Here is a 72,089-nt window from a genome sequence, read left to right on the forward strand (position 1 = left end):
TCAAAAATTCATTTTTATTCTAAAAAAAGTGTTAAATATTAAATTTTTTGTACTGGTGCATAATTAGCCTAAATGACGAAAAAATTCTAGTAAAAAACATAAATTCCTTAGTTTGGGCTGGGGGTTATAGTTCCTTCAACCCCCCTATTGATGCCCTTGCTACGGGGTGTGGCCAGAAATTATCTCTATGAAGTAAAAAAAAAAAAATCCTCCACAACAAAATTGAAAGGAGGAATGTATTTGCTCTGTTTGTTTGCTATTTTTTGAAATTTAGTCACGATGATTACGGCGAAAATGTTACAAATGGATTATGATCAAACTTGACCAAAGATTATACATGGTCACAGTAAGAGGTCATTAAATTTTGATAGGTACAAGGGTATGTAAGAAACGGCATAAAAAATGCATAATCTACCATAACTGTAGAACACATTGAGATACGTAACTCAACTTGGTTTATACACAATCAACAATAACAAATGCCATTATGTAACTATCTAGCAAGGTTATAGGCAGGAATTGCAACGATGATGAGCCTCAATTCAACTCCATGTCCAACAAGGACATTCACTGACAATTCCTCAACAAATCTTCAGTGTCACTTTTCGTATTTCACACACTTTTTATACTTAAATTTTTCTCTTCAAGAATGAAAAAATATTGATAACAGCTCTAGAAAATCCAATTCAGGTAGCAATTATTAAAAAAAAAAACCGTGATCCCTCATTGTCATATTTCTTTAACCAATGGACATGTGTAAATTTAAGTATAATGTAGTGATGCTCTTCTAAAAATTAATCTTGTGCCGAAACTAATTTTTGGATTTCTTGGTCTTGAATAGGATAGTTTTGTACAATATAGCACATCAATACATAAATCTTATAAGTAGACTTAGGATTTGTGATTGATAGTTCAATCGCTCAAGAAATTGCTCACTTTGACTTTTTGGAAAAAACTGTTCCTTTTGCCTTTTTTGTACGAAAATTCCCCATTTTACTAAACTAGTATGAAAATTTGTATTCTAGTTAGATTATACAACAGCTTTGATGATTCTTTAATGATATTTTTCGAAGGAAAATACACCTACAAAAAAACCTTCCTTCATTTGTCTCTCTTTTTAGAGGTAAGAATTTATATATGCAATAATATGAAAACTGTATTTTTTTATCATAAGATAAGATTTAGAAATGAAAATATGGTCCCCCAAATTTTAGGTTTTAAGCATTATTTAGAAGTAAATGAATCTTCACTTACCTACTAAATAAAACAACAGAATTAGATTAAACTTTAGTTATATATAAGTTTTGATAATAAGCTTCCAATCTATTTTATATTAATTATTGGTTTCCCAATATAGTATAGAGTTTTTTTTTGGTTTTTTTAAATAACAAGAGCCATATCTTAAAAACTAAATTCCCTGAAGAACATAAAGATAGTAAGCATTTTTTTAGTTTGATAAAACCTTTTAAACAAAACTCGTTTTTAGACCAGCAATCTTGTTCTTTGACCTTGATATTATACCTTCATAAACGTAATGTATAGTAGTTTTTATATCTTTTAGCTAGAAACAAAAAATATAACAAATTTGCACAGAATTTTACGCTTTTTGTTAGAGGTGGTTTTTGGTCAAGGTCAGGCCCTTTATGACAGGGAAGAGAGGCGATTCTTCTCCCAAAGGATATGATAGTCCGTAGAAATAGGGAAAATTTATAATATTTTGTTGTAAAACATCTGCTTTCAAAAATTGGGGATATTTAATAACCGGCAAACAAAAAAAAACCGAAATGTTAAGGCCATCTCATCTTTTCTAAAAAAAAAAAGGAATCTTCAAAAATATGCTAAAAAAAATATTCATTGAATTTATTTAGAATAGTTTTTAACACTAATTCTTTTGGGATAAGGCCCCGTGTCACCAAAAATCTAGAGACGACCATGGCCAAGACTCCTCTACTCGAGAGTTGAGAGCAAGACTCAAACCTAGAAGATACAAATTTTAATATAATTATCAGATGATCTTTTCCTAGCTTTCATCATTTGGGAGAAAGAGGGCTTAGTGACAAAAATTACACACACCGTTATATAATGACTTATATAAATAAGTTTAATATATATATACTAGCTGAGGGCGCCCTCGATACAGGGATGAATAGAGGGGAATAGAAACAAAGAATGAAGGTGGAAGCAAAGGGACAGAGAGAGGGATGTAGGAAGATTCAGAGGGAGAAGATAAGAGGTAGAGATAAAGAGAGGGATAAAGAAAGAAAAACAGGTAAGGAGGTTTTACTTTGGTCAAAAACAGGCTCTGATTTACCCTGGAAGCACAAAAACTATCATAGGAACATGCAGGCTTATTTTATACGTCTACTTCGTAAATTTCAAAGTGATCTGTTAAACCGATTTGATTCCAAATGTGATAACAACATAAACAGACTTTTTTTTAAGGGACTCATTGATCGTAAGATCATGTTACTAGTTTATTGAAATGCAATTATATTTTTAACATAAATTAAAAGAACAACAACAATTTTTAAGTATTTTTAACAAGTGAAGTAAGTATTTTGCAATTTATTTTTCACACTTTTGAAAAAGGTATTTAAATTATTAGGCCATTTAAATTAGAATGACTCAAGGATAATAATCTATATCAATCAAGGAAAGTGTGTCTGTCTGTTTGTTTGATTGTCTGAGGAGGAATTATTTAAACAGAAAGCTTGTTTAACTACAGGTCAAAGCCTTATATTATAAAAAAAGAAAAGGGGAGTACATGTAATAATAATGAATGTGATTATTGATAAGGTTTAGCAACGAGCGTGTATAGCTAAAGCTCAACACGTCACCTTATAAAATAAAAGGGGATTACGTATCTATTTCAATAGAGCAAAGTTTGGCTGTCTGCAGATGACTCATTCGATACCGGGTGCTTAATATCTTAAAACTGCGTTACTACTGGATGAAAGAAATAGAAAATGTAGCAACAAGAACGAGCGTAGGTAGGCAAAGCTCAGTACTTTACATTGAAAAAGAAAAAAAGATAATTAAATATTTTTTTTCCTTTACATTACAGATTGTATGTCTTTTTGTCTTTTTATCGACATGTAATAACTCCGAGCAATATAGGGAGCACCGCTAGTGATATATAAATAAGGACAATATCCTTAAAGAAAGAAGTGAAGTACATGTCATCATTAATAGTTTTTAAAAATATTATTCCAGAAAAGTGGTGTTTCCTTCAATTAGGATGCAATTTATGACGTAAGTGAAAAGTCTGTCTTAAAGTTAAAAAGACTGTGAGGCAATGGTTCAATATGTAGAATTCATGAATATAATTTTTTAATTTTTTTAATGCTCCAAAATAACCATAAGCTTCCAGAGTCAAATAAAATAAGAAAAAGGATACGGGTACATCGAATCATTTATAAAATATCGGATGGGATTTTTATTTAATAACCTCTGCTTTTTAAAGTCTTATCATACAATTTTTTGTCCTTAGTCATTTAATGTATAAATATTTGTTCAAATTTATTCAAATATATGTCTGGAGTATCAGTTGAAGTGTAAAATTATCTTATACTAAGTGGATTTGAGGGTCTTCTGATTCATTGTATCATTATTTAAATGAATTCATTTGTTAAAGCTACTTTCTGAATTATCTTTTTGCAAAGAACAAAAGTTATTTATTAGTGCAAAACTGCTAATCAAATTTACATTTATAAGGTTTTAATCATGTTAATATTAACATAATATCCTACATGGTATTTTGAATATTATTTACAGCAATAACCCGTGTAGTCTGGATTCGATCAGTCCAAGTTTTTCAAATAACAATTTTTTTCATGCTATGTCTCTTTTTAAGATAAGAAAGGGTACTAAGACAAAACGTCTAAAGACAAAACACGTAAGGGAAAAACATTAAATGGACAAAATGTCAAACAGACACAACAAACAACAGTCAATTTTTATTTGGATATTTTGAGAATTTAAATATATCATTGAACTAAAAAAATGCAGAAACATAGAGATCTGAAGACATGATGAAATTGCAACCAATTAAGGTATATTTCCTATGGCGGGAACGGTACACTAAACCCACAGTTTGGTACAAACCACAGTATTAATTTTATAATAGTAACATATTTAACATGCGATTATATCTATACGTACCGCACCGATGGTACAACGTAAATAACTGTATGAGTTTTACCGAACCAAACCGTGGTACAACCCCGTACCATAAAAGTCCTAATTCTTACTTTAAAAAAAATTCATTTATTCGCTTAAGTTTACTACAAATATTTAATTACGTAAATAATGGAATTGTTTGCATTTTTTAGGTTCCATTTTATATTTTAGTGTTCCTTAAATTGGCCGGATGGAGATGTACTGATTAAGTGAACAATATAGTATTACATTATTTACTCCATCTGAACTTGGAATCGTCTTTGAGGAAGATATACATAATGTTACTTTCATTATCTAGGAACTATCAGGGCGCAAACTTATGCACATTAAGTTCAAGAGAGTAATCATCTCACAAGTACGTTGTCCATTGCGTTTCATCGTTCTGGTAATTATTGATTGTTTAAAAAATCTTCATCAAATTGTCCGTTCTATGTTTTGTACATTTGACATTTTATCTATTCTACGTTTTCTCTGTCTATATTATGTTCAAGCACCATAAAATGACACCCATCTTTATTTGACTACATCCCACATTTGCTACAACTAACAAAAATAAAATAGTTAAGTAATGGGCCATACAACTAAAAGTTTGGATTTTTCCGCTATACCGCCAGAATCAATTATCCATTTTTTTTTTGTCAATATTTGTCTATTTTTAATTGATAGAGCAAGTAACTAAATAAAAGCTTAGGTTCTCAGCTTTCATTATACATAAAGAACGTAAATAAAAGAAGGAAGATCATCACGATGGGGGGAAAGAGCAGCTTACATTGGTGTTCTAGTCCGCACCAGGAAGGAACAAGATTTTTCTTCCATTGAGACTCGAATCCCTAACATCATCACAGAGGCCGGTTGTTTAGTCTTGGTTACCATCTTAAGGTTGTTGTTGGTGTTTCCAAAACAAACCACAAAGTCATTTTGATTGTTGGAACAGTAAATGTTATTTCATCGGAAAAATTATCCGATTTCCATTGTCTTTAAGTTACACAGAAGTTGCAGACAAGTCTCAATCCTCTTCGTTGACTTTCCACCATGACCACAGTTTATAAGGCTGTAAAAAATGACGACCTTATAAACTGTGGGCCATTTTCACTTCATAGCTTGGTTCTTGTGAAATGTCTTCCTTATCCTTCATATTTGTTAGTATACTACTGTTAGACTTTTTTAAGGTTATCCCCAAAAGCAAACCGAACTCTGAGTCGACTCAAACTGGCCTTAGCGACATTGAGGGTGTAATTTTGCTGGTGCAGACTAAAACAGCATTGACATCTCTGTTCCTTCCATTGTTACTATTTTGCTTCGCCCGTTTATATTCTGAGCAGGGAACCTAAGATTCCATATGATTACTGAAACTTTAAAATTTAACTGACTAAACTTATCAAAAAATGCGATTGAAAATAGTCTTAAAAAAATTTCCGCCCGTGTATACAAGTAAAATGTATCCAAGTACATTGCTTCTTTTAACATGATGTATATTCCCACTCTCATAAAAAAGTTTTTTTTTTTTCAAAAAGAGCTTTATTGTTAAACTTTTGAGGCATATTTTGCAAACTAATTAAATAGTTTATAAGTAGTTTATGTAAATGTATTCGAGGACGTTTGTTGCTATTTGGAATGACTATATACAATATACATCTAGCTATTTATGTATGTGTACAAATTTAAAGATGCTCAGTATCATTAAATAAAGTAGTATATTTAAATGTCAGTTAAATTATACTCAAAAGTAATTATGGAAGAATTACATTTATAGGTTAAATTAGAGACCCATTCATGGGGTACTGGTAACTCGAGTCGTACTTTATTTTCACTAACCTGGGACTTCAAAATCGGACTTGAATATTCATAATTTGAGGGTTGTGATCTCCAAACTTCCTCTTTTATTTTGAATTTTTGTTATTAAATATCATTTAAGAGTTACTACGAATGTTTAAGAATGAAACGTAATTATACAAACTCCAAATAAATTAGGATGTTTGGGAGTCTCAATCCTCAACTAATGAATATACGACAACGGAACAATTCCTGCCTACACATGGACTTGAGTTCCACTTAAAGCTTGCTAAAATACAACTCATTTAGTAGTGTTATTTAACTTAAAAACGGAGATTGACAATTGGTAGAATTTGTTAAATAGATTCCAGAATCACATTAGAAATAAAATGGAGAAGAATCAACAAATATGTACATTTTGCATTTGTGATAATACATAGAGTTGGCTAAAATATGTCATAAAACAAGTGCGGTACTTTTTGTTGTTGCGACGTGAATATAGTTTTTTTATTTGTCAAAGCTAATATCTAAGTTTCTTAATTCTTGAATAGAGAACATCTAAGCACAACGTGATCATTTGTGTGAGTTCCTATGCATGATGAAGAGTAGCTAAACTGTTCTTCTCTTAATCATTCTTCAAATTGTAAGAGTTACTATATTAATTTTCTTTTTCTTTTAAATACCGACAGGTTGTTCTCTTTTATGCAACTTTAATCATCTGCATATCTATGACAAATAGAGCGTGAGCGTGTGTGTCTCCCTGTGTCCTTTATGCAAAACCAAACCGTTGAACCTAGAAAGCTGAAATTTTCTAGGGTAGTTCTTTTGATCCTCGTAAGGATTGAAAGGTTTGAGAGGGAGGGGGGTTATGCTATACTCAAAAAACAAAAATCGTTTTTTGGAGCACAAGGAGACTAGATAGGGGTTTGAGTTATATATCAAAATGTGATTGGCATCTCAAAAAAACCACTATAAAAATAAGAAGGTTTTCTAAATTTATTCAAAATCAAAAAGAAAAAAAGAAATCGGTGAAAACTGCAGTTTCGTTTTTCAGGCGCAAAAAAATAGATTTCCAATGGAATGGAAGACTGTTTAACTAGATAAAATAATTTTTTTAGAAATTTTGAATATTTTTATTTAAACGTATTATAACTCTAATGACTATCATTTGCGCGTCAATTCTAAGCTATATCTTTAAATTTTGCATTGGACAGGTAGAAAAATGGTACTTAACGAATTGAAATAGACGATTAAAGTTATTGATGTTTTGTAATCATTGATTAATCCTACAATAAAATCGATTTGGTCATTAAGAGTACCCCCCCCCCCCACAAGTCTTACATCACTTCGAAATTTGTTTAAGGTTCAAAATAGAAAGAGGGTACATGGGATTAAGATGGCTTGTGAAGAGCCAACATCTCACTAAAAACTTTAACCTCAGTCCTTATGTCAGCTATACCTTTGCTTTTACCTCACAGTTTCTTATTCAAATTGTTGAAATGACCGACAATATCCCCCGAAAATGTCCTAGCCTCAATTTATGTCTTATTGCCGAAAAATTATTTAAGCTTCTTCTGTCGTTGGTGTAGTCTGCAATTGCCAGGAAATTTCATTAAATTCCATACGACTATTAGTATTTTTTCTTTGCTTATCAATATAATGGCATTACGCTATGGACTATAGCTGGTCTCATTGTCCATCAACCAAGTTTTTAAATACGCAATGGCGACGAACATACCTTCTTTTAGAAATAACTCAGAATATTCATAATTATTATTTTCATTGTTTCGTATTTATTTCTGATTTTACAGAATAAGACACTATTGTGAATAATACAAATAAAATATGAGAGTAAGTCAGATCAAATCGATTAATTGTCAATGAAAGTTTTTGTTGTTTCAAATATACATAACTTTCATTCCTCTCTGTTATTAACTTTTATGGAGCTCAGCATCAGCATATTATCCTTTTAATTACACCACTTTGATACAATTAATATTGTACCCTCCTGTGTTTACATATATACAGGGTGGTCCAAATAAATTGGGAAAATCTTTAAAGGCTCATAAGGTACGAACTAGATAGAGTGGAACCATATTTTTTTATTATTTGAAAGCTACGTTTAATGACATTCAATCATTTATAATAAGATCTGCCTTCCTTGATAATCTCGGCCACATGGCGCCAGAAGCTTTGGCAGCTCCTGGCGACCTCTCTTGCAGATCCAGGTTTGCCATTGTACGGGTAATGGACTTATTCAGAGCCTCCATAGACGAATCATACGTGGCACAGGCCTAATCCTCGACCCTCCCCCAAAGGTAGAAATTTCATTGGTTCAGGATGTTTGCAGGGCAAAAATCCGGGTTTCATAAGTGAGGACATTTTGTGGCCAATAGATCCTGCTCCTTTTTTGGCCTTGTGGGTGGATGCACTGTCTTTAGAGAGCTGTAATTGCTTCTTTGGCTACTTCCTCCATCCAAAGAATGTTAATTAAAAGTGTTGAACTAGAACCAGAACAATGGCAAAGCTAGATCGTCACAGCGTGACCTGGGCCTGACAAAGCTTCCGAAAGCATGTGGCTGAAGTTATCAAGAGGGCAAAATTTCAGTGATAGATATATTTTTGTCTTTGCTTGTCAAGCCCTAATTAATAAAAAGTTAAACATTAAAAAAGTAAATTATTTTGTTATTTGTTTATGGTATTCCTTTATATATAATATTAATAAGAATCACTATCGTAATCTTTATTACTATCAGAATCTGTTAAAAATTTGGTATCAGTACATTCCTACTTTTTACTTCATCTTGTACAAACAAATAAAATTATATAAAACATTTTTCTCTAAAAAAACGTTATTCGATTATAATATAAAACGTTTAGGTACATATTTTATTTTCCCTATAAAAAGTCAATATTTTCCGACCGCGAGAAAAATCCTAGGACCGGCTCTTCCCCCTAGTACAATTTTCAACCCCAGCCAATGGATTTGGGTGCGATCAATCCGTTTTGTATAAAGGCCCGCAATAACTAAGGCTCCTTAAAAATACTTTTTAATTTGCAAATAGACACAACAGAACAAATCCGGTCAAATGACCTTCATTAATAAAAATTCCTTTGTTAAATTGAGTAGCGTCATTTTACTCCGATATTCATGGATGAATCGAATGTACATACGATTAAACTCTCTTTATAACGGTCCAAGATCCTTGATCTTATATTTCATAAATATTACATTATTATTATTTTTTGCAAAACAACAACAGCATTTGCTTACTTGTATTATTCGATACAAATCCGTGTAAATTTGCGGATCTTCAAACATATCATTCATGTTAGAAAAACAATAAAAAAAACTTGGAGATATATTATAATTTATATTCTTTTAGTTTGTAAAAGTGATCCTAAGAGATAAGTTTACCAAAAAATCTACTTACATTAGCATTTAAAAATTTAAATAAGGAATTTATTACAAAAGGACTAATATAAAATATTTGCTCATCCTCAAGAAACAAATCTTATAAGCATTCAGGATAATATTTTCATTTCTCTTCTAAACTCAAGCCATTTTTCCTAATTTGCATTTTTATATTCGAAGTGTTGTTCCTTAAATTCAAATCGTAGACATATTTATAAAGTTCCAGGTAAGATGATTTTAAAGTCCATTCTAATATTTTCCATGCTATAAGTTGTGTCAAATAAATAATATATGTACTTCCTGCAAGTCGATTACCCTTTTCTATGGCATACTTTATCACTTCCTAATTGAATGTTGTTGCAGTATAAACTTTTCATTTGAAGACATGGCTTTACGATTATAAATAGGAGATAGAACAATGTGTTTTCTGTGAAGAATTAATTTATGGCCTATCAATACAAAAGCAAGCTAGAAATAATTTATCCAAATGGAGGTTAAATTACAATTACACTCTTTGGCGAATACACGTCAATTTTTACTAACAAATACTTCTCATTTACCCTTTGAATATGTCGCAAATTACGCTTAAAGTAGCCAAAATTGATCCTCATAATAAAATAAGGATATTACTTAAATCATGTAAGCACGCGGTTCTAAAAATACACATGTATTTTGACAGCATAACATCTTTCTTTTTGTAATTAGTTTTATCCTTGTGTAGTAATAGTTAAAAAATACAATTTTGCTATCAGGTTCATCCGCAGGATTATATTTTCGGGGCCTTGGTTTGTAGAATTATTTTGAAAAAAGTTACATTTTTAGTAAAATAATTTCAAAAATTAATATTTTTGAAAAAAAATGTTAAATGTAAGATTTGATATTCAATTTTTTTCCAAAAATTTACAAAATATTCTCAAAAAAATATTTTTTATGAAAAACAATTTTTAAGCTGCTCAAAAAAATTAAATTTTTTGGAAAAAAATTTCCTAAGTCCACAGTTTTTCATAAAAGAATAATTTTTTTGGAGAAAAATTACAAAAATCTACAGTTTTTCACAAAAAAAAAAATAATTTTCTAGAATTTTTTCTAACAAAATTCACAGTTTTTCTCCAAAAACTTCGGAAAAAAAATCAAATACTAAATTCGTTGTAAAAAATTTCAAAAATACATAGTTATTCACAGAGAGTTAAATTTTGTAGGAAAAAAAAAAAAAAAAAAAACCCATCCTATTCTCCGATTAATCGTCCCATCACTTGATAATACTAAAAAAGAAAAAGATATACAGTCGATATCAATGCGTACATTTATAACTGCGTAACTAAATAGCTGATCTAAGAATTAAATATTGAAGCAACTAGTGTGTGTAACTTTAGTTCATTGTACCATATTAAAAAGAAAATAAAGGGAAATTAAAATAAAAAATAATGATTGTCACTTTAGATTAGCTTAAAAAACGAGCGTGTGGAGCTAAAGCTCAGTACGACATATTGAAAAAGAATAGAAAAGGTGAGGATATATACAACATAATGCGGTGTTTGAAATTATTATGATTCCATCCCCCTCCCCCCCCAAAAAAAATAAGGATGTTTAGCTTTTTAACGGAAAATTTAATATTTAAATTAAAAAGAAACGTACATTTACGCCACGGTCATTCCTTGAGAAAGAAATATGGGTTTCATCAAAAAAATTCCTAGGTTAGATGGAGTAATTGTAATACTATAATGTTTACTTATGGTTAATCAATGTAGCTCCATCTAACTAATTAAAGGAACATTAAAAAAAATTAAAAAATTTGTTGAACAGCTGTGGATTTTTGAATTTTGGCTTTAAAAATTTAATGTTTTGAGAATAGTTATGAACTTTTGAAAAAATTTCCAAAAAAATTAAATTTCCAAATTTTTCTCGAAAATAATTTTTGAAAAAAAAAAAAAAAAACCCCACCACACAAAAAAAAATATATACATAATCCTGTGCACGCCCCTCATATAGCCTATTATTATATTACTTTAATAAATGATAAAAACTTTATATTGAGGTTAACAAGAATTTTTATATTTATTGTTGAGTTCGTTCATACTATGCCTATATATATTCATATAGTATAAGTGTATAATTCTTCATAGGGCAAGCAGGGGGAAGGAAGTGCTTTGTAAGTATTTGATGCAGCTAGACATAAAACTTTTGTCAATAATACAGGCTTGGAAATAAAAACGTCACTGAATTATGGTCTATTTATTTAGATTTTACAGTATTGAAATGACTGGATTAAAATACAGGTAAATATTATTTTTGGGTTTCTGTCTGGAAATCCTGGACAAGTCTGAGACCGTTATACTTTTTGTTGGACCGAACTAATTCGGTCCAAAGCTCGGTCTAGATCAGTCCAAAGGAAAAGTTCGGTGTAGTTCGGTACCGGAAAAGTTGGTCTAGGCCGATTTTACGGATTAATTTAATTCTGATATGTATATGTTGTTCTAGAACTTATCGTGTACTTTTGAGATTTGTTATGAAAAAGTGAATGACAGTTGATCAAAAAAAAAAAAAAAAAAGAAGGTCTCTCATAATATATGAGACCGAGAAAATCTGTCCATAAATTGATACCGACAAAAAATTGGTCCATAAAGTGAGACCTAAAAAAATCGGTCTAGAAAAAATCACTTAAGACCGAACCGAAAAAAAAAAAATCGGTGCTGAACCGAGTCTCTCAATACTAGTATATATCCGATTTAGATTAAATTATAGTCTTATCGTACAAGTGTCGTATCTGGCATACATTATTTTAAATAATTTATGATGAATAAAATGTTTTACTGTCATAAGCATACTAAAAACAAAACAAATAAAAAATAGTAAAAAGTGGGGTTTGAAAATTGATTTCTCTCATTTTAGGGCGTTTAGTACCAAAAAAAAGTCTCCATATAACGTTGATATTTTTCTATTCCCCATAAAGGAGTAAAGGAGGGACGACCCTGGTATTATATTTAGTATTGTAAATAAATGCAGTGAACTCACATTAAGATATTAATGCACATGCAAAAATGAGTCTATAGAAAATATCCAGACAACATTAATTTATTAAGATAGATTGAAATGTATACTCTGTGGAATGTAGCTTTTTTTATATTCAGGGAAAAAGGATTTAACGTATTATATTCTATATAATTCTATTATTAAAACTTATTCGACTTTAGAATGCATGAGTTTTTTAATTGTTGTTTTTCTCTAGAGGCTCTCTCAAATCATTTAACTTTTTGTGTTGCTATAGTTAGTTTGCTTATGGTTCTACATTTTATTTTCTACACATATGTATTTGCTTTTTTGTAGACAGTTTTGACCTATAAAAGGATGTTTTGCTATACATTTTTTTCCATGTTGTGTTTCCATTATTTTTGGTCACATATCATACGCTTGCTTCCTGCATAGAGTTTATTAACCTTTTTTTATTTTATTTTTTGATACCCACAAACAATTTCATTATTATTAGTCATATTTAATAACCAAAGAAAAGCAAAAAAAAAAAAAAGAAAAAAATCTTAACCATCTAGTATTTCTTTTTGTTGTTACCAAAATGAGGTCATCTGATAAATTATAAACACTAGTGTTGGATTTTGAATTGAAAATCCTAGACCGGTTTTGGACCGTTATAATCTTTAGTGGACTGAACGTATTCGGTCTTTACCATAAATTTGCTCTAGATTCGCCAAAATTGCGACGTTATAGGAAGTTAAATGGGTTGGTTAAATTGTATTTGTACAACCCAAAACGCATGGTTAGAAGAGTCCCAGTCTTAACAAAGAATTTTTTTTCTTTTGCTTTAAAATCGTCTTTTTTTAAATTATTATTTTTTTATTTGTTGTATGCAGCAGAGTCCCCAAAATACTTTTCCAGCCATTTCTTAACTTGAAACATATTTTTTCCCATTTAGAAGCAGTGTAAAATTAGAACACAAAATTGTTTTTGATCCATTGTTTTGGAAATAACAAAAGTACCGTCACACTTAGCACAATTACTCACAAACTAAAGATCAGATTGTCATGAAATTTTGATAGCTGTCTTTTAAAGGTTGTTTCTAACTGAAAATGAGGCGAGTATAATAAAAGAACCCTATTTATGTGTGAATCCCGGATTTTAGAGTTTATGCCTTACATCAGGACAAGGGATAAAATAAATAAGAGCGAAAAAAATTGGTCCACGATTTGTAAAACGATTGAACGTTGGTCTACGCTCTGAGATCGCAGTCTGAACTGGAATATCGATTTAAATTGGTCTAGAAAAAATAATTTAAGGGTGATCCGAAAAAGAAAATTCGATCTTGGACCAAGTCTAAACAGTAATAAATACTTTGTATTTTTTTATTGATACATTCATGGCGGAGTTGTTCAACTTTATTTTTTGTAAATAAGTCGTTTCCCTTTTATTATTTTTTTTTAATTTAAAAGGCTTTTGATTTTTCATCTATTTTTATTTTAATATATATACAAGGTGTGTTCAAAAAGTAAGGAAACTTTGTATTTTTTAAGAAAAAATATTGATTTATTCATTAATATTCATGTTGTCCCACTTCAAAGTAAACCCCCTCAGATGCAATACACTTGTGCCAACGCTTTTTCCAATCCTCAAAGCACTTCTCATGAGCACTTTTCGTTATAAACTTGTGCTCTTCCAACAATCCATTCTTTATCTCCTCAATCGTTGCAAATCTCCGTCTTTTCATAGGTCTCTTCAGTTTTGAGAACAAGAAAAAGTCACATGGGGCCAAATCTAGTGAATATGGAGGATGAGCCCATGATTGTCTGCTTGTTTTTGTCCAGAATAAAGTATTTTCGGCAAAAACTTACTCAACATTCTTCTCATGCCTAAAATGTTTGAAAAAATTAAAAAAAATATGGGACGAGCCAATCAATATGTAAATATTCTCAAAAACTTCTCTGATAGTGATTTGACGATTTCGGAAACAATTTTCTTCACTACTTCGACGTTTTCATCTGTTGTTAACGTGCTTGGGCGTCCAGGATGAGGCTTGACATTGGAATCTTCCCAGCCATCTTGGAAAAGTTAATATCACTTGTAAACATTTTTTTTACTTAGAACAGTTTCACTGTATGCACTGTCAACATTACAAGCGTTTTGGAACATCCTATTTTTACACAAATTTGATGGAAATTACTTTATCCATGTTTTTAATGGCAAAAAATCGCCGAACACGCAAAATACTTTTAACCATTATCCCTTTCACAAAGAAGCCAAACATAATATATACTGAAACAGTAAATATATGTTCGTGTACTAGCATAAAAAACTAAAAAAATCGTGTATACCAAATGTACCTTCCCCTCGAAATTTGAAAAGTCATCTTACTTTTTGAACACACCTCATATAGGAGTAAAATTTTTAGCCCAGTCGTTTAAAAAACAAACTGACCACCCTAAGGGCCATTATTATTTTTTTTTTTTTTTCGGGTTGTGCGCTAATTGAAAAATCTTTGACCATTTCAATAGAATGTTTCCATTTCTTATAAAAGCTGAATGTAACAAATAAAATTTTTATAAAGTGAACAATAACGTTTCTTTTTATGATGGACGAATTGGGCAAAAAAAACAAAACACTTGTAATATTAATTGAAGATGATGTGTTGTAGAGGGCATTTTAAAATTCGGGACGAGTTTTTAAGAACGAATAACAGGGACTAAACGAGACTTGAAATGACTTTTTTTAGTCTTCCACCAAGGACCACTACAACAACTAGTGATGCTGTTAAAGACCTAAAGGAAGTGGTGAATGTATTTCTTTAAAATATATTATTTATCAGTCATGATCATGTTGTCTTTAGATGTAGGTTCATGTTCTCTTTTCAGAAGGAATGAGTCAATATTCAATTTTACATAAATACTACATTTCCAGACTAACACCTCGTTAAATACGTAGTAAATTGGAGTAAGTAACAAAAGAAATTGACATGATGACTTGGCATAACAACACGGAGCTCTGTTTTGACACAATATATGATGTCATAAAATCTAATTAAAATATATGAAGATCAATAATAATTATAATCATACATTCAACTTATTAGGTCATCAAATATGTTCTACCTACCTAATAAAAATGGGCGGTTATTCCCCCCTTCCCTTATATTCAGAGTCCGTTTACATGTATCCCATAAAAACATCATCTTTTTCTTTGTCATATTACGAGTGTTGTTATTGATTATGAAACTCCAGCAATGAACAATTTAGTTTCAAGACTAATAAAGAAAATGAAAGAATCTCACTTCTCCATTCATGACGTCATTTCATTTTCCTCTTATTATTATTCAATATTATTCAAACGGGATTCCTCCCAGATCCTGACCATTAGTTTGGATTTTGTGGAGGATCTGTACAGCCCACACAAAGAAGTTAATTGATTGAGGTACAGTTAGCTGGTCCAAAAAAGTAAAAACCAAGTCGACGTATTCTTTGCAGTATGGTATGGAGTAGAGTTGTGTTGCCAAACGAATACCCTTCTTTACTCTCCAGACAAAGGACTTGTACAGGCTTCTGGAGTTTTTCAATCTCAACATTGCCTCATTCGGCATAGATTGCATCAAGGACACTCGAATATTTCCATGATTGTGGTATAAATTGATGCCTTTTTTTTAAGTGAAGTCAAACAGTTCTTGTGAAAAGTTCACTTCATTAAGACCTCATCGAGTGTCCCAGTTGTTTTGGACAAGGCATACATAAATTATTTTCAAAACGGCAACAGTTCTTCATACAAAAAATAATAGATTTAATTTGACTACAACTTATATTTCTTCATTTCTAACCAAAAGGAACATTTTTATCCAATGACCAGTTCAAAGAAGAAGAAAACAAATATAGAAACTCCTCTAATACACATGACTTATTATGGAGCTCTTGTATTGTTTGTATGACGTCACGTCATAGTCCTATATCATGTTTCACTATAACTGTATGTATCCTTTCCATCCTTTTATTGTTTGAAAACATGCAGCTCCTTCCATCTCCCTTTTCAAACATCCTTTTCCTATTTTTATGCATATTGCCTGAATGGTTTGTCAGGCAATGTTCAATAATGACAGATGTAGTAGGTAGTACTTTAAAACTGTAAGTCCCTAGGATTGTCAGTGATAAAAAAAGAAAATAAATATAGTCAAAGGATATAATCCAAGACCGAGGTTTACAATTTTTAAGGACTGACTGTACCGGAGCGACAGTGAACTGGGGGGGGGGAATTTTTTCCTCATAGGTGTTATCATAATTTTATCTTTTTCGAGAAGGGAAAATCCAAGTATGTTGTGCATGAGCTCATGGATAAAGATTGGGTTGGCCATAATATGTGTAAATACTTAACGGACTCAAAGTAGAATTAATTATCAAGATTGGGGGAATTCCTGCCTATATATGTTCAATCACAACATTATGAATGACAAACAGTACAACTAAGGAATTGTTACTTAGTTATAAGCGTAAGTCCTTATTGGACTCGGAGTAGAATTGAGGATCGAGTTTAGAGTAATTCGTGCCTATCTCATTGTTAGATACGGAATGGGATCTGTGTGTATTTCTTTTCTCTCATAGGTGCTCAAGGTTAATATCATGGTGACAACGTTGATTTTTGGTGTCTTTTATTAACATACTAGTAGGTCATATGTTTTAAAACCTTATTTTCAGATGACAGTGCTTTAAAGGTAGATTTGTTTTAAAAGAATAAAACTCTTGTTAAGCGAGCGGTAAACTATTTTCAACAACTGCTACCCCGTGATTTTCTGTCTCTTTTCATTTTGTTTTGGTGAGAAAGGTTGCGTGTTACAATAGAGGTAACTTTGTGTATTATTTAATAGTTTTACCATTTGTTTGATGTCAAACAAGCTGGCGTTTCTAAGCTACTCCCTTCCTTCACTTCTAATAAATATAATTTAGTGAGTTTTTCAATGATACTTTGGTTGATTTCACATCCATTAAACAGGTTTTCCCTGAGTAGTAACAGAGAAAGAGAGAGACAATGTGAGTATCTAAGGCCTCTCAATTCCTTACACTATGTACATATGATTTAAATTGACATTATTTTTTTCTCTTCTTTTTCCTTTTTATGTTTTTTTCCAAATAACACTTGAAAAAATGTTTTTGTATATATCTAGTTAATTCTGGTCTTATGTGTGTATTACTTACCTTTTTGGATTCTATGTAATGTTAGACTTTTGTCAATAGTAATAATCCCTCTAAACTTTTGTAAAGAGAGATAATGTAAATATTGGATCCTAGTTTTTTAATAGTGATGTTGGATTTAGGTCATTTATTTCTAAGAACTGTGTATATTGGAGTCTTTCAACCTCAACAATTCTTCTTTTTAAAGTGGTTCTATGGCTTAAAATGTTATTTGTTTGGATGATAGAAATACCTATTAAATCATATATCATCTATATTTTCGAAAGAATAGTTGTTGAAGTTTGAAGATTATAACATGGAAAGTCCTTAGAAATAAATTGTCTACATATAGGCCTGTTCCAAACTTATACACGTACATTATAATACTTTTCTTGTAACGAATAGTACTTTCCTGAAGAAGTAATAGGTAAAACAGAGTGTTGATCCAAAACTCGCAATAACATGATTAAATTACGAAAAACGTAAATGAAACGATGTAGCTCAATGGACAACGCCCTCGGGAGAAATTATTCTCTTGAACTAAATGTATGAAGGACCTCTTAGAGCTCTTCTTGTTCATACCGTGTTAATATGTCTCATAGAAGGGTTCTAATAAAGTTAGTTGAAGTAAGATAACCAACCTGTGTAGACTTCTTCATTGGTGATCCCAACATTTGAACACAATGGACTTGAAAGATAATTTATATGGCCAGATGGAGTAATTGTAATAGTATAATATTGAATTATGCTTAATCAGTGTACCTCCATCTGACCAATACATGGAACATTAATTTTTTTATTGTTCCTAAAACCGGTATTTTTATGGAATAAAGAAAAGGCAACTGAAAACCGATTTATACTATGTTTAAATACTATATTTGGTTGTATTTTTTATCCAATATGTCCTCATTCAAAGAAATAATAGGTTCGACAAGCCGAGGTAAAGATAAGCAGCTCTTAACCATGAAGGTTGTGTCAATGGCGTACCACACTGGCAGGATGGTAACTAAGAGCAAAGCCAAATTTGGATGAGAAGGGTTGGCAGACGTTCTTCTTTATTAAGAGGGTCGGAGGTCAGAGCTAGAGAAGGGCCCGCCGAGGTGCCCAGAGGTCAGACATATTGTTCCTCCATAATTTTTAGTTCTTCTTGGCTATATATTAGTTTAATGGACTCCTTGATGTTGTACACAGTCTTGACGGAGATGCTAACCATCTCTTTCCGCCGAAAAAGATTGCAGAAGCGTTGCATTTTTTTTTTGCTCCAACAATTTTTACACTTAGAGACAGTGGATTTATTTTTGTTTGGTCTGTCTTTTGGTTCCACAATGAAGCTTTGTAATTACAAATAATGGGGGTTAAATCCTTATTAAATACTACTGCAAATTTTGGCTGCTCATTCTGTACATGATATAGGCCACTATACTGTTGTGGGCTTCAGACAAATCCCTCTACAAGTCATTTATTACGAGTCCGAGAAAAGCTTAAAGGTAGGTTTACCCAAACCAAACACTATCCCCCTTTTCTTAGAAGAATAACTAAAGCATTGACATTTTAGAATATTGATTATTTTCAAGGTCATATTATATGTTTCTAGCTATATATTTAATAAATAAAAGTTGAGAACGTTCATTACTACCAATTCATAACTAGATTCAAGGAACCCTCTTGAAGCAAGCTGGAGGTATTATCTGTATTAGCAGTTGTCTGTTATTAAATGAATGTTTAAGCGATGAACAACGATACAAAATAACATTTGCTTCACTTTTTGATAGTTAATTCTGAATATATATGGATTAATACTTACTTTAATTCAAATATCCCACTTTAACAACGATTCAAAGTGTTTTATATCGACTACTGTAGTCATCAAAGAGATTCAAACTATAGCTGTATGTAAGACTGTTGTTTCATGTACATTTCAAACTAGTTCACAAATTACTAATGGGTATTAAAAAGAAACAATTCAAAAGCTGCAATATTTTTTCCGACATTTAAAAATTTGTATTGCTAGCATAAATATTTACTATTAAATTTATGTAGTTTTACATTCTACACTGTTATTTGGATTATTTCGAATATAATTTCTATATTTTCTATTTTTTTTTTTTTGTTAGAACAATATAACACAGTATGAAATTTTCCTTTAGTTGTTTATTTCGAATGCCAGTATTTACTTAGAGCAGTGTCGTAACTATTACGGGATCACTATGGGCCTGTCCATCCAAAACGATGATTTTTAGAGATAATACATTTATAACGTCTAAAAGTATTTATAATTTTTCACCACCCTCCCCCTGTCTTTTTTTTTTTTTTTTTGTTGATGTGTTAACTTTTCTCCCTGAAGTAAACATTATCGCCTATCTAAGGTATAAATTGATCAAATTAATATATATGAATTTAAATATAACTTACATAGGCTATAATGTTTACTTCATGGAAAAAGTTAAGACATCAACAAAAGAAAAGCTCTTACAAAAACTCATCGCTACTTATGAGCTATTTATTAAGTTGAAGGGGGTTCCCGTCGTTATGCTTGGATCGTAAGGGATTCGATAATATTTTTTTACTCAACTCCTAGCTAAATCTGGTCTAAAGGAGAGCTTCCTGTGGTAAAAATAATTGGAGGGAGATCCCGTGCTACCATCTCAAATCTCTTCAGAAACCTCTATCTAATTTCTATTTAAATAATGTCAATTAAAAATTTTATATACCAAGTCTACTTATGGTACACATTGAATTTGATTTATTTGTCGTTTCTCTTTCTATCCTAACATCTCGCATTACAAATCGTAAAAGTGACTAAAGGCAAATGGCTAAATAATTTATTATTAATGTCAAATATTCTACCAGTTAAATAATAAAAAAATATGATTAATTATGCATGATTAAAAAGTAGAGGGTGGCACTAAAAAAATTTACAATTGGATTGAATAGTTCTAGCATATGATTATTTTCAAATCAGTTATTCAGGGATTTCTTTATTATTTAATAAATTCAAATTGCATATCATTGGTTTAAATAATATTAATTTATTCAGTTTTAATAAATTTTGATAGATTTGGAGTTAAAGTATAATATATTTAACGCATTTTTAAAGATTCCAGCTACATCGCTTTGCAGCAAATTAATAACTGCATTATTCCGTCATCAATATTTTATTTTCAAATTCTTATCACCGATATATTTGATACTTCTGAGTCTCTTTAGTAGATAAAAGTTTTTAATTTATTGGCAAGATAAATTGTAATTAGTCAGTCAATATCCAACCAGGTTAGGTAATTTTTGTATACTTTCATTTTCAGCTAAAATTAAATAACATTCAATATTAAAAAAGTACAAAAAAAAGGGGTTGTTAACATACACGTACATTAATAGAAGTTAACGAAAAATATGTTATTTTAAAGTAAATTTTATAAAATAAGTTCTCACAGATAGTATGTCTAGGTTCTATTATAATGCTTCAACACATTTATATACATATATAATTAGAAATTACTTTGCAGTTCACTTTTGACTTGGTGGCATGCTATTTTCAGCTTGTTTCTTAAAATCGGCTCATAAATGTCATTGCTTATCTATTTAAAAGAAAACTGTTGATAGAATAAGTATCGTAAAAGAAAAATCTGGATTTTAATTTGAATTTGTAGATAATAATAGCCGTCGCTCCCATAAATCTATCAATGACCATAATATTCAGATATAGGATGGGATGAGTTAACTATGTAGTTGGTAACTTTTCAGTTACCAACTACCAACATTTAAAGTCCTTCCTAAAAATAAAGAGGGCAAATATAAGTCCCCACTTATAATATTTTATCCATACTAATAAGATATTTTAGCGGTTACTCCCCCCCCCCCTTCACTAAAGTCATAATCTAATATAAAAGTTGCAAAATTATTTTTCTCTATGCTTTTATAAGGTAATAAAATTATCTAATAAATAAATAAATATTGTGAGCAATATGCGGGGAAATGTGCGAGGAAAGGAAAATAATGTACAAATTTAACCCACCTTCTCTTCTTTTGCAATTTCATTGCAAAATGTTTTTAATGTATCAGTGCTTTATGCGTAGATACATTCAATCCCATAAAGTTGAGTAGACACTCAATTCTTGATTAATGCCAGTTATACTATTAGCAATACATACAAATTTACAGCTTTGTCGGCCCATATTTATTCAATGTAGTCCAGTCTTGGGACCGCCCCTATTGGTCCTTAACTGTAAGTCATTCGAATTTTTCATAAAAATATCGATGTTTTACTATGCTAAATAAGATATACGAAATATATAATAAGATTATTCCCATATCTTGCACAAAATATTATATTTATATAAAAAAATACGAACATATTATATTTACTTAGTTATATAATTTCTTCTGTTATGTAAGGGAGCAATAAAAAAATGGAAAAACACCTTCATTGACGTCAAGAGGGATCAATTTACCTTTTTTTAAGGAGAGATAAGTGGAAGTTGACTTGACCGTGGTTCTAAATAAGGACGAACACAATACTACGTAAAATAACTATTTTTTAAGAACACTGAATCCAAAACTACAATGAAAGGACCGACATGATTTATTATTAATGAAGGGAGAAGGCGTTTCATAAACGAACTGCACGATTAATTGGGTTATAAATAGGGATGGGAAGAACGTAGAAAAAAATAACAATTTATGAGACTATCTCTTATCTATCTTTATTTTTAGGACTAGGAACGAATGTATGTGTATGAACATAAAGCTAATTCTGTAAATACAAATTTTGCATGATGTGTAAACAGAGAAATAAAGAAAGAGAAATAGGTTACTAAGGCAAAAATTATGTATTACAAAAAAAATAATAATAATAATGAGTACGAAATCTTTTGTTTCATCAAAACTTTCCATAGCAAAATGTTACTTCTATTACTTTATACTAGTAAGCAGTGTTGGGTAATATTACATAGTTGAATAATAAGTTAATTTTTACATATAACTCTGTGGAAGAGTAATATAGCTAATAGAATAGCTCAAGGCTTTTACATGATATCATAGACATAAACTTATATCTCTTAAACATAACAGGGACAAAATGTATCCTTTTTATTGATCGTCTTCTGAGCAGATCAAGAGATCTGTTTTATATCTTAACTAATATCCGATTCAATGAAGTAATGTATTATGAGTTAGTACAACTTAATCCATTAAAATGTAATTTCATTATAGTAACTGTGGACACAAAACTTGTAATATCATATAATTACGATTCCATCACCTTTATTGTTAGTTACAAGATTTCAATACACAACAAAATAACAACTGAAAAATAAATAAACAAGTTTTGTTTTTATCCCGTATCTTTAAGTGTAAAAAAAATTATGTTGACATCTCCATCTGGACTGCTTTAAGGAATGAAGGGCTGAAAATGCAGATCATGTGTTGGGTAGAACACCTGTGGAGCATAAAATAAAGAGACAGAAGGAGTAAAATCTCCAAAGATCCATTAGAACTCCGTCTCCAGGTTGGATCGGACGACAATTTTTAATTTTAAGAAATAATAAATTAAGGACATTTGATTATAGATTGGGCGTAACAACCTCAAAAATGTCACGTCCCCTTTAAATGGGTATACAAAAAGTTTTAAATGAAAGTAATAGAACACATGTGTACTAAAAATGACAAAGAGAGTGTGGGAGACATCGAACAAAGCAGTCCATTAAGGAGCTAAGAAGAACCAAAACTTCTACAGGCACAATATGTCCGACTTCTGACCTGCCCCCATGTGGCCCTCCTCAAGGCCTACACTTGTTAGTTTGGGTATCTTAGAGATGAACGTCTGCCGCATCTCTCATCTAAATTTGAATTCACTCTGAGCTGCAATCATGAGAGAGTGGTACGCCATGGGCACGGTCTTCATCGTAAGAAACTGTCGAGGTTGTCAAGGTGGAAGTGTTACACATATATAGAGCGTTACTACCCAATACTCCTAGTAAGAGCTCCTATCAACAATTTTATAACGTTTAATGAATAACTAGAGAGACTGTTGTCCCGACAATCATACATATATTGTCTCACAGATTCAGTGAATCTATTGCAAATATCCGGAGACATATAAGCATAGCTAGTGTGAAATGAGGTCAAGGATAGTTTATAACTCCGTCTCTGATTGTTGTTATTTGCAAGAGCGTTTGCTATTTTTTTCCAAGTAGTTCTATTTAATATTTAAATTCAGTGAGTGACTGTTATTATTCTTTATATATTTTCTTGAATATTTTAAAAATGTTTACACACATTTTCCCCTTCTCCTTTATCATCATTAAACCCCCTCTCCCCCCCCCCTTAAAGTGCAAATTTATATGAAGAAATAGAATCAGTCAGTGTTTTCCGAACTTTTCGTTATAGGGGCTTTTTTTTGGGGGGGGGGAAATTAATTTCCCGAATCCAGGATTTTTAAATGACTTTTTCTACTAAAGAAACATTATTCGATGGCTTTTTATTAGAAAGACATTTTTTGATGACCTTGACGGCCTTGCTGTATTTATATACAAATAAATACATTTTTAAGGTTCCCTCTTTGTTGGTGGAAGAGGGAAATCCAGGTTAACGTTTGCAAAAAAAAAAAAAAAACCTTACAAAATTTAGAAAGAAAGAAAAAAAAACTGCGCAGTAAATATTGTAAAAAAAAAAAAAATTGCACAGATCTTTCTACGCAGAATCATGGTTCGTAACAATTTTACTTTCTCTTAGTGGCATGAGGGGGGAGAGGGAGGCATTGGATTTGTTTCCCAAGTATTTTGAGTATAATGCTCGAACAAAAAAAAAAGTTACATAAATTTCTTTGAAACCTTGTAAATTGTTTGCAATTTAATTTTTAAATTAGACACATATAAACAATAGAAAAAGCAGAGCTCCAAAATAGAGGCCACAACTCTCTGCATGTAAATTATTTTCATTATAAATACAGAAAAAGAAAGACGGAAAAAAGAGAAACTAGGGCAAAAAAAAGCAAAAATTGCCATTTTTGCAAATTCCTTTTTTTTATGGATACAAAGAAAAGGAGAGAGCCGAAAATAAAAGAGAAAGAAGATTCAGAAAGAGCCAATACCTACTCATAATAACTTTCCCCTTAGTAACCAAGAAGGCAGACTTTTTCCCCCCCCGCTATGTCTATACTTTGCAATAATAATAAGAGTTAGTGTAGTAAAAACCCCTATTTTAACTTTTATTTTTTGCAAAATAGAAGAGAAGAGACCTTCTCCAAAATATATATTTTTTCTTTTTTTTGCAAAAATTCCGCATCTCATTTATTTTTTTGCCAAGCGTCTGTAAAAGGCTTATTTATACAGACTGTAGGGATTTATGTTTTTTTTTTTTTTTTTTGCTCTAGTTTTGAAGTTTTCCTTTTTATTTGGGAAAGAGGGCCTCTTCTTATGTACTGTACAAAGTAGATTCATATATGCATTGATTCCTTCTCAACGGTGATTCCAATACTGATGAGGGATCCTTGACTTAAAATATTCTATATGTCTATAATGATTTCCGGTGCAGATTTTTGTTTAGTACAAATAGTAATGCATTAATATTAGTGTTGACCGATGTGAATTTACACGTGGTTTACGCGAGACAAAGGATTCAATTATTTTACTTCTTCGTATATCGTATTGTTCAAAAAGAATTAGCTTTTTGAATTACGACAAATTCAAATGAAATATATTCAATGTATGTTTCCCTTAAAATATATTCAAAGTTCTTAGATGTTATCCAGTTGTATATTGTCCTTACATAAGCTTTCCAAGATCTGGAAGTGGGCTGCTATCCTATTGAGACCCCCTGTTTTATACCTTACAACTTTTCTTTGAGTACTTATGTAAAGTGCTGTATCAATCTTTATTTAGGACTGAACATTACAATCCCGTCCAGTTCTATTCAGTCCCTTTCAGTTCAGTATTAATATATGTATATAAAGTTGACGTCAATCAACTTTATTTGTTCTTATTTAACGAGTTGAGGTACTGACTGTTCGAACAACCAAAAGTCTTAAGGACCAGTCCGAAAGACTGATAGGACTGATAAGCACATTTTTGGCACCCCAAAAAATGAAGTCCAATGGGTTGGTATCTGGTGAGTAGGGGGCACATTTTATTTGGGCAAAAACGCAATTTGTTCTACCACCACTTCTGGGCCTTTTTGGACGTGTGTGAAGGTACATTATCCTGCTGGAACACCATGTTCATGTACGGATACATGTTGGAGATCCCCCAACTGCATTGCAATCCTCGTTAGTTTCTTGCCAGGGTCCAAAAGTGTGTGGACTGAAATTCGTTGGTCACGTTCAAATGGCATTTTCTATGCTTCTAAGACACTTAGGAAGATTTAATTCGTGTTTTTTTTAGTATTTGACCCGCACAATTTTACTGCATTCACAAACCCCTTGGTTTATATAGCAAAAACGAAGTATAAAGATTGTTTCGCCGCACCCAGTATATATTCATTTTCTGGCTCGATAATATGTAAAATAAGCATCTTGAAAGTGGGCGTCCAACCTTTTCCCCCTAATTCACTGTTGACAAACATTTAGAATTTTTTTTAAAATACAGACTGATAAATGGCAAAACGTCTCTGACATATCTATGCCAGAAAAAGACTTACATATTGGGAGAAAAATAATAATTAAATGCGTAGGATTTGACATTATTCTTAAATTACAAGGAGGAGTATCAAGGTTAGAGAAGTGTTCTTATGTTTAAAAAAAATTGACCCAGATCTTACACCTTAAAAATATGCATATATGAACATAAATTACCTACAATTCAAGGGTAATTCGTATCAATGTGTCTAGTCACAATAAGTCACATTGTTCTCTCTTGATCAATGTCCTTGGTTAAGGTGAGTTGAGATGTTGTTGTTTTTTTCTTCTTTTTTTTGAAAGACCAACTTAACTGCTGCCAAAATTATTAGACGTGGGCATATATATCGGATCTATATCTGAAAAATGATACATCAGGCCAGATATTCCATATTTGCATCGTATTAGTATCAGAGAAAAATCTTAGAAACTTCAATATTTCATATGATAGAGACTAACTTGGTGTAGCACTATTTTTAAGGATTACCTAAGTGATAACAAATTCATTCATCTAAGTGTGAGTCTCTGGGTATTTAACATTCCGGACCTAGAAAAATTGAACGATATTTTTTTTCACTATTTTCTTATTCCCTGGGCATTACATTAGGTTAAAAAATCAAAAGATAATTCATCATGAAGACTTGTCAAGTATTTTTTTAAATGGTCATTTTGCAAACATTACTAAACGTAATCAAATGGATGAATCCGTCATTTATAACCCAAATATATAGTTTTTTAAATAAATTTGTCTCTCACGAGTCAGCCTTTTCGATCAAGTAAAGTATTGAAAAACAAGGCTTAAAACAAGATGAACAAGCAACATGATTATAATCCCCAAATGATTTATCAGATTGGAGAGCCCTATTTAAGGTCTCGTTATTGAAAATATACTAATAAATATTAGGTTTTGATTTTTTTTAAATATTGTATCCTTAGTATATGAATATTTGTCAAATAAAATTTTAAAAAATGCATTCAGGGATACGGGCACATCTAATCAATTGTAAAATATTGGATCTGAAAATATTTTAAAATCATCCCATGTCTGTTTTCTCCATCGAGCAGACTATGAAAAATAAACTCCTGGTTTTTTCTTAAATTTTTATTTATTAATCTTTAACAAAATAGTAAAAATATATATATCAAATTTCGTTTTGGTTGACAATATATCAAGTCATTACGTCTTACATTATGTATTTCTTTTTCCTTTAGGGTTGTCAATATTATATTGAACTCCTGAGTAGTAAACTTTATTTCCTATTACATTCAATTATATTTTTAAAGAAACCTGATTAAAGATTTGAGTGTACTATTAAAAGACGAAACAGAACCTTAAGAACCTGTTGCGGAGTCATAATTCTAAGTACTTGTTCTACTATGAGTATAATTGAGGATCAACATTGGAGTCATTCTTGCGGATGGTTTTGTTTATTTTCTTCACAACTGATTGTAACTTATATAATATTAGTTCATAACAGCTGTTCGCCTCCAAAACATTTTCAAATTGTGAGGGTTACCATTTTGATTTTCTTTCTTTTTTAACATACTCAAAATACACACGATTTTCGTCACTATTAATAAAGCAAAGTTTGTCTGGGGAACACACATGTTTAACAACGAGGCCGTATAGCTTTAGCCCGGCAACTTATACTAAAAAAAGAAAAGCAAAGTATATACGAGTTTTGTTGTCAACTTACACAATTGTTTTTTTTGTTTTTTTAATTTATCAAGTTCTTAATTTTTCATTCTTGAGGAGAGAACATCCAAATATTGAGTAATTAGATATGGGTGTCATAAAGATAAACTGAGAGGTACGCTCGGGATTTCTTGGAGAGTTATCCTAAGAACTCCGACCATTGCCTGGTACTATTACTAGTTCATTTACAGGGGCGTCCATAGGATTATTTTTGAGAGGGGCTTGGTTTTTGGATTTTTTTAAAATTAAAAATTAAAATTCTTTGAAAAATTTTTTCAGATATTTAGTTTTTTCAAAAAAAATTTCAAGAATTCAGTTACTCCAAAAAAATAAAATTTAAAGGGATATTTTATTTTAAAAATTTATAGCTATTAATAAAATAATTTTGGAAAAAAAGCTCAAAAATTAAATCTCAAATATTAAAATTTTTATAGAAAAATTTCAAATATCCATAACTATTACCTGAAACTTAAATTTTTGGGAATAAAAATACTTTTGTATTTTTTTGATGAACAACTAACGTAAATTTCAAAAATTAAATTTTCTAGTCAACGCTAAAATTTTTCGTACTCCCCTGATTTATACAGCTTTGTAAAATTACAACAGTTCTTGTGGGAAATTTTTTGAGATGTTGGAAGGCAGAAAGTGATAATCATACATAAGTAGGAAATCAACGTAATAAGTAGTAACACACATCGACGATTTAATGCAAAGTAGGGAGAAAATGAGAAGTTGTTGATGAATTTGATACTGTTTGTGTGAGAGAGAGAGATAATGATCCTTGCTGTTTTATGCATGAAGACCTTGAAAAATTATTCATTTTCTTATTGTTATTATTAAAAAATAACAATAAAAGATTATTATATACTAATGGAAATCGTTTTCCTTCTGGATATATATTCATATACATTTGAGTGTTTGGTAAAAATATGTTTGAATCAAATACACAGGGTGGGGATTTTGAATCCAGAAAATTTAAAGATAATGACTATTACAATATATTTTCCTTTATTAATTTAGCAATTAACAAATCTTTTCCTCTTACATATTGAAGTAAATCACTCAAACCAAAAACCTTCAGCTTCAATCACAGTCTCCAAATAGGTCCTGAACGTGCCACCACCTTGCAGAAAAACTCCTTATCTATGTTGCCCACTGCCTCGAGAATGGAAGCCCACAAGAATTCAATAATGCTATGTGCACTTTTATTGGGCTCTCTTTCTGATACTTCCCACACATAGTAGTCGAAGAGTGTCCATGATTTAGCAAGCTAGTAGGCTACGTCGTCTTAATGGTGCATTTCAATAAATGTATTATCACTAATTATCCCAAAACGATCATGAGTCTTTCTTACAAGTATTCCCGCTCATCAGACTCCTTGAAAGTCTTAGTAATATTGTAAAGAGTCGATTGACCAGCTACGTAAACTTGATAATCAGCTTGGGCATGTTCCCGGCACGGAGGGGCACAGTAAATGCTGCACGGTGTTCGTATTCGGACAACTCAAGAATGTTGTATTTTTTCTTATACAGTTTTATTAGTTGAATCTTATGAGCATACTTGCATAAGCATAGATCTCAGGGTTGCCAAGAAATCGAGGTATACACTTGTTCTGGATTTAAAATCCTAACCTTGTACATATATACCAGATCTGGAAACTCGGACTCATGGGAGCAGTTTGTAGGAGGACGGTGTGGGGAAATCGTCCTTTCAGATTCTTTGCAACCAAAGGTGACCAACTTTCTTTTATTTCTATACATTATATGAACAAAGCTAAAGTTATTGGAGGAAGAAAAATATTCAATTTAGGTACAGTTTGATGTACAAAAATTCTCACCAAACCGCTCTCTATCTCATCCAGGTCTTACAGAAAAAACTAATAGAAAGTCAAATTTCTGTCAAAACATTTCAATTATAACAGTTTCGGTCACAATGACTGCTTAAAATCCTATATAGTTTTGCTACAGATACTGGAACCGTCAGCGGACAAGTCGTACTGAACTTTAAACCCTTGGTATATTTTAACTGAGACATCTCGTTTTCAATTTCTACCCTTTTTTACAGGAAACGTGATATCTCGCCCCTGAAGTGGAAAAATTAGGTAATATAAAAGAGGCCTGTATATGTCAAGTTAACAAATTAAATTAGTACAGGACTACGAAGCGACAGAAAGTTCTTAAACTTCAAGTACTTTTTACTCGATTTGAATCTATGATCGTGATGACTTCGATAGAAATGAATGAAAGATATTCATGCATTGTTTTTAAAGGTGTAACCTTTTCAGAGGATCCATCTATTTACTTACCCAAGATCTATGATTCCTCTATCTTAGCAGATTGATGACTCCCCCTCCCCTCCCTCCTCAAAAATTCAAATATCAACAGTTGATATGCCGTCTCTCAGGAATCAGAGCTACCATATTTATTTATATTATTTCAGATGTGGTTATTTTACAAAAAAAAAATATCATTTGTTTCTCCACAAAATTTACTTGTATTTGAAAATAGATCATTATGTTAAGAGGTAAAGCAGTTCCTATATCCCAAAGAAACTTCAATCATGGCTTTAGAAAAATTATGCTTTGATCTTCCTTTCGAGAAATCTTGGGCGATAACCTCCTTTACTCAGGAGAGGGTTATGAAGACAGGTAGGTTAATGAGTCTCTCAGCACAACAATGACCCTATACATACGACCATGGCAACAAGGAAGTGCTCAAGAATAAGTTAATTAAGGTCGTGGAGTCTCCTAGTCAATATGCAGACCTCAACTCTATAGGCAATCTTTATCAGTGGACATAATTACAAAATCGACAAGGGATCAAATACTTATTGCCTCCACTGTAATTAAATAAGACATTATGCGACGTAGAAATTGGAAGTAGTAGAATCTGTTTGTACATAACGTATATATAAATAACAAAAAATTATTAAGTATCTCAACTCAGATAACTTGCCGGAAACTTATTTATATTTACGAGTCAACTGGAGCTTGAACAATGAAAAACAAATACATACATGATAAATAAATAAAAGATGCTTTCAAGTGATGTGTTTTATATCATACACCTAGGTGGATACGTAGATTATTTTTATTTTTCATTAGCGGAAATCACCTGTATTTACGTTTAGTCCATCAGAAAATTTCTCTAGTACGTACCAACATACATATACATATTGTTCTTAATTGCGTTATACACATTTGAATGAAGTTTCTCTTATATCTTACGTATGTCGTAAAAAATGACTTTAAATTCTTGATACGATTAATCAATAGTGAAATTAATACCATTGTATCAAAAGGTTCAAGATTTTCTCATTACCGGATTATTTATTTAGTTATCTACCTTCAGTACATTGAATTATCGCACACCATAACTGCGGAAATATATATGTATGTATCCGAGCTGTGCATGAGTCACTTTTTTTTTAATAAGAAGTCCAAGTAAAGTTACGATTTTTAATTTCACTTCGAACTCGAGTAGTGTCGTAGTTTAAAGTGGCTCAAATGCGTGACGTATGTACGAGTATACAACTCCATGATTAAGTCATCTTTATCTTTATCATCTTTACATTAAATGTGAATCTCATTAAGAGACCATCAAATTCTTCGTGTCTCTATCCTCTTGAGTGGAGGGTGAGCTACTGAAGACTTTTTCTTCTTCATAAACTAAAAAAAAACTTGCCTCGAGCCCAGCAGCTCACCTGCACAATCCGTGGGCTAGGGTGTACTATACAATATTATAAAGGTTCCTTGGTGTCTAGAATCGCGGCAAAAGTAGAGTTTAAACTGTATTTTGGTCCAGTACTTGACCTTAATAAACACAACTCGTGAGAAGGGTGTATTCTAGCATATTATAAGGGGTTCTTGGTGCTTACATATGCCTTTACCCCCAGTACACCACATGTACAGCCTAAGTATTTTGAGATATTGGGAGGGTTCTTTCATGCTCCGGGAAGGGGTCCTTGGAATTTTTCATCAAAATAGCGATGGCTTATTAAGACAAATAAGATATGTGAAATATATATTAAGATTATTGCGCATATCTTGCAAAGAACATTACTTTTCTTTTGCATCATAATGCGAACATATTATATTGTTACTTGGTTATTTAATTTATTCAACTATTTAAGAGAATAAGGAAAAAAGTAAGACCCCCTCATTGACGTCACAAAGGATTGATTTTACTTTCTTTTTTTTGGAACAAAAAAATGGGAATGAACTGGATAGAACCGGACTGGACTGCGGTCTTCTGTCCTAAATGAGCACGGGCACGACAATGAATACAGTATTTAGAGAGAGAGAGAAAAAAAGAGTATAAAATACAGGGCGCACTTTATAAAATGAAATGAATCTTGCAGATATTTAGTTCAACTCTTATTACAATGCAGTATCAGAGCAAAGTACTGCATATAAAATTTTAAAAAATGAATCTGACTTTAGATAAGGTTTAGCAACGAGCTTAAGTCCTCCCTGGCTCATCAAATTATAATCTTTTTATTTTTTTTAGAGGATATTATGTCTTAGTATTAATGTTGGCTCAGTACTAAGACTGATTGCCTCCCATCCCTTTCAGTCCTATCTGTTTTACCATTCAACGGCCCAAAGGACTGATCCATTGGTTTTCCAGTCCTAGCTATCTTTTTTATTATCTTTATTCATATCTAGGATTGAAGAATGTGGGATCTAAAAAAAATAATGAATCATAGCTAGAAGGTATAATATTTAATAGTACGTACAAGTCACAGATCTCCCTACATCTTGTCTCTTTGAAAGAGATTATGAATTATGATGTCCTTTCAGCGACTAAAATGACATAGTTAGAAGTAACTAAAGCCTTTAGGAACTACTTAATTTTAGCTGTTGTAGTTTCTGCAAAATACCGACATGGACGGGTACAAGGACCTACAAATCTTATTAGGACCGGACAGATAAGACTGCAGTCTTTTTATACCGATCCAACACTACTAAGCATTGAGGTGGTAGCTATGTGCATGTGTGTTGATAAAAAAAGAAATATACGCCATGGATTTGTTGGGGAGTTGTCTTCTATTTTGTTAAAGCAAAATATATATCTTTGTCAACCCCTTGATAACTCGGGACAATGCTGGGTATAACCGCTAGTATATACTAATTTGAAATTAAAGATATTTGTGTTTCTTATGCTTCGGGTCCAAGTTGAGTCACAATTTTAGTTTTTTCCTCCATTGTGCATATTATGTCAATGCCCTTCTTTTTGCAGATTTAGATGAATAAATATTTTAGCAAATAAAATAATATATTTTCTTAAAGTAAAAATTTCCTTTGTAATTAAAAATAATTACCGTTTACTACTAAATAAGCTTCCTTGTCTACGTCCCTTTTTGAAATATATGGCAGTGTTAATTTTGTTGGCCATTTTCATTACCAAATATAAACAAGGTACAGTTACTTTTTTTGTTAAACAAGTACAACTATACTTCATTTTATTATTATAACATGAATCCCATACAATGCGGATCTAAAATCACACCTAAAACATAACAAAAAAAACATAAGAAATATTATTCATTTATAACTATTTGATCAATAATTTGGACATAATTACCAGGGAATAGCGTTCGAGTGGATCTGAATTTGTATAAAATACTCTGAGATTTTGTATAATAAGATTAGTTTATTTTTAATTTGAGAAAGTATACAAATATGTTAAATCTTTATTATTTAATTAGTTATATGCTCTCATTCAAATAAAAAATGCCTTACACAGAGGAGTACTGGTGTCAAAAGGGGTCTCTCGACCCTCATAAGGCTCTTTCCACCCACTTTTTTTGATAGCTCTTTGTACAGTCTGTTGTGAAATCTTTAGATCTCTTGCATGGGATCACATGGGCTTGAGGGGATTGGCCTTGACTGTTTTCTTTCACTCCTCCGTGTAGAGTTTGGCCTTTTTGACAGAGCCCATCTTCCTCCCAACGTTTCAGACTTGCTGACGGCGTAGACAGTGCTCTTGGAGACGCCCAACTACTTGGAGTGCGCGAATGAAAATTCGTCAATCACATTCAAGTGTCATTTTTTTCGATTTGTACTTAAGCTAGAGAGCCCAGCGTTTTTTTTTTTTTTGTAACTAATTATTTACGCTCAATCACTGAACCTTTATTAAATATCTAATAAGTAACTATTTATATTTCAATGGACCAACCGGCACTGACTGACACAGCACGCTGTTCTTTTTGATTGTTCTCTAAAGACAACTTTTACTACAGGACCAAAGCTAAAACCAAGTGGTGAAACGACAACCATAAGTTCTAATTTAGTTGGCTACTTCGTTGTTAACTAGGGGCACTGAGAATGCTTAGATTTAAAAAAAAAATTGGTTAGATTGAGTTCTACTTATTAAGTATAAGTAAACACTATGGTATTACAATTACTCTATCTGACTTAGGAATTGTCTTTGAAGTGCATGTGCATTAAGTATATTTCTTTCTTTAGGAACGACCATGTGTTTAACTAAATAAATTGAGTTAAAAAACGGTAATTTCTCACACTACGTCGTTCCATTGCATGAATTTATCGTTTACTACCTAGCTACACAACTTCTAGAAATTTACCCTTTTAACAGGATTTTAAAGGTGAATTCTGCAAAGGGTTGAAAAAATTATCATAAGTCACGTGGAAAATGATCAAATGATATCCTTAGCAGTACTTCAAAATGGGCATCTTGCAATTGGAAAAAGTTTTTTTTGTTGGCTAATAAATTTACCACATTGTAGTCGTTTTGTTTAAAAAAAAAAAAAGAATGAAGTTGGAAATAATTAAAAAAATGATCACTTTAATGGATTTTTTTTTCAAAAATAATGGAATGAAGGGATTTGAGCCTACTTTCGACTCTTAATCTAAATGATTCATATCATTTTTTGGCTGCAACTTGCACATACATATATATTTAGTGGATTGAATCTAATCATTGAATAAATATCTTTATGGTCATTATAAAAAAACACCATAAAAAAATTAACATGGATATAATGTACTTAATTAATAACATTTTTAAAACAAAAACAATGACGATTTTCAGTCAGTAGTACAACGAATAAAGTAATAAAACATGAATAATTATGTATTTATTTATGTATAAACTTTTGAGTTCGTTTGTCCAATGTACCTATTACTATGTAGAGTACCTCCAAATCTCCAAAAGTTTATGATCTTCTCTAAATAATTTATTGGTAAAAATACGCATATATTACTGGGCTAATAAATATCTTGATAATTATCCACTTCCGAAATATCACTATTTGAGAATTAGTTGTTGGATATTCATAAGGTTTTTTTCTATATGAACAGGGTGGGGATTTTAAATTCGGATCATGTTTAGAGCTCAAAATCTTGGTAACCCCAAAACATATATTTATGAAACCTTGCTCATCAGATTTAGCTGACAAAGTTTTATAATAAAAATACGAAATCCTTGGGATTTATTCCGAATACGAACACCGTGTGGTCATTATTGTTTACCTCCGTGGCATACCAAAATACGTAATTGACTTCATAGATAATGAGTCTAGGGAGCTTAACAGATCTGGTGTTATGGTAGAGTTTTTAATTTGGTGTGGTTTGTCCAAAACAGTTAATCGGAAAAAGACACGTTTTTAAGACCTTTATGTTTTGGGCAAAGGAAATGTGGCCTTCTAGCCCTTTGGGTCTGAATTCTTTGGACTACTATGTATGAGAGGTATTGGAGAGAAACTCCAATAAACGTGTACACAACATTGTTGACTCCATGTAGGGTTACAATCTCAACGTAGTGGCAACAATGATACGGGGTTCTTCATCCATGCCGGTACTAGGTTGGCGGCTGTGATTGAAGCTGGAGGTGGTTGGTTTGAATGATTGACTTCACTATGGACCTTGTCATGTAAGAGCAAAAGATTATTGAATTGCTAAACTAATTTTTGTAAAATAATTATATAAATGAATAATTCAAAATTTAACCAATTTTTATTTTTTTTTTTTATCATAGCTTTTAAAGGGTGGAATCTGACACTCAAAATAGTGGGACCCAGGGCCTATAAAAACAACCCATGCAGTATTACTATGAAATAATTTAACATACTCGCACTCGCAATGCGAGTGGTTCCATCCTCGAACGAGTGAAATTATATCTGGGCTACTAGGTTTTAAGCATCACTCACCCAAATAGGCGAGTGTCCAAATTAATTAACTGGGTTCACTGTATTAGTGACTGATAATGTCCTTAAAAATTAAGAACATGAGAATTGAGAAAATAAGATTATTTAAGAACAGCTTAAGATTTATTATTTAACCCTAAAAATAGAATTTAATTATTATTCCAAATTATTGATTACTTACTGGGATCCCCTAATTTACAAATGAACAAACCTAGTACTGACAAGACGTGGGCAGATAGATTGGGTAAAATATACTATATCTGCATTGTATCAGATACATTTTTTAGAAATTTTGATATTTGCTCCAATATTGTAAATGTGGCACTGTAAAAAAAACGCTGATGTATAATTAAAATAATTAATTCTTAAAAAGAGTGCACCACAAGGATTGCATCCCTTTTTAGATAAAAAATACAATATAAGATTGATTAATTACCTAGATTTGTCCAATTTGTTTTCCATACAGATTGCTCTCGCTTTTTGAAACGGTGATCCTCATAAAATTACTTAGCTCAGATCAAATGGATGAATCCGTATTTGTTAACTCAAATATTATTTAATCAAATCAATCTCTCACAAATCAGCCTTTTCAAAAGACCGGTCGCATTTTCAACTTAATTCGAATTTGGATTACGGCTAGTTCGGAAAAGTTGTCATATGGTATGAAAATGACTTATGCAAAATAGCATTGTCCTACGTGGTACTCTTTACGTCGCACATCTCGATAAGATTATGAAAAATGGGAAAAACTATTTAGTTAGGCAATATAGATACTAAAAAAAAAATTAGTTACTTTGCTTAAATAATTTTGATAAACATTTTTTTAACCGATTAAAATATTGCAAAAAGTTATTTTCTAAAATTGTCATATGGAACAAAAAAAAAGTTGGGAAAATTTGATGTTTAGAGGGTATTTTTTTTTTACATTTTCAGAAAGGAAAGATCAAAATGTTCTTATGTTATTTTCTCGTTTTGATCAATAGAGTTGCTTTGGAAAAAACTTTTTTAATTTTTTTATAGGCTAGAGTAATCTGTATCATAATTAATCGGTGCAAAATAATGATTAATGCTTTTCCGCACTACCCGTTATCGAAATTCGAAAAAAGTTGAAAAATCAAACTGGTCTACTTTTCAATCATGTAATAGCAGTAACTAATTCAATATTATATCCTTCGGTTATGAGTCCTCACTTTATGAAGGGGCTTAACTCCCCCACTTTGTCAAATCATATATCTTCTTTTTTTATAAAACAAAGTTGTTCTGTCTGTATGTATGAATCCACGTCAGTCACTGCGTACAGTGCATATAGTGCTCCATGATGTATATCATAAAAATATTTCGATCTAAGAAATAACAGTGATGTGGTCTTAATGAATTATAGAATGCACTTATAGAATAGAACTTGTCTGCAGGATGCATACTGTGTAAAGTCCTCCATAATGTAAATCATATGTAACAAGGTTAATAGTAATACAAGGTTATATCATCATGTAATTGGGCTTGCTAAAATTTTCAATGTGATGTATTGTACCAACTGCTGGGCAAGAGAGGCATATTTTGAAGAAAAAAAAACACTTAACCACACATAGTCTATGACATAACTATTACTAAAATTTTCAATTTAATGTATAGTAACGACTTCTGGGCTAGAAAAATAGATTGTAACAAAACATGCAACCACTCATTTACTATGAGACATTTCAAAACCCCATAGTTATTCACAAAAAATTTAATTTTTAGGAAAAATATTAGAAAAATAAATTAAATTTCAATTTTAGACATTTTGAACCAATGTTAAACTTTCTAGTTAAGAGGGGAAATTCCTTAATTTAATTTACAGTTCCTCAAGCCCCCTCCCCCCCTGTGGGCGCCCCTGAGACGACACCTAATTACTCAGGGTAATACCAGGAGCTTAGCACTAGTAAATAATAAACCTATTTATTAAACCACAGGATTATCCTTACAAAAAAAATTCCCTGCATTTCCGTGTAAAAAAATTTTATTCAGAAAAAAAAATATTTGATTGGGGAGGGGGGCTACAACAGCTCCTCCAGTCAACCCCTATCGGCCGCCCCTATAATGTGTTGATAATTTTTGGGGTTAGGCCCCTCCACCTGATGAAAGCTAGTAACGCCAACCGTAACAAATGCTTTCGAAGATACGCGTGCATCCAATCATTTATAAAGACTATTGATATCATCCAATTTCTAATACCTATTGCCTAATTATTTTGCAATTTCCTCTTATTGTTGTAGGTACATTGAGTCATATTTGATGGATTTAACTAATAAATTGTATAGTGTGTTGCTATTAAATATTTACATAACTTATATCTACAAAAGTAGATTAAATGTAGAATTAATTTTCCCTTATCTCTCTTTAATGTTAGAAGGTCAAAGGAAATTGTGCAAGTTACCATGTATGTGTAAAATATGTTGCTGTTGTTGGATCTCTACTCCTCCCCATAGAAAGAATTTGCGAACAAACAACAAAGAGGAGATCATAATATGGCAAATAAAAGCTGCTATATAATATATATGATAATGATTATTGCATAAGATTCCTATGAATGAAAGTATTAATATGAACTTTTCTGCTAATGTGTGTAAAATACTCGTATTAGAGTTCATATGGAAAATAAATATATTAGTTGGATTGGTAATGAGTTGCAAATTATGTAGTTACACAACTGTGTAGATAGTTAGTCTACAATAAAACCTATTTTTGTGGTTATTGTGGATTATCGTAATTATAGACGGAAAAAGTGTGTTTCTTGCGTTAGTTTACAAACGTTGAAGATAGGAGAAAAATTTTCCTGAGATACTCACTAACCATTGTTATCTTAAAAACTATCATATCGATGACTCCCTTGTACTCTTTGTAGATATGTACTGCTCTGTCCGGTGCGTTAATATAAAAACAATATGCTACAAAAATAATAATCCCAATTATTTTTTTTATTTCATACACTTATTTAAGTCAATGATGGGCTTATTATTTAAACTTGTGGGATAAAAAAAGATACCCAAGAATTTTAGATATATTTTAAAACATTTTTTTGATTTAATAAACTTACATATATTGAGACCAAAATGACAGCTTTTAAATAAAACATATCAATTTATTTTATTGTTATTGGAGTTTTAGTTATTTAACTGTAACGATCAATTTCGCCTACTTTAAGTCAGGGTGTCTGCAAGGGGATGGAAATTGCACACCCGCATGTGAAAATCAAAAATTCACATAATCGGGTATTTTTTTCTGGAATCGGCATCTGGAAAATAATGTTTATTTTGCCGATTCCGTTCTAGTGTATTATTATTTATTATTGAGATTTAACTATTTTTAAGATATTCACAAAAAATTATTAAATATATTTTTTTTTTCGCCTACCCCCCAATTAAGGAATTTTTGGACTTAATATTTAAGATTTTTTTGAAAAAATATCAAAAATAAATTATTTGGAAAAAACAATCCAAACCCCACAGCTATCCACAAAAATTCAAAAGTTCATAGCTATTATTAAAAAATTTACTTATTTTGGGAAAAAAATTCAAGAATAAAATTTTTGAAATTGTTTGATAGAATTGGACAATACCAATCAGTGAAAGTCCACACTCAATTTTGAGAAAGAAAAATCATTATAACTTGCTTTCATGTTGACGGGCCACATACATAGATTCAAGTTCATCAATCTTATTCTGGCTACTACAGCCTCCAAAAACCAGAAGAATGCCTCAATAAGTAACATGCCTGTGTCTGTAGAGCTTTTTCCTAATGGGTCTTCAGTCTTTACCATGAGATGAATAAAATAGCGTAATGAAAAAAAAAAAAATAATAATAATAACAATAATAAAATCTACGCCATACATACAAACACATATATTATTTGGAGCAAAACTCTACTTTCATTGACCTCATTTATATTTTCTGCTTCTTATCTATTGAATTGCATATAAGTGTTATATTTTCAAAGAATAATTGAATCCTTCTATGTTATTTGAGTATGTATTACATATACAGATTCACCTTTGAAAAACTTCTGAGTAAAAATAATTCTGATTTCATATCTACGAGTATATATAGATTGATTGAGATATCTACAAACATACATACTTACACCTCTTTCTATCAATTTAAATTTGTAAGTAGATTCATTTGTACAGAGATTGGACTATTTTGTAGATTAACACATATTAGTACATATGGATCCGTTAGACTCTAATGAATTGATACTTCCGGATGTTACAATATAGATATTACTCTAATTATGTCCATGAAACATCATGAGCGTCCGCAGGGGGTGGGATGGAGGGGCTGTAGCCTCCCCCAAATTAAAGAAACATTAACTTTTTGAAATTTTTATCCAACAAATTTATTTTTATCAATAGTTTATATAAAATCAAATTTGGACCTTTTCTTTTTTTTGGTATTAACTTCTTATGAATTCCCATGAGGATTATTCCGTTTTTATAAAAACATAAGCTGACGCAGGCACTTTCTACTGTATGTTTCTTTTGAAGTTCATTTCACATTACTTTTCAATCATTACGGTTACATATCATCAGTCCTCGCAAGAACACTTTTACAGAAAGATAAGCTACAAATATGGACGATTTCTCAAAAATCAAACACTGATTGTCTCGAAATAGGAAATTTCATAATTAATTAATAGATTATTTTATATACATTGGATATAAGAAAATTCCAGATACTGTCAACTATTCATCTAAAAAGTATCAGTTTATTTTAATTGTTATCTTGCGATGCCTTTACAAGTTATATCTTATAAAAGTAAATTGCACAATTTGTAATGTATCCATTTTAAAATGCATTATTCAATTGTAACATTGATCATTCTCATTAATAACTAAGTTATTACATTCTATCACTGGGGCTGCCGGGGAGGGCTGGAGGACCTCTAGCCCCTTCCCCCCTCCAAAAAAAATTAGGAATTTTTATTCTTAATAGAAAATGTAATATTTGAAATTAAATTAAATTTTTCAATTTTTTTTTCCGAAAAAATTTAATTGTCTTTAAATAGTTATGGATTTTTTGAAATTTTTACACATAAATGATATATTTGAAATTTTTTTCTAAAAAATTTATATTTGAAATTTTTTTCTAAAAAATTTATATTTGAAACTTAATTTAAGAAATTTTTTTGCCAAAAAATCATTTTTTGTGAACAGCTCTGGGGTTTGAATTTTTTTTCTAAAAAATTTATACCTTAAATTTAATTTAAGAATTTTTATTTGTAAAAATTCATTTTTTAAGAACAACTCAGGGGTTTTGAAATTTTTTTCCAAAAAATTTAATAGTTGAAATTTTTTTTTAAATTCTGTATTTTCTGAACAGCTCTGGGTTTTGAAATTTTTTCCAAAAAAATTATTTTTTCAGAATATCTGCAGATTATTGACATTTTTTACAAAAAAATTCAAAAGCAAAGCCTCACCCCCTGATAGTAATTTGTTTAATTTAAAGTGTCAAAATTACAACATTAATGTATAGATCATCCATAGAATATTTAATTAAAGTATTATGCCCATTTCAAATATTATAAATCCTTCATTTCATTTTTTTGTTTGCATCTGGTACAATTTTCTTATACAAGTTACAACTTGCTCTAATCCGCAAATTGTACACTACATATACCTTATATATACTTTTAATCGTCTTCTATTACCAGATTTAGAAGAGTAGATCAAGTCTTAAGTCCAGCGCTGAATGAAGAATGAAAAAAAAATAGATTTAATTTTTAAAATAGAGGATGAATTAAACATTTTTTTTTCTTCACCTTTGGCTACAAGAAGTCAATCCTGCATATCTTTCCTAAAACTTATAAAGTTCGGTCCTTTATGACGTCACTCAAAATCTGTTGTAGTATAATGACAGTACAAAGGACATGTTCTAATACTGGACTGGACTGATTAAGTAAGGACTGAATCAACACTAGCCAAAAATATGATAAAATTATCTCCTTTTACCCTCCAAACCCATTTGAAAACTTTATCTACGCCCTTGAGTAGTCGAAACTAATAGAAAAAAGTGATATTGTTTTATATATTTTAGGAAAGTAAATTTGAGTTAAGTTTATTTGCTGTTTTTCATGACAATGAAGCAAAATCAATTCAGGGTCAAAGTAGATCGATCTTAAAAATCACATAACTATTATATAAAAAATTATATATAATCATTTTTTCATTTATATGTAAAAGGTGGATTTTATTGCTCAAAGGGCCTTCAAATGAAAGGGTACAATTAATAATAGCAAAACTAGGACGTAACTGTCTACACAGGTGCGTTGCTTGCTTTCATCAACATTATTCAGGGGCGTCAGCAGGAATATAAATATATACATTTTTTTTTGTCTTGGTTTTTGAAATTTTTTTAATATCAAATTTGTTGAAGAAAAATTTAAAAACGTAGAGGTATTTACATAATATTAAATTTTACCAAAAATAATTTAAAAGAAGATATTTTTAGGGAAAAAAAAATTAAAAATTAAGTTAAATTTCAAAGAATACATTTTCTAGCAAAAACCAAATTCCTTCATTAGAGGGAGGGGATCTTAAAGTCCCTCCAGCCCACCCTTGCGGATGTTTTTGTTATTATTATATTTATATTGGGGGATCACTTAGGGCCAAAAATTATCAATACACTAATACTTATATAAATCAGTTTGCTTACTCAAATATTTTATATCGTATCCGTTCATTTGAGAAACGTTAATTTCAGCGAGTGCCATATTAGCAATATTAATTTCAGCGAGTATTTTTTTGGGCGACCTTCTTTTCAGCGTTGTTAATTTCAGCGAGATTTTCATATAACAAACATTACAAGATAAATGACGTCATTATTAAATCTAATCTTGTACCAAAGGGGTGCATGTAATGTGTCAGTGATGACGTTTAATAAGGACGTCATTCATCCTTGTGTGTTTTTTTTTCAATAAATGAGATTACACATTTATTGTTATTTCGTTATGATAAAAATTGTTTTCTCAGATCCTTTTCATGAATCCTCGTTCAAATGATCCTTATCACTTTTTTCCTTATTGTTACTTGACTAAAGCAATAATTATTACGTATGTTTGTGTGAACATGTATATGGGTTTTGAGTTGTCTTTAGATGCAACTTGTCACTCTGTAAGTATTTTCTATAAACACTGCGTATCGTAGAATTGATTTTTTGTTGTAAAATTACAAATATATGATCATTAATTTTTTTAAACATATTTTTTAGTGTTGGGTTGGTTCTGGAAAATTATAGAAACTCTTAGAAATATTCTTTAAACAAAGTTTATACAATTAGAGTTTTTATTTTATTTTTTGATGATCTCCTTCTTTTTCTCAATTAAAGGATACACTAATGATTTCTTCACATTTAAAAATGATAAAACTATCCTCTAAAATAAAGCAGGATTATGTTTCTTTTAAAAGTACTTGCTCGTTAAGAGCTGCAGTTACCAATGATCTTTTAAAAACCTGATTTTCGAACCATGCGTCAGCAATCATCTTTTTTAGTTTAAAAAAGGACTTTGATGCAATCCTGTACTTTATACTTGTTTTGTTATAACCATACAACTTCTCGTTTGAGATTAAGTTCCTACTTAAAAATGTATCTAAATTCCTCATCCATCATTTCCCAGGACTTCTTCATCTACGAGCAGTCTCTCAAATTATTGACCAGAAAGATTTTAAATGTATTTAAAAAATAAGGTAAACAATAAAAGAAAAGATAAAATAGAACTATGTACATTTATTTTTCCACCAGGCTCATTCACATTAAAACTGGCCCTGGTCTAGATACTGATATCTAGTTATGTAGATCGTGTGAATTTTTTTGCTGAACCGTTTTTTTTTGGTATTGGTAATATGAATTTTCTTTTCTTAAGCAGTTGTCATCATTAGTTATTTCCTGTATAGTGAACTTCCTTGCCTAAATAGATTCAATTATATTCAAAGGATCCTGAGGATTTGTTACCGAGTTTAAGTCCTTGTTGGACTCAGAGAAGAATCAGGAATCGACATCGCAGTAAATTTTTGGAAATGTTATTGTTTATTTCCTTGCTTCTTTCGCCCCTTGTCACAGCTGATTGTAGCTGATCTCCTCCAAAACATTATTTAAATTTTCAGGGTAACCATATTGATTCATGTTTTATTTTAGCATACCCATTATACACACAATTTTCCGCCATGTAGTTTAAAAATGTTGGTAAGTGTCATTGCACATCTGAATAAACTAGCAATTACTTATTATTATATTATGTTGATAGGATTGAATATAATTCAACCTTGAATCCATCATGATGGAATTCCATTTCAGACAGAGAAAGAGGGGAGAACTGTTTGACCTTGCCCATGATAACAATGGAATATGTAGGGAATCTCTTTATGTATGTATGAGGGGTCATAAAGGTGATCACAAAAGATTAGAAGAAGATACTGAAATCTCCCCCGCAAACATATTTTTTTCTTTTTTCTTCTTTAAAAGTAAAAGTTGTAATTTTTTTTTTTTTTTTTGCTTCTTCCGCTCCTCTTCTTTAATAAAGGTCATTGAATTCTATTCAAGAAGAAAACGAAGAAAAAAATGAATAAATGTCGTTTTTTCTGTTGGTATATTATTATTGAAAAAAACAAAAAAAACATTGGATATGAAATGAAAATTTATGAGTCCAATATATTCAGAAAAAACCCGAATGAAGGTCACACAATTCATTCTCTAGTAGAGGGGTATAAATTATAATATTGTCAATTTTCATCCCTTCCATACTTTTCCTTTCAGTGATTGTATTGGTTTTCAACTTATTTACATAATATTGTGTAGTATATGCGTTAAATACGTATATCAGGGGTCTTCACTTCATGTAAGGTTGTATACTTTGTAAGGTTAAGCAGCAAAACAGCAAGCTTCCCTTTAGTCTGGGTTTCTTTATTATATGACTTTTCATTTCAAGACCCTTTAAGTAGTGAAATCATACAATTCTAGAAATATGGAATAATCAAAGATGCAGCTTAGCTCGTTTTTCTTAAACAAATGCGCTGAAAAGTCCCGTACTTAACAAAGAAAACGGCTTTTCCCCATCAAAAAGCACTACTATAAAATTAAAACATACATTTTTTTTTAATTTAGTGTTTTTTAAACAGCACAAGTAGCAGAATAACTGTTAAACTAAAAAACAGATCGTCATGAAAGTTTGACATCTGTATTTAAATGGTTGATACTAACTGAAAGATTTTAATTAAAAAAAAAAAAAATGCACCATTTATGTGTGAAGCTTTTCAGCTCATGTGTTATTTTTTCATTATTTTCAATTAATCGCACCTTTTATATATTTTCCTCATGTAGGGGAAAGCTCTGCGTGATTATTCTAGGTTTCTAGAATTCAAATAGTAAAAAAAATAAACACTTATTTTCTAACAAAGTGGATTCAAAATGTCCAGTATATTCGCTGACCCAATTAGCTGGACTTTAATTTATCTCTGTGTACCACTAATTGATTACATCCCTCGTGTAACAAATATTTTTTGCAGCGTATATTTACATTTTCTACTATTTTGCTGCAAAATGATGAGTGAGAGGCTCTCAAGTCTGTTAAATGTATTATATATCTACCAAAAATAGTAAATAATTATTTAATAACCTTCAATAGACACAGTGCAACTATTTTATCTAAGGTCCCACTTTTTTATGAAGTGAAGTTCATATAAGTGATTTTTTGATGAGAAACTGCACCGTTTCTTTTTGTAATTTCACTTTTTATAAGTGTTCATTTTTGCCTTGTTTTACCTGGACAGTTGAGAAACCTCACCAATAAATAATTGTTAATTCTTGTATGAATATATAAAGTGGAGCTTGTTTGGAAATAGGATAAAAATTCCTTTGGCAGTTTCTGAATTAGTTAAATATTCAGTTCAATGCACTCTAAATAATTTATGAATGATTTTTTTGTTGCAAAAATAAATTAAATTTTTCTAAATATAATTATGTTTTATGCATAAAATTTATTACAAGTAACTGTGCATTTTTAATCAAAATAATTTTAGCCTCCCTCCTGAACTAATTGCAATCCCCTGGACTTTGCTATATAAAAGATGGTGGAAAGGAAGACCAATGCTATCTTAAAGACCAAACAAGACCAGCTAATGGCTGCATTTTTTTTTCTTAAGCTGTTGTCATGATTTCTTAATTCCTAAGGAGTGAACTTACTTTTCTACGCCATTCAAATATATTCCAAACCTGATTGTACTTTTTTTTGTCCTCATAAAAGACGGAGAAAAACCCTGAGGATTTGTTGGAGATTTATAATTGTAAGTCCTTGTTGGACTCAAAGTAGAATAAAGGATCGACGTCGGAGTAATTCTTGCGTATGTCTTTGTTTATTTCCAACCCCCTTCGTCGAAACTGCCTGTAGTTGATCTAATACTGGCAGCTATGCTGGTCTCTATCAAAATATTCTTTAAATTGTTAGGGTCATAATACCATTTCTTTTTTTTATCATGCCAAATTTAATCAGATATGACGTTATTGTCCCATGCACACAATTTTTAAAAACAACAGACGTCATAAACAAGTAATCTTTTCAATGAGACCAATCCAGACCGAATTTTTCTATAGGAGCGAATTTTTATTTGAGACCAGTCTGAATTGAACTTTCTCAAAGGTCTGAATTTGCTCTAAGATTTTCAGACCGAAACCAACACAAATATGTACCTTATAGTAGAGTGAAAGTTTTACGGGATAAATTAATGTTTTTAATATAATCAGTCCAATAACAATAAAAAAATAAAAGAATACAAATAAATGCATAATTTGCAATGAATTGCATTTGTTGTCAGTAAAAAAAGTATTTTTAGGTAGTAAATAGCATGTAGACAATGTTCCTCATTAGATATGTCAGCGATTTTCATTACGTATATATATATCATGTTCCTTGATAGGATGAGCTTGTTGCCAAATTGTCTGACAGTTTGGCTGTCTAAAGTCATCATATCTATATCAAGTGTAAACATAGACTTACTTTGCAAATTTCATCTTAATTAAAACAACAAACTTTCAATTCTTTCCTGCTCCTCATGTCTGCAATACGACACAATTGACACAGAAAAAAGAAAACAATAGGGGATGTTCATATTTCAAAATCCCATATCTTGAAGATGTTATCCTTCATTTTAATTTAAGTCCAAATTGCGTACGGCTCATGGTCTCCTTTCATCCTCCCTCCCAAAAGAAATTTAATATGTAAGGTTGAAATTGTATCATTACTAAAGTCATTATTCCCTATAAATTTTTCTCTATTCTATTCTGTTTCCCCAAATTTTAAAGGATGTTTCAACAACTAACATTTGTTTTAGACAAACTCCTGCCTTTATTGAGTGGACACAGGGCAAAAAAGTCTAAAAAACACTTGTTATAGTAATCAAATTCTACTAATCTTATTTAGTAAAACGACAGATATATGCATTAAAAACTTCTTTTAACAAAAGAAAAAATCAATAAAATATTATGTGTTACCAAGCTCCTAGGCCTTTCTTACTCTCAGTAGGGGAGACGGGGGGTTGGCAACAAAGAAAGAGTATAAAGGGTATATAAATTAAAGAAAGGCGTATAGTAAACATATGCACAGACACGCTATTTTTTCCCATATAGATGTATCATGTATAAATGTATTTTATGCTATTCTGTATAACTCCGTTTTTCTCTTTGTTGTTAATTTCCTATTTTACATTTTGCAGATTTGGACTTTCGAAATTTGAAAAAAGGAAAAAAGCAGAGTTTTTGGGATTTTTTTTTCATCCTGAATGTTTATATGAATCCTTCTCTACATAAATTTATCTTTACAAAAAAACCACAACACCAAAAAATCCATCGGCGACTACAAGAACTCTTCCGGAAGATTCAAAAGCATAGCTCAAGGATTGAAGTATATCAAGACCCTCATGATTTGATTTTTTTTTTGCTAGCTAAATATAAGAAACATGCTGACCTTTCCCTATTTTTACGTTACTATATATATATTGCTAATTCAGATTCTGGGTTACTGAGTGAGAGAGAGAGGGGAAAAAGTCAATGCTCTGGTCCCTCCGAATAGACCGATGACTTTTTTTTTTTTTTTTTTTTGTGTAGTGAGTATAAATAAGGTCATTGCCCTTACGGCTAAAGAACCGGCTTTTCTCCTTTCTACTATATGTATACATACTACTATTTAACATGTTTTTTTCAGCTGGAGTCTCTCTCAGTCTTTCTTACTTTATGTCTTTGTTCCACAAAATTTATACATGTATTAAGGAGAAAGACTTTCCTTTTATAAGTCAGTACACTTCAATTTTTTGCCATCTTTTTTAGTGAAAGCATTACGCAAGTATTTTTAATATACAATTTGCTTTGCAAAAAGTTAATATATAACTATATACAATACATATATGTATGTATGTTCGTTTGGTGTAGAGAAAACTGTTCAGACAGAGAAGGGGAGAGAGAGAAAGACGGAATGAAGTGAAAGTGAAATTCCCTGAGTCTCTTCGTGTTTCTTCCCCCTCCCCCCTTTTCGTTCGTTCGTTCTCCTTTTTATACAACATAAAATGAAACTAAATTCTTCTTCTCTCTCTATATAAATATATATAGAGTAAAATCTCTATGTAGTAACAAGGTCAATATACCTTACTCCTCTATGCTTTTGAATTGTCAGAGACATCTTTGCTTTTTTTCCGTTTTTGATGAGTTGTAGCCTGAGCTAACATATACATTACACCCTACCACGCTACATAAGGAAATCTATTCATCCACCCATTATTATAATCATTCTTTCTGCACAAGGAGGGTAAGTATCTGATGAACAAACATAATAATACGATATAGGTATGAGAAGCAACTTAAATCTTAATCCATACAATTATTATTACAAAGGAATTCATCATTTAAGGAGGTGATCATATCCATATCAACAACTCTCGCCATCAACTCCTTATCTAAACTCTCCAGTTGTTGTGGATTCATATTATCATATTCCATACAGTAAGTAAAGTAGAGTACTATATTCTATTGATATATAACACAAATCATTTTCCCATCATTTTATTATGTTTATAAGTACACATATGAAATGATAAAATGAGGGTTCAATGACACGCGTCAAGGACACCATCAAATCATAATGATTAAAACATCAAATACATAACTATCTGTATACAATAAATATATTGCACAGTGCTGCTTATAGGCTATCTATGTATGTATATGACTAATAGTAGTCTGTATTACTTGATCAAATTTGCAATAAAAGAGGCCAATAGGAGTGCGAACTCTACACATTATAATAATAGTAGTACTTCTTCTCCTCGTTTTTCTCTTGACGCGCTTATATGAAATGGAGAGTTTATGAGAAGATGTACGTATAGCGTCATATCTGTTATTATTATGTATCAGCTGTCGTCTGTGTTCCGCAACTCCTTCATCTGACATATTCTCTTCCTTAGTTGTTGGTTCTTCGAGCTGATGCTGTCAGACTCTACTCTCATTACATTCATCTTTTGCTTATGATTATAATTATTATTGCCATTGATGTACATACTACGTACGAACAACCGACTATCATGGTGTAGAAGAATCACTCTGTCAGTCACCTACTTCAAACATACAATTGATATTAATATTTTTAGTTATTACTCCTGGTACTGTAGTTACTAGTAGTTACACAGTTGGGGCGAACGTCGTGGAGCGCTCGGAGAGTTCATTGGCCTGTACACTGTTGTTGTCGTTGTCGTCGGTCTGCCTACTTCTCGTCTTTTTTCTCCCTCTTCAGCTTTAAATAGATTCCTCATTGACAGTTTCCTATTCTTCTCCAGCCTTCTATTCATATAAGGGTGTTATTTATGATATAATTTTTATAAAACTCTTAGATACACAAATTATTAATTGAAATTTCAATATCATCCCCCCTTTCAACAGCGATAATATGAATAATAACTTCCCTTTCTATTCCTTCTCGTTTTTCCCTTCCTTCCTTCTTCCCCCTCCACTACTCTCTTCCTTTCTTTTCCCTTTTTCCTTCCTTCATTCTTCTCCTCTTTCTCTTTCTATTAAACAGACGCAGTAGTATTGTCTATACGTACATTATAAATATATGTTTCTGTAAAATAAACTTTTATTTCTCAGCAGCACCAGTAAATTCCCTCCCTTCCTTTTGCCAATTCTTGTAGTAGGAGGGGGGGAGATGATCAGTTGCAAATAAAATTAAAGTACAAATTCTGAAACCTCCTTTCTCAAAACGCTTATTTTTGCTCTTTCAAGGCCTTTTCAGAGCTAGAGAGGCTCTTTCCTTCGCCTCTATTACTATGTGTATATCTAGAGTGAAGCAGATACTGGTTTTTTCTTCTCTAGTATTGTGTGTTACTAACTGAGTTCAATGTTCTTCTTCATAGTTCTCAGATACACAACTGAAAAGGGACAATCCCCTACCAAACGCGACGAATAATTAACCAAAGTTTAACAATAGTAATCCCTCCTAATCAATCATCGCCACCCATAATACATATGGACGTGAATAATAAGTACATTTACTCAGCAGAAAATGAATAGAAAGAGAAAAAGTATTTCATGACCATTATTTCCAAGGTCAAATTACCTACATAACAAATTATATTATTTACAACACCTTCTAAAAATACAAATTCATTCTGTATATATTGTTGGTTTATAAATCTATTTATAAACATCCATAATATGTAATTTGCCTAAGGGGGGCCTCACTTTCATGTTACGTAAGTCTCCCCCGTCTTCTTTTTCTTCTCCGGTGCCATCTAGGGCCCCTCTAAAAAAGAAAGAAAAAGGTCAAGTCTACTATAATTGCGATACCATCTTTTTCCTTGTAAATATTATATAAAAAGTAAATTTGTCAAAAAGTATTTTTTGACTAACAACAGAAGGGAGGAGAAAAATATGTAAAAATCCTTTTTTTCAAATAAAAATTTGTTAAATATGTGAACGTAGTTGTTAATAAGTTAACTATTACTACTATTTCAATGCGGTGTGGAACGAAACATTTTACATTACTACTATTTCATATTATTACTTAGAGCGCGCTGCTGATTTAGCAAGCCCGCTGTTGTTATTATGAAGGAGGACTGGCGCAAAATGGGAGCATTGCCCTCAAAGTCATCTCGTTTGTTGCGCCCGTTTCATGGAGGGGTCGATGTCTTACATTAATAAAAAAAGAAGAAGGGAAAAAGAAGAAGAAGAAGAAAAAAAAAGATTTGAGTGAAAAAATGTTGTTGTTTTCCATTCAGTTGAACATTACGTTTTGAACCGTCCGTGTCTATACAGTTTCTCTGTTCAAAAGAGTATAATTTGCCTGATAACTACAATTATTACATAAAAATAAATATTGACTGTTATTATATATATTATTAAAGGGTCCATGTCCCGCAATTGTTTGCTCGTGGTCCAGTATGATGAAAGTGTATTTTAAATCCTCGTCGACTCCTCCAGTTTCTTCATTGATATTTTCTTCAAGAAAAATAACAGCAACTGCTACTCGATATCTTCTCGTGCATAAAATATAAATCAAAATCGCATAAAACTTGTTATTTATATATAAAAGAAAGACTCTTTTTATTAGACGGAAGAGTCATACGATAAGAGTCAAAAAACTCTTCTTTTGTCTATAATATTATAAATATAACTACAATTTCTCCACGATCACCATGATTCAAAGGGTAAGGATTGTCACTTGAGAGTGAGAAAGTGTTACCATGTATAATAGAGTATTTTTGGAAAATGTGTCTTGTTTCGTGTTGTAATCGTTGTGTGTTGATGAAAAGGGAAGGTGAATGAACTTTGTTTCTTTTTACTTTATAATATTATTATTCTGTTCTCCTTTCACGCAAAAGTCCTCAGCTTTCACTTATATATACTTATAAAAAGCGCGTACATATTTTTAAAAAGCCTATTTTGAACATCACATAAGTGTTAAAGCACAAACAGACAGCTTTTCCTTCAAAGTACAAATCTTAATCTGGCTTGCAATTTAAACGTTTAAAGATCCTTTAATTAATAGAATTTTCTTATTTCTAGATGGATGAAGGACTTAGGAATGAGGAGCTCTCTGAAAGGATTCTCCCAACCCTTGCTGTCTATAACGTGCTGGACTCTCCTTGTCCCCAACATGTTCCGCACCGGGTCACAGCCAGCCTTCCTAAAAATCTCACATTCAAGGCTTCCACGACCACATCCTCAGATGTAGGTGTGCTTGGGGTATGGGCCACGGAGTTTATTCCACGAGGAACCCGCTTTGGTCCCATGGTGGGGGATCTCTACACACCTGATAATGTTCCTTCGCATGTAGAGGATCGTAAATACTTTTGGAGAGTCTACAACGGGGAAGAACTCGCCTTCTTCATTGATGGAAAGGATGTGCAGAAGGCGAATTGGATGAGGAATGTACAGCCTGCATTCCAACAGTCCTCTCAGAATCTGGTGGCCTACCAAGAGGGACAAAATATATATTTCCTCACGATTCATCCCGTGCATGCCAATACAGAGCTCACTGTTTGGTACTGCAAAGAATTTGCTCAAAGGCTAAATTATCCCTTCTCTGGAGAACTTATGATGAAGACCATTGATGTACTAAGAATCAAGGATCAAGAGCTTGAAGAGCAAAAGCAAGCCGCGATTCAATACGTCCAAAATCTCTATCAGCAACAAAAACAATTGCAACAAAAACAACAAGAGCTTTTGGGACGTGTTCCCACCGTTGAGCCCATTCCAAACCGGGATGTTCCACTTGAATATCGCCAGACTGAAGAATCATCTTTCTATCCTAATTCATACGCTCTCAAAGCTTGCCCGGAAGTTGACTCAGGTTATAATGGGTCACCGGGTCGTAGCCAAGAAGGATCACGCTCAGAATCACCCGGAGCCCATATTCCCTCTACACCTCCACAAGGTTTAGATTTGACTCAAGGTCAAAAGAGATCCTTTGTAGAAGAGGCTCCCTCTCTAGAGGAGGAGGCCTCTAATGCTTATCGACGCCATAAAATGAAGATGTACAAATCTACTTCCTTTTCCTCAGGAGGGAGTTGCTCCTCTGGAGGAAGCTCTCCAGATCCAAGGAGCCCATCTCCATCATCAGTGTACACTAATGTGATGCATCAGGATAATAACAACAGGCCTTGCTCTCTTGTTGTTGAGGACAAGAAAAGACGGGAGGCCCATTCTCCAAATGAACAATTGATATCAAAAAATCCTGAGAATCCTTTAATCTATCCTGTTGACATGAAGATTGAGCCTCTTACTCCAGTTTCTCCAGCATCCTCCTCTTTGGACTGTCGTGTATTTGCTAAAAAGACTTCTCCCACAAGCTCCTATGCTGTGCCAGCAACACCACCACCAGCAAATACATCATCCAACAGCAATAACAGTATATCTATTCCAACTGTACAAAATGATCAACAACCTCTTCACACCTCATCCCTACAACATACACTCTCACAACCACATCCTCCTACATCCTCCTCCCAGTTCCCTCCTCCCCCTCCTCAATGTGTAAAATCAGAGTCATTGGATGTTAAAAGTCGCTCGATCAAAACAGAGCTTGACATTAAAAAATCCATGGATGACTCTCGAGGCTATAAGGCTCTTCCATTCCCTTTACATAAAAAAGATGGGAAGATCGAGTATCGTTGCGATCATTGTGAAAAAGTGTTTGGACAATTATCAAACCTAAAGGTTCACTTGAGAACTCATAGCGGAGAAAGGCCCTTTCAATGCTCCATTTGCCCAAAGACCTTCACACAATTGGCTCATTTGCAAAAGCATCATCTTGTTCACACAGGTAAGAAAAATGAGATCATCCTTTCCTTCCTCATGCAGGCTAGAGCTCAAACTTTTTTTAAATTTATATTTCTAGGTGAAAAACCTCATGTGTGTGTTGAATGCCGCAAGAGATTCTCCAGCACTTCTAACCTTAAAACGCATATGCGTCTTCATTCTGGTCAGCGCCCATATATTTGTGACATTTGTCAAAGTAAATTCACACAATTTGTGCATCTCAAACTCCATAAAAGGCTGCATAACAATGAGCGACCTTTTATTTGCAATACTTGTAATAAGGCTTATATCAGTGCTTCGGGTCTTCGTACCCACTGGAAAACAACTACCTGCAAACCCACTAATGAAGAGAAATCAGTTCCCGATTCCCTTCTTGAGCAGCAGCCGGCAGCACGTCCCAAGTTAAGCAATGATGAATTTGATTCAGGTACGTCTAAAAAACACTTATTTATTATAGTTACATAATATATATTTACTTACTCCTTCATAATTGTGTTTTACAGATAAGCTTGACTGTCCCTCTAATGAGACTGAGCAGCAACAGCTGAATCACCACCATCATCATCACCATCACCACCATCATGGCGGCGGCAACAACTATGATAACTTCTATCCTGATCATAGACAAATGACTGTTACGCCTGTTTTGGATCATGTTGGATTGGCCAACACTGTACTCAGAAACTCTGATGCAAAAATTAATTGTAATTTGCCCAACACTCCAACCTCTATTAATCATCAGCCCCCATCTTCAATTGTTTCTACATCCATTACTTGCAATTAATTAATTTTTGAAGAAAAAAATTAATTTCTTTCAAAGAGACAGAAATATTATTTATTTTTATTAATATTATCATTTTATTTGTACCTGATATAAAATTTCAATAAGACTTACTTTTTTTATAACATTGATACTTTTGGGATTCTTATATTATTTTTTTTTTATTCCTCATCTCTTTAGCAAATAATATTAATTTTGAAAATGAATAAAAAAGCAACAAAACCCTTTTTAAAGCATTTTTACATAAACGAACTTGAGACGACAGAAAATCAATCCATTTTTGCACTTTTTTTTGTAAATAAGAGTTTTTTTTTCCTCTACCTCAAAAGTTATTAATTTTTTTCTCTCTCCTCATTGTATTTTTTTACATCATTCTTATCTCCATGAATGATTTTTTTTTCTTGTCCAAATGTTTTAATATTCGCACCACAGATGAAGTGAAAATAATAATTGGCCTTTAAATCATTTTTTAATATCATTGTGATAGAAATTTCTTGATGAAAAAAAAAAAAAATGCAAAGTAAGATTTAAAAAATCCTTGGGCATAAACAACGATGTAGTTATCAGTCATTATTCCTCCATTTTTAATTACAAAAGTAAAACTAAATCCAACCCTACCCTCCCCTTTTATCCCTACCCCCTTTCAAATATATTTTCTTACATGTTTCTTGTATTTATTAGTTGGAAAATACTATAATCAACCAACCCCGACACAAAAAAAAACAGAATGGGCCTCCCAAAAAGAGATCTCACCGAGAGCATTATTATTATTATGTCTTAATGAATATTACAGACTTATTCAAGCATTATATTTACATTTTGATTACAATAATTTAGTAACTTATTTTATTTTCTAAATTTATCCAATTAAAGTAAAAGAAAAGTAAAAAAAAAAAAATGTAATGAAATGATAGAACTGAAGGCACGCGTAAAAAACTTTATTTTTTTTTACATATTAAAGTTTTTTCAGCAATCACATACTTATTATTATTTATTGAAGAAAAATCAGAAACTTTATATACATTATTATACTTATTATATTACAATTATATATCAATATTTTATTATGTGTTTCTAAAGTCAGTTGTGTATTAAATATATATTGTTAATGAAAATTTGAAAGATTTAAAAAAAAAAAAAAAAACAAAAAAAGAAAAGAAAACAACCACGTTAATAAAAACTCAAAATTATGAATAAAAGAATGTGATTCTTTGTTATTTGAGGTCTTTCTTTCATTCGTAGTCGATGTAGTAGGGTGGAGAGAGAGGATTGACCTCTTACGTAATACATATTACTACCTATTATTACCAAGTGTGCTCATTATATTTTTGCAAATTAACAACGAGGAAGATGAATGTTTATAATATTAAGGGATATCTATATATATATATTTTTTTTTAGGGGGGTGGGCTTGGTTTTGTAATTTATTTGAAAAAATTCAAAAATTATAATTTTTTCGAAATAAATTTCACAAAAAAATAATTTTTGGAAAAAAACTTCTAAGCTACAAAAATATTCACAAACAATATTCATATTATATTTTTGCAAATTAACAACGAGGAAGATGAATGTTTATAATATTAAGGGATATCTATATATATATATTTTTTTTTTTTTTTGGGGGGGGCTTAGTTTTGTAATTTATTTGAAAAAATTCAAAAATTATAATTTTTTCGAAATAAATTTCAGAAATCCGTAGCTAACTACAAAAAATTAATTTTTTTTATAAATTAACAGCTGTTCACAAAAAAATAATTTTTGGAAAAAAACTTCTAAGTTACAAAAATGTTCTCAAACAAAAAAAATTTCAAAAATCCATAGCTATTCACCATGGAAAAAAAAAATTTTTGCTAAAAGAATTTGAAAAATTAAATTTCAAGGATCACAGCTGTTCACAAAAAAAAATTTCAAGGGTTAAATTTTTGGAGAAAAATTCAAAAGTCCATAGCTATTCTCAGAAAATTATTTTTTTTTGGAAAAAAATAACAAGTTAGATTACATTCAAATATTAAACTTTCTGATAAGAAGCAAAAATTCGTTAATTTGGGGGGAGGACATCTGCTCCAGTCTATAGCCTGCAGATGCCCCTGAATTTGTCAATACAAAAAAAAGCTAAAATATTTTTTTACAAAATGGAGTGTGGATTACATTTGTATCCCTACACAAATTATTGTCCATTTCTAATAATAAATATTTCTTTTTAATCCTCTAGGAGCGTCGCAAATTGCCCTTAAAGTAGCCAAAAAAAGATAAATTTTATTTGGAAGGACCATTTATTGGTGTCAATATAAGCAGGAATCGATAAATTTAATGGCCCATGGCTTGTAACAAAAAACCTGGTAGGGCTAATGCAGGGTAGTTTTTATCTATCTCGTTTAGCAACGTAATGGCGTACCCTAAATACTGCATATACACAGACACTTTTGTGTTCAAGCCATAAGTACATAACCATGTGGCAACGTCTCATACGTCGAATCCTCCATTGAAAATAAATATTATGGGTGATTTTGAAGCACAATATATTTTTTAAAGAAAAATTTCGCAATTTTTCATTTTCTGTGTAGTTTGGCTATGTTTAAAAAACAATAACAAAAAAAAATGAATATATAAAAATAGAAACTGACATTTCGGAACGTTGAACAACACTAGTTCAGTTAAAAAAAACCCCCAATATATTTAACATATTCCGTAAAGTGCTTTGTTCCCTTATTTCTGATGAAACAAAACTGTATTGCATTGGGGTTCTCTTCGAATCTAGGCTAATCAAATATCTCCGTATCTCTTGGTATCTATTTACCAAGTACATAAATAGTTTACATTTTGTGGTATTTCGGGTAGTAAATTTTTCACTGGGCTAATAAAAAAATAGACTAGCCCTGTTGGCTAGTGGTTAATTTTAACGCTATTATTCAATCTTTTCTTGATTCTTATAGTCTTCAATCCTTGCTATTAGTGAAGAAAATAAAAAGATAGCTAGGACCGATGTACCAGTGCGTAGGACCCTTTAATGGTAACAAAGAAAGGACTGATAAAAAAAAATGACTGAAAGGGGTGGAAAAAAAGAGTGATACGATGATTAGTCCTAAGACTAATCCAACACTAATTAGGAGTCTTCTGAATGCCTTTTAACTAACTTCTGACTACCCTAGAGGTCGGACTTCATCCCGCTGGAATATAGCATCTGGTTGCAAGTTGAGTCCAAAGCCTGCTAATTCCGCTAGAGCAAAGTTGCCTACCTCAAATCCTCTACGATTAAGGATTGGAAGAAGATGAGCTGTTATTACATTTTTTATGTCTATGTAGTATTTCGGTCCAGTTTGGAGGCTGTCATTGCCGCTAATGATGGTGAAGTTCATAAATACTGATTCTCTAAATATACATTAGATAAATATCTCTTTGATTTCTAATAAGTTTGAGTTAATTTGACTTAATTCCGTCTCAGACTTCAGTTAAAAATGAAGAAAGTATATCGGTCATACCCACCAGAGATTCCCACATTGAACATGTTCTAAAAAGGATTAACCTTTGGTTCTAATGCTTATAACAAACTCAATCTTGGACATAAACCTATAATCTAGCATACTATATATTATTTTAGTTTTGATTTCAATCGAAGGGATTTATCCTTAAATGTATTAAGGAATGGATTAAATTTTATTAAGAAATATGTTCAGACACGTATGCTTAATGGATAAAATGCACGTGTTTATTCATAATATGGCATGATCAATAGTCATACATATTTGCAAGTCATAATAACATTTATCCTAGGGAAATACAGTGGTGTTTAATATGATTCACAGTTTTTATGTCTCAGCCTTTCTCTTTTTTACGTTGGTTAGTTGAGTCATAGATAGACTATGGTTTTTCTAGTAATATATTGTTTAACATGGAAATTTAGATCGTGTAGTTTATGGATTAGCATCATCCTTAATTGTAGAACTCTATTTAATATGACAGGAGCGTTGTTTACTTGATAATAATGTTGGATTGGTCCTAGAGCTGATTTACTAATCAGTCTTCTATTTTTTTAGCGGTCCAATCTTTTTTACCATTCAACCTTCAGTCTTACCGATATTTTTATTTTCTTACTCCTATGTAGTTGGAATATAAAAACTAAGAAAATAATAAATGATAGCTAAAATTGATAATACTTGAGTATTATACATAAGTTCTAGCCACACATCTTAAATGACGTAGTTAGTAAGCGCATTCATTCATCTACTACAGTTACCATAAAAGACCAATACGCACTGACAACTTAAATTAGATCTACAATTTTTTTTAAAACAATCCAACACTACTTGATAGTGATGTTTTAATTACAACTAAAGATCTCTGCGCCATCTTGAATTTAAGTTGTACCAAATTTCAAAAACAAATATTAATAATGAATTCATAAATAGGAAATAATTACAGTTAAAAACAGTCCTAACAAAAAATCAAAACATTTTTGACCGAACCCTGCGATTGACTGCTCGAAAGTTGCTGCTGGATCAAAATTAAATAGCTTTGAATCTATAAATTTTGAATCAATGACGTCTTAAAAAATTTAAGACAATTTTTGATTTATATATACTTATATATACTCGTGACGTGGCTGGGTTAGACCCATAGACGCGGGAGAGTATATTTGCCTGAATATTTGGATAGTACTTTTTTACAAAACATTTTTCTGAATAATTTAAGTCTTTAGATTCTTGATTTAGACAAATGCAAAGACGTTATAAGATTTTTTGTTTGTATGATTACATAAATACTAATTTGTTGTCTAGCTTTGGTCTTATCTCAGTTCCGAGTTAGTTGATCTTGAATTCAACCCTACTAGATACTCGTAAAACATGTCATTTATGACTCAAACTATAAATTGAGGCTTATTTTACATACGATTGAATAATTTCATTTTCATTAAAGAATATATATATATTTTTCTAACAGACTGAAATGAACTTTTGCCTTCTCATGGATTTTTTCCCTCACTGACTTTTTAAAGAAAGTTTGTAACTCACAAGGAATTTCTCTGTAAATATATATATATAGAATAAATGACTAGCAAGGAGTCCTTAGTAACAATATGCAGAGTCCTTGATCGATGCTTTCCCCCTTCACAAAATAGAAAAATACCCTTCTAATAATGATAAAACAATCATTGGATCCTAAAACTTCTAACAATATCCATTAAATAATAAAGTAATACACATTTTTGTACATGTAAAGAATGGATATATCATCATTTATCCTCAACAATAATATTATTCATAGGATTCCAGGTTCTCAATCAGTCGTGGTCCTTTATATTTTATAAGGTCCATTCATCCAAGTGAATTATGCTATCTCTTCCTTTAAGGAGTCTGTTATTCATGATAAGACAACACGTATTGAATAATTTATAAGTTTTTTTTTTACATTCTGTCCCAGAAAAAAAAACAAGAAGCGTTCTAATTTCCCGTTCATGTCTTAATACATTCTGACTCCTTTGTTCGTAAGGAAAATATAAACTTAATCAGAAGTAATGATAAAGAAAGCTGAATGGGGGGGAGTAGGTGAGCCGCTTCGTTTTAGTACATTGATAATTACAAGGAAATTGTATGTTTCTTCTATTCCTTCATACAAATGTTCACTATATCACAAAATTCCATTGAAATATCGCGGTTATTTGTAGTAATTTTCATTAAAAATGGATTTAATTCGAATTGAATCATGTCACAGGGCGGCTTAACCTTGCTAACACAGAAATTTACGGTATATTCTACTGTCACCTGTCGATATTTCTGCTTCTTTTCACCAAATTAGTGTTCTGAAGGTGTTTTTTTTTGTACTTATAATTAAGGAAATTGCATTCTCATAATTTTTTTAATTTTAAATACAATTGTAAATCATTTGGACATAATCATCTGACAATGGTGTTCTAGTGGACCTGAATTTGTATAAAATAGTTTGAGTTTTTCTGGCAATAAAATTAATTTCTTTTGATAGGGGCCAATACAAAACGATGTAATATTTAGTATTTAAAAATATTTTAAAATTGAAATAAAAAACTTACTTTAAGTGATCAAAGACGTTTACTGTATACTCATATTCAAATAAAAAAATGCCTATTCGTTTCCTTTGATGCCTTACAAAAATAGCAATGCTCTTTTTATTAATCTTCCCATACACACTACTCCCACAGATAGGGTGTTGGTAATAATCTATATTTAATCCAAAGCTGTAAATAATCGAAAAAAGGTTTTTCCAGGCCTTTCACTCTAACTTGAACAAAAGCATCAAATCAAAATCCAGCTGGATTGATAAAATGTTGTCGTCTTCTTAGATCAACTGTTAAATATCTGAGATTCTTCACCATTCTAAAAAAAAAAGAAGAAGAATCCATGGACTCTGTCTGTCTTTTTTTTTTTAAACCTATCTTTTTCAAAGTTATGTCCGTTTCCAAAATCTCATCTTGTGAAAAAATAATTTCGTTGTTGATAAAATCACCTAAAAAATATCTTTTTTCTTTTAATTCCTAATAAATACGCCAATCTTTTGTTTTTTGTCACATTATTTTCCTTCATACTTTGTTACTCTTTTTCGAACAATTTCCAATAATATTTGAATATTTCTTCCAAAAATCAAAAATTTCCCGAGATGTTTTATTAATATGTTGGAACCTGTTTCTTTGACTTTATCTATTTTGATCCTATTATTTTCTATCCATCTTTTCTCTATTTTTTTTTTTTTTTACTCAACTGCACCTTTCTCAAATATTCTCTTAAACCATTTTTTAAGCAGAGTCTCCCAAAAAGGGGTTTGACTGCTGATTGGTTGAACTAAAGGAGCTCTTTTTAAGCTGTGAACAAGTACTAACAATTATTGAATAATAATTGGTTAAAAAAATAGTTGGGAAGAATAATTGACAAACTACCAATTGATTTTGGATCTTTTGTTTTTTTCTTTTTCAGAAGAAAGTTTGCGAGATACAATAGAGGTGAAGGTGTACAGAAAGGGTGAAGTGTACACACTCTCACGACATCATCATAACCGATTTTGATAAATTTTAGTCAGGATGTTTATGCCAACATAAGTATGTCTAAAATTTTAAACTTATGCGAATACGATGATGACCCCTTACAATGCTACTAAAAGTTTGACCCTTTTCGAAGGATACTCGAACTTTAGTTGGGCATAACTCCGCTTAGATTCAACTAATTTAAAAAAATCGTTAAAGTAATTACAAGCGCATGTACTTTAATTTAATTTAATTAAAAAATACCTATAATTTGCCTGAAAAAAAACCTTGGAAATAGTAAAAATGACGAACCCAGTCAAGCTTTAAGTTTGATTTTCTCAAAAAAAAAAAATGAATGAATTTCTTTTAGTATACCAAAGGTGAATTTGTTACCATTGAGGACTTTTCTCAAAATTATAGCTTTGTAATTCAGGATGTTCCTCGGGGGTTTATACAATTTTTATCATGGTGTTCTATGGTTGGGATAAACACCTCACCAAATATGATCATGTCAAAAATTTACTAAAAAAAGTATGCACACCTAACTGGAATGCCTCAGACACATCATGAAATTTACGACCTCCGACCAGATATGAATATTTCATAATCAAATGTATCGTATACTAAAATTGTCATGCATCTATACTCATAAGTAACCATTTAGAAACTTTTCTCATTAGATTTTTACTCTATTCGTTAGTTCATTCTCTGTCTTTCCTATCTATAGAACTACCCTATAGCAATTTCTTTTCTTGAAGCTTATTTTCTGTAAAAAAAAAACACAACACATTAAATGTAATTAAATTTTAATATATGTTTTCCAAAAAAAGAAAAGGAAATCCCTGGAATTTAAGCTATAAGTAACTAAAAATATTGTTACTTTATTTCGAAGTTGTTATTGAGCTTTTTAATTTTGCAAGCTCTTAGAAACATGACTATAAAAAAGTAATATCTGACAAGATGAAAAGATATGTGAAATATTTTGAGACTTACTTTGTTTTTCTTTATATGTGGCCCGGCAACACAAAAATAGAGGGGAAGGATTTTTCACTAAATTGTCTGAAAATTAGATTTGTATTCTTGAAAAAATTATCGTCCATTTCCATCAAATAATTATTCTTATTAACCCTTTAGGTGTGCCGCAAATTGCACTTAAAATAGCCAAAGTTGATCATCACAATACAGAGTTGATCTTATCTAGTGTTACACATTCTTTTTTTCAACTTTTCAATAGTAAAATTAAAATGAGAAGACATTTATTTAACAGATTCTTCTGAAAAAATACTCGGCACAATTTTTATTCAATATGTGATCCCTCAACAAAAATAATTGCGGCAATACAATGCCTGAACTCCTTATAGACCTTGACTGTTTAGTCAGAGCCGAGCTTGGTCTACTCCTTCTTGATGGAAGGCTCTAGAGATTGGACACTCCTGCTAGGAGTAGCACACACCCTTTCTTCCTAGTGCCTTGATATAATAGTCCAAGAGGTTAGGGTCTGGAGAGGAGGATGACCCCATGTTGAGGTTTCAAAAGCCCAGAAAGTTGTCTCTCAAGAAGGCATTGGTTTTAGGGGTACAATTGTCCCCGAACTTTTCTCTGGCCCAAGGTATCACTTTCTTATACAGAAGATCAATGTAAGCATTTGAATTGAGCCACTCCTTTCTCTCTACGAAAATGGGAGGGCTACCTCAACATCACCCAAGACCATGGTTCAGGCTGGATTTTTGTTCTGAAGACGTGTCTCACTCAAGCTGAGACATTGTCTGGAAGTTTGGTTGTGATGTAGCAGCGGCTCTGTTTATTCATATTGACATCAACGCTGAATACTTTTTCATCAGAATAGAGCATAACTTTGCCTTGAGCTTGAGAAAATTTAGAATCTTCCTTTCTCTTTCTAATCGTCTCAGCTTGCTCTGTTTAGAGATAAGATGTCTTTTTTTCACCAATGTAATTCCGGATTTAAAATAATGAAATGTGTACCACTTGATATTATCTATCCTGAATAAACAGGATGCATTTGATCTTAAAGGGACCATTTCTGGTCCAATATAAGTTTTTCAAATCAAATCTCACGGATCAATCTGACTTCTATGACATGGTTATCTTCCTTTCCTTTAAAAAGAATCAAAAATAGCCAAATATCAATTGATCGTTAGCCCATTCTTCTTCCAAACTATGGAATTGGAATTTGTTGCTAATATTTCACAGCTTAAAAAGTGTACATTTCTCATTCAAAACACTGATTAGAGAAAAAGAAGCAAAACATTGATAGCTCACAATAAAAAAGGATTTAGATTTTTTATTTTGACTAATAATATGTACCATGAGTAGTGTTGTACCAGTCCTAATGTAAGACTGAAGACGACTGCAGTCACGTCCAGTTCAGTCTTGGTCCGGTCCTTTTCAGTCCGAAGGACTGACAGTCTTAAGAACTCGTCCAAGGACGGATTGGACCGGTCTTAAGAATGGAATGGACTGTACCGAATCAATAAAGACTGACCAACTATGAATAATTTTCTTTTTAGACTTATAGAAGTGATTAAATTATGGAATATTTGCAAGGACTAGTCTTGTTGTATAGGTGGGTACAAGGGTACTGACGTATTTAAAACAACACTATACTTAATAGATATTGCATTATAATCTTGCAGCTCCAAAATTTATTAACCCAAACAAAAGTGCATGCAAATTGTCTTTAACGACATTTTTATTTTTTAGAAGAAAATATTAGTATCGTGGCAACACCAGTAAAGACGATCAGAAAAGGCAAGTTATTTAATATGATATGAAAGCTATAAATAGCTCTCAAAAATGTTGTATTGTTTGAATATAACTTATGGGAAGGGTATTCAACTTCAGAAGCATGAAAGTCAAATGCTATGTCCATGCAAAGAAAAAGTATTACTTTTGTCGACTATCGAATATATAAAAACTTGTAATAGAAATCTATTTATATTCAACAAAGAACAAAGTCAGAAAATTTCTATTTTTAAATATTAATTTTTTTATACATGTGTAATTCCATGACTGTTTTGTTGACTAACCTTTCAAAAAAGAGAAAAAAATAGCCCCATCCAGTTCCTTCGTTATAACCCTTTGAAGATTTTTACACCCTGTACAAAAATTATTGTTATTATATAATAATACGTAAGAATGTAATCACTTTGAGGTAGGGAAAATGAATTTCAAATTGTCTGAAATTCAATTGACATGTATGTTATACTATAGTCATACAAACAAACCCTGAAGAAGTACACTTGTTACATTTTTTTAATATTTTTTCCCTGCTCCCGACTGGTCTACTCGCCCCGATTTCGGAGGGTTTATTATATAATTCGTAAATTAGTAGCTAATAAATGAATTATATTAGTAGATCAAAATGTAATGAGAGTATTAATTAATAGTGTTGATAATTACAATTAAAATTTCTGATCTTTTTATTATTAGATAAACCTTTTTGAGATGTGCAAATACAGTGGCATCCGTAGGGGGAGGGCTGGATGGGCTATAACCCCCCCCCCCAAATGAGGAATTTTTCCAAAAAAAAATAATTTTCTGTGAATAGGATTTTGCAATGTTTCTCGCAAAAAATTTAATATTTGCAATTTGTTCCAAAAAAATGTAAATTTTTGAGAATAGTTATGAATTTTTGAAATTTTTTTCCAAAAATTGAATTTTATTTGTATATTTTTTGAAATTTTTTTGCTTAAAATTTATAGCCATGAATCTTTGAAATTTTTTTATAAAAAAATTTAATATTTGAATTTTTTAGAATAAATATGAATTCTTCAAATTAAATTTTTGATTTTTTTCAAAATCCCCCCCCAAATAAATAAATATATATATATATAAATAATTCTGTGGATGCCCCTGAAATAGCAACGTGTACATGAATATACCTACATATAGTGTGTACGATTAAAAACGGCAGTTTGCAAGAATTGTGTTTACACTCATATTTTAACCTATAGGAGGTTGAGTTATGAAAATGAAATACAGTCATATAAATTAAATTTCTTAATATTTTCGTTTAGAGAAGATTGATTTAAAAAATGAACTTGCACGAAGACAAATGAATAAAGGTTCATGCTCTTTATGGTACCCAAATCCTCAATAGAAAGCTACAAAACTTTCTGGGGATGTAATTCGACTGTGAAGCATATTGCAGGAAACTAAAGAGCTGACAAGGACACCAACCTCAAGTGATGAGGAGGCAAACCATGTTTTGTGCCAACTAAGGCATTTAATTAAAAACTATTAATCAGAATAGTACTAGGCCTAGAATTTTAGTAAGATCTTTTGAGGACATAGGACATATTCTAGGGGGTCCATTGAAATCTGAATGTTTACTAATTCAATAACTAATGAAAGTTGAGTGACCTAAATTAATTCATATTTTGATATATTAAAGCATAACATATTAATTACAGAAGAAAAAAAATCTGAGCTATGTAGCTTACGTAGAAGTCAAGAAAATTAAACTTGAAAATGATCGACGAATTTCCATGCGCGCACTTCAAGCTGTTGGACGTCTCCAGGACCACTTTTTATGCCGTCAACAAGTCCAAAACGTTGCAGAGCAAGTTTGACACTGTCAAAAAGGGTAAACAGGACACGGAGGAGTTAAAGAAAACAGCCCAGGTCAATCTCCTCCAGGCCATGATGGCCCATGCAAGAGAGCTCAAGGTTTCACAACAGACTTTCTCGAGAACTTTAAGAAAGTGGGTGGAAAGAGGTTCGTGAGGGTGAAGAAGCAACTTTTGACACCAGTAATGAAGGAAACTCATCTCCTCCGTTTGAATGAGTTTTTGGAACTCTTTTTTTTAGACACTTTTAGCAGCCTTTCAGCCCTGATGCCAACAACTTCGACTACACCTTTTTGGGGGAATGAAAGCCTGCAGTGCCCTTCATCCGAACACCGAACAAAGCCACTGTCAACCAGCACTGGGATGCCATGACAGAGAACTGCAGCGGATGCCAGGCCTTTCACTACAGCCTGGAAATAACCACTGTCGCTAAGGACGGGTACATTAATAATAAGGAGAGCTCAGACCCACATGTATTTATACTATTAATTTTGTTGAAACTCTATTGTTAATTAATAAATTATATCTTGTTGAAGTTTTTTTTTAAAGTTCTTTATTTATATTGTTGATATATTTACAAAATAAATACAAAAATACAACACAATAAGTTAGGAGGAATTGCGTCACTAAAAACATAGATTAACATTATAGTTTAAAATTAGACCAACCAAAGACCTAACAACAACTAAAATATGAAAATACAATTAATCAAATAAAATTCACCGCGTATAAAAAAAATGTTACAACAACAAAGTAAAATAAAAATACAACATCAATCCAGGACTTTAGTTTCGTTTTGAAAAGTTCATATTGCCGGGCAATCCTTCTCAACGTTCAATGGTAACGAAGGGATATCCGATATCGTATTAGTTCCAGGGCATAGTCCAGGAGCTACCTCCCATGTTAGGAATTTCGAGAGAAAAAGCTTCATATCCCTCCCTTTCAAATATAATTATTGCCCTCAGATTTTACCTCCAAACTTGTTCATTATTAGTCAGCCTTGCAGCGATGAAAGCTCTTCCACTTAACAGGGCAAAATCCCTTGCTTTCCTGTGGTTGTTTTCTCAAAAAACCAAATAAAATTGTGGCTTTAATTTCTTCATTATCGTGCTCTGTTAGATTTATGCTCAAAGACAAGAACTTCTCAAGTATTGCCACAAAAGGGCACTCCCCGAATGAACGAAGAACATTATTAAAAAACTACTCCACGAAGGGATTCCCTTATTCTTATTAGACAAGTGTCTGGTAACTTTAAAGATTTTGCATAATTTTTGCACACCCTGGATGCCTCTCCACTATTTGAAGACAAAACTCTCATTTTCAAGTGCCAAGGGCTGGGATTTTTATGATTGCTTCAGGATCTCATTAGAGGAAAACGAAATTTTCCTTGATTTAAAAAAGAGTTAGAGCTCTGATGCAGGTTATGTACAGTAAGAATTTTACACTCAATTGCTTCTTTCTCCAAACCTTTGGGATTATAATTATATCCACCATTGAAATCGAGTCATATATAGGTTTACCATACCATAAAAACCTTTGCGCCGTAGCCCCTAATGGAGAGAGTGAGCTCAAGTACTCATTGCACAGGTCTAAGCTGAGCATTATTAAATGATATATAAGTGAGTTAGAGACTTCTGATCTCCATTGTAGTTCAGGTCTAGTTGATAGGTCAATAAGAACCTTGTTATAAATTTTTGGTAAAACTTTACAAAAGAACTAACCCTCCGCACTGATCTGTTGAAGTTTAAAATTCAAAATGTTCAGATTTTTCATGGACCACACGGTAACTATAAGTCAAATTAATATGTATATAAATTTTAAAAATCGGAAAAGAAAAAACGGTTTTTGCGTATGTTCATTCTTCTTTTTTGTTAATTATTGAATTGTCTATAAATTGATTTAAAAATAATATATATAATGAATTTAAATATAATTATAATATTTGCCCTTCACGTATGTTTTTTTAATGTAGTAGGTTCTCTCTATAGCAGTAATTCACCTTCTCTCCCCCCTCCCGGCAAAAAAAAATAATAATCATATTACAGATAGCTGATATTAACAAGGGTCTGGATTCTTGTACTATAGCTAAAAGTCTTACATGAGAAAGAACTGCTTATCGCAAAAGTTCTGAGACTTACAAAAATGAAAGGAGCCAATAAATTGAGATCTTTGATTATAAATAATTTTGTATCCATAGCAAAAATTGGAAATTTAAAACTAAAGACTAAAAATACTCGCCATGTGCTTGAGAATAAGGAAAATACTACTCCACAATACCACCTCAACTCGCTTAAGGCAGCCATCACGAGGAAGGGGAATTTTTATCGGACTGAATTTTTTTTTTACTGTATATTATAGTTTTTAACGCCTTATTGAAGCTATGATTGATACAGGAAGCTCATTTATTGAGTATCGAAAATTAGTTTGTTTATGTTGAAATAAATTTATTTATCAAAAAGTTATAAACGATTAAATATTTCATTGCTTGAACCACCATCTTTTGTCGTGTACACACTATTTGAAAGGGAAATTGTAGGCGTATGTTGAACCCATAATATTTATAATTATAAAAGTATATCACAACAGCAGGCACCAATGAACTTTTATCAAGTCCTTCACCCTTCGTCTCCCCCCACCCACTGTTCAATTAATTCAAACTTTAATGAATCTTATAAAAATAAATATACATTCTAATTATAATTATACTTTTACCCCTCAAAAATCGTTGTCTCAAACGGAAAAGGCTACATTCATAATTTTCCTTATTTTACATAAAATGAATAAGTCGATTTAGGATGGAAATTCTGTCAAAACTTTTTAAAGATTGTTTTTTCTTTAAAAAAAATAGCTCTTTTTCACAAAATGATGAATTTCAAAAGTTTTTAATGAGTTTTCTTCTATATTGATTTTTTCTTTCCATTTTGCAGAGCAAACCAAAAGACGTCTAGCCTTTTTATCTGTCAAAAACTAACTATCAATACAACTAGATATGTGTACCCAAAAAAAAAAAAAAAAAAAAAAAAAAAAAAAAAATTGTGAATCGAACGAGAATTGTAATCGAAATTAGAAAGTAAAAGTTTCTTTTTTATCAGACCTTGTATGTATGGTCATTATAATAACTCATGCGGTAATGATGGGTTCCAGGCTGAGGATGTATTCTTCTGTAATGTTGTCCCAGTAGCTTTGAGGGCCTGAGTGTTTGGATGATGGACATTGACGGTCTTCGTCTCGACATGTACTCGAAAGGTGTAGTCGAGAGAGTTGCCATCATCGCTGAATGGGGGCCAAAAGTGTCGTAAAAGCGTTCAAAATTATTTCACTGCTGGTGTCAAAAGTGGCCACTTCAAGTGGTATAGCCAGTCCTATTGGCTAGTCTTTTAGTTTAATAGTGACATGATACATTAAACAATTATTCATAATAGTGGCTATTGAATCTTGATGTTTTCGCTCTAGGTATCCTGGGTCGGATGTGACCAAAAGGAGGGAAATAATAGTATTTTAGGGTAGGGGGTGTCATGGATGGTTGTTTATTTTTTTATGCTTAGCCCGTAGAAAAAATATTGTGGTTTTCTCTATAGAATCAATTGATAACCTTTGTTTTGTTTTGAAATAATTTCTTACTCTGTATATTCGTGTGTTTAACTCCCTGAATTTTATTACATTTGCCCCAAAATTGTTTAAATCAATTTTAAATGTTATTTGTATATATTAATTTAATATAATACACCCAAAAAATCATGAGCTACCATTACTCATTGTAAACATGTCCTTCTTATTTCGATTCTTACGTATCTTTACTCAACGTTTGAGCTCTAATTTTATCTTATCTCCTCTCTTGGTTGACCACATATTTAATTGCTTCACTAACTTGCTGAACACAACATTCTACACATTGGGTGTGATATACTGGAAGATGGAATAAGTGACTTTGGAAAGCATTCGGCTCAACCGAATGTGTAATCTTTTGCAATATTTTGGATCAGGAACCGTTTTCGAAATATTTATTACTAGCTTTTCAGTGACAATGTTTTTAATCTGACAGATAATTTTGGAGTTGTAACTCATTTACCTTGTTTTATCCCTTTTTTGGTTAATGCTTTACTTGATCCAAAAGGCTGGCTCTTGAGAGTAAATAATTATTTGCATAAAAATTAAATTTGAGTTATAAAATACGTATTCATTAATTTGATATTGGTTTAGTAATCTTTGCACTATGAGCATAAAAAAAAATAATAATGGAAGACAAATGTGACAGGCCTTGGTAATGAAAAATCCTATCTTACATTTTTTACCTTATGTAATGACCCGTGATTCAAACTAGTACATAAGTCATAACAGATGCATTCCATCCTTCATCTAAGTATTAGTACTCTGTGTATTAGTGATGGGAATTATGTCTCTTTTTAGAGAACCGGCTCTTTAGATTTTTTTATTACTTTAAACGATATACGATTACGAAGGTTTTTGCAAAAAAAAAAAGACTTTTTAAGGTTGTAGAGTCCAGGATCAACAACAGCAAGAGGCTGACAAATAGGAAGTTGACCTTGAATCTTAAAACATCCATGGGGGCCATTAGAAAAGTGCTCCAGCAAGAAAATCTCTCAAAAAGATCTGTAAGTTGTGTAATACAATTTAGAGCTGAGTGAGGTGCACGAAGTTGTTCCTAGCAGAATTAAGAAAATGAGCCCAACGGGTAACGGGACAAAGGTGGGACCACTAACGAGACCTGCATATACTTTATGACGTCATAGACTAAAGAACTGTCCCTCCCACTGTATCCAAAAGGGTTTGAGGACACACAAAAAGAAATTGTTCGCAAAATTAGATTATGGCGATTCCTTTGTTGGACTCCGAGTATTTAATCAACTTGAACAATACACCCTATGGCACCAATTTTAATCCTAATTATTACATTGGAGCCTTGGCTAAGTTCTAAAAGGCTATTAAGGTTTGCATGCCTCTAGTAGGGAGGAATAAGTGGGGCTTTCATATGCATAATACAAGAAATTTAAATATAAATTATTTTCAAACCGGTGAAGTCATAGGTCACTTATTTTTCATTAAACTTTGTTTCCTTATTTCAAAATGGTGAGAAAACAAGGCTCAGGGTCTCTTTTGCTAGAAATATAAAGATTGAGTCATATTGATCTATATTGATGTGGGCATCAATAAATTGTATTTGATTGGTGCTTTTATTTATCTGATAAGAAGGATACTTAATGTCAATTCATTAGTATCGTGTTCGACTATTAAAGGGAAGTCAGCATAATCTAATAAGATTTTTTTTTCTCTCGGAATACCGATTTCTCAGGATTTTTTAAGGGTTATATAAACATCATTTCACCTGTTAGCAGGCACAGGATCAACAATGAAGGGTTTAGTCATCACTGAAGAAATTGAGCCTATTTCCATGATGTTTAAGATCATTCAGGATGCGTTTACAGCATTAGAGACAAGTGTTGTTTTTTTTAACCTGACTAACTGAAGGTGGTTCCAGAAGAATTTGTATGGCTCTTGACACTGTGGACTTGCTAATGGCTTTTTTCTTGGCAAGCTCAGTCATTTTCATTCTTGTGTTGTCTTTAAAGATGTTTCGGGTAGCTTCTCGACTTAGTTTAGTTGATCAACCATTTTGAAGTTTGTCTTTAATGTTATTTCTAGACTCATGTAGTTTTCTGACTCTCCAGACCGTCTGATGGCTGACTAATTGCATATTCATTATTGTATATATGGTCCCTTAGGGGCGTACATGTGTTGTTGTTTTTTTGGAAGGGGGAGGGGGGTTTGGTTTTTGGATGTTTTTGAAAAAAAAAAAAAATGTTTTTTGAAAAAATGTTAAAAAATCCAGTTGTTCACAAAAAATTATTTTTTTATGCAAGAAAATTTAAAAAATCTATAGCCATTTACAAAAA

At 31.5% G+C, this 72,089-nt stretch overlaps 1 protein-coding gene and 1 long non-coding RNA gene across 5 annotated transcripts; one reads left to right on the forward strand and one right to left on the reverse strand.

Moving 5' to 3' along the window:
* The first annotated feature begins 9,346 nt into the window (after positions 1-9,346).
* On the forward strand, positions 9,347-55,958 carry Blimp-1 (PR domain zinc finger protein 1). Of its 3 annotated transcripts, XM_040719223.2 has the most exons (7): positions 9,347-9,593; positions 47,729-47,916; positions 48,682-48,813; positions 48,900-49,007; positions 52,065-53,823; positions 53,899-54,246; positions 54,323-55,958. In XM_040719223.2, exons 5-7 carry the CDS (start codon positions 52,065-52,067, stop codon positions 54,601-54,603), a joined length of 2,388 nt encoding a protein of 795 aa, XP_040575157.1. In that variant the 5' UTR covers positions 9,347-9,593; positions 47,729-47,916; positions 48,682-48,813; positions 48,900-49,007; the 3' UTR covers positions 54,604-55,958. The 3 variants fall into 3 exon arrangements, with proteins under 3 accessions (XP_040575157.1, XP_040575156.1, XP_040575155.1); XM_040719222.2 differs by having other exon boundaries at positions 47,729-48,813; XM_040719221.2 differs by lacking the exons at positions 9,347-9,593; positions 47,729-47,916; positions 48,682-48,813; positions 48,900-49,007 and adding an exon at positions 50,902-51,706.
* LOC121124111 (uncharacterized) lies at positions 49,052-49,997 on the reverse strand. Of its 2 annotated transcripts, none has more exons than XR_005866240.2 (2): positions 49,677-49,997; positions 49,052-49,615 (listed from the first exon to the last, which is right to left on the reverse strand). It is a non-coding gene; the product is annotated as an uncharacterized lncRNA (long non-coding RNA). The 2 variants fall into 2 exon arrangements; XR_011781701.1 differs by having other exon boundaries at positions 49,052-49,618.
* Positions 55,959-72,089: the final 16,131 nt, after the last annotated feature.

Source organism: Lepeophtheirus salmonis, chromosome 9, assembly GCF_016086655.4.
Source record: "Lepeophtheirus salmonis chromosome 9, UVic_Lsal_1.4, whole genome shotgun sequence".
Taxonomy (NCBI): Eukaryota; Metazoa; Arthropoda; class Copepoda; order Siphonostomatoida; family Caligidae; genus Lepeophtheirus; species Lepeophtheirus salmonis.

Coding starts and splice junctions, on each gene's coding strand:
- Blimp-1 (XM_040719221.2), top strand. Junction 53,824..53,898: donor GCATCATCTTGTTCACACAG/GTAAGAAAAATG, acceptor TTATATTTCTAG/GTGAAAAACCTCATGTGTGT. Junction 54,247..54,322: donor CAATGATGAATTTGATTCAG/GTACGTCTAAAA, acceptor TGTGTTTTACAG/ATAAGCTTGACTGTCCCTCT.